Genomic DNA, 72,089 nt, shown 5'->3' with positions numbered 1-72,089 from the left:
TTCACCACCAATGATCTCATCTTAATCCAAAATGATATTGGAGCAGGTCGGTCAGGAGAATGGAAGCTAGCATCTAACTAGAAAGGACCATACCAAGTAGCAGAAGTACTGGGAAAAGGTTACTACAAGGTGTTCGACCTCGAAGGGCGAGAGCTACCAAGGTCATGGCATGCCTGTAACCTAAGAAGGTACTATAGCTAGAAAATAGTAAAGATCTTAGGTCAAGGCACACTCTTTTTCCTAAAAAAGGTTTTTTAATGAGGTGCCAGACCGAGATCTAAAAAACTGCCTGACCTAGAAGGGTAAGCACTCGTATGTACAAACTTTTATTTATGTTTTTATCTCATTATTATTTGAATGAAAGTTATCAATTCCCTAAACAGTTTCCTACCAAGACGCATTAATCTAAGCTCATAAAACGCAAAATTCATCGCCCGATTACCAAGAGGTCGGGAAGGTGAAGAGATAGAGCAAGTTAATGCAAGAAGTTATAAAAATTAACCCATAAAAAGTGACCTGACGAGGTATGATTAAAAATGGACTACTAAAAATAACTTAAGAAGGCCCGACAGAAAAGTCGGACCAATGAAAGGATCACTGAAAAGGGACGAAGACATTGCGCAAAGGCCAAAGAAAGGCTAAAAAGCCAAGACAGAAGTGCTTAGCTGAAAGATACAAAGTCTCGAAAAAAGAGACATTACTTAAAAAGCGAAAGCACAAGTCGAAACGGCGCTAAAAAGTCATCCAAACAAACTATAAAGAATAGGTTCCTCATCGGAACACTACCTAAAAAGTTGTTGGAATGCGACTAAAAAAGCCCGAGTAACAAGGTCGTATAGGTCGACGTCAGCTAAGAAGAGGCGCAAGTACAATCTCAAAAAAGAAGAACAAGCCAAAAGGTTGAACAACTTAAGGCTCAAAAGTGCTTAGCTAAAAGGGATACAACTCCGCTAAAAAAATGGCACGATCCAAAAACAGGGCTACAAAAGTCATCCGAGGCTAAAAAGGTTCTATATGAAGAACATTAAAAAGTTATCGGACAAGTCAATAAAAGCCCAGACACCAAGCCGCAAAAGATAATTTTTGCCAAAAGCAAAGGGTTAACAAGTACCAACTCAAATCAAGGCGTGATCCCAAAGGCAAGGGTGGAAAATCCACTCAAAAGGAGGTCGGACTGGGAAATACCTAATCTCTATAAAATTCGCAAAGGGTTGCAAAAAGTAAACCTCCAAACGTTCAGCAAAATACATTCTTCAAGCATTAAAGACTTAAAGGCTGCCTAAAGGGCAGCCCAGGAGTTTAAAAGTGTTTTGTTTTTTAAGAAAATAAAAGTTGCTAGCAAGCAACCAAATGTCAAGAGAATCAACTACAAGAGACATAAACAAAGTTCAAAGGCCACAAGTCGAGCTATACCAATAAAACAAGCATAAAGGAAACAACAAGTTATAGGGGATCCAAACTCGCCCCAGTGGCAACATCCTGGGGAGGAGGAGGAGGAGGCATGGTCGAGATAGGGGTAGCATTCACAACTCCATCCAGCCCATTCAAAATTTCCACATCCGGCTCGGCCTCAGGAGGGTCGACCTCTGAAGGAATGGAAGAGGCTGAAGCTGCCGAAGCTTTGGCTGGTGGCACAAGAGGAGGACCCTCATCATCATCGTCAGGGGCAGGCACAATCTTGCCATCCTCCACCACATTATCCATGTTGAACAAGGAGAGATCAGCCTCACGAGCAATAACTCGGACCTGAGCCTTCAGGATCTCGAACATATCAGTCATACTATTCACCATGTGCCCCTGAAGCTCGGCATAATCATCTTGGGTAGATTGAAGCCTCTCTTTAGTCTCTAGCAACTCGCCGCAGGTCCGGGCATAGCTCTCCTTATACTTTTTTGCAGCCTCCTCGGCCAAGTTAGCAGCTGCCTCCCCCTAGTAGCACGCTCCTTCTCTTTCTCCACATCAATCTCCAATTTGGCAACCCTGGCGTCCAGCTCATCCTTCAGACCTTTCACCCTATCAAATTGAGCCTGGGTATCCTCTAGAAAGGCCTTGGTAGCACGGACAGGGGATTCCCTAACAACCCGAGATAAGGCTGTGCCCACATTGGCCATCCGAATACTATTGCTCGTTATAAAATCAAAGTGATGAAGGATCGAGACGTCGTCCAGAGGGACTTTACCATGTGGAGCAATCAATTCTGTGACAAAGGCCACACCATCAAATTCTTTGTCATCAAGATTATAAGTCCCAACAGTCTTTTGGTGCTTGGGAGGCGGGCTAGCAGCATTAGGAGAGGAGGTAGGACCAGAAGTCGCCTGAGATGGATCAGATAGAATTTTCCGAACTCTAGGGGTCGGGATGATCTTTCTCGGGTCCTGAGAGTCAGAAGTCGGCTTCTTCGGGGGCATCTGAGAAGACCCTTCCCCCGAGGTCTTCGCCGTCAAGCTTTGGGCAGCTATCTCCTTTTTGGCCCTCCGGAAGGCCTTCATGGAGTCTGAAGATTTCACCATCTCTGAAAAGGGAGCCAGGAAAACAAGTTACAATAACAGAAAGGGATAAACTCACAAACAAATAGAAGAAAACTATCTGAAAGAAGTCAGACGCTACCTAGTTCAGCACGAAGGAGGGAAGGATCACATAGAAACTTCTTCGTATCCAAGTAAGGAAGCTCCCCCCAATGCTCCTCTAAAACGCCTACTAAAGCTTGTTCTACTTCGCTCAGACTCTACCAAGGATATTTGACTACTACTACATTTTCTTGCCACCATAAAAGGAAGGTGGGCTCATCATTCTCATCCAAGAAAAAAGGACGAGCACCCTCAACAGCTCGGACTTTGAAATAGTAATTCTTGAAGTCCTGCAAGGACTCATCAAATATAGAAAACACCTTCTTCCCTTGAGTAGCTCGGAAGGAAATCCAATAGGCTTTCTTCTTGGCCACCCCAGGTTTGGTCAACACAAAAAGGTAAAGAAAAAGAGTTTCGGTAGGACGGACACCCAGTTCTTGACACAACAGTTGAAAAATCTTTATAAAACCCCAAGAATTCGAATGAAGCTGAGAAGGGGTTACATTACAAGACCACAACAAGTCGGTCTCAAAAACAGTGAAAGGAAGAGTAATACCTAACTGCTAAAGAAGTAATCGTAAGCATAGAAAAAAGGACGCTCTACCCGAGTTAAGGGAGGGAAACTAACCCTCTCCTCAGGGTTGGGTGACACTAGCTCGTAATTCTTTTCGTCCTCCCTATTACTACATATCCTATGGAACCTTCTAAGCTTCTCACAGTACTCTGGATCGGCCACAGTAACACACATCAAGACTATAGAGTCCAGCCAGTCGGCCATGCCAGCAGGGATTTTGGTGGACATCTCGACAATATTCCTACGGGTAGACATATAGCAACTACACCTACAGTAAGAAAAAAAAGATGTCACATCCAAACAACTCGGACAGTAAGAGAATGACAAAGAAACAATCAACAAATGTCAGATATGGCAGCAAAAGGGAACCCCAGGACTCGCAAAGAACAGAGGATCAACACCAAACACCCAGGGGCATCCTTTGGAGGCAACAATAGAGCAGCACCCAGAAAAGGATACGACATAAAAATCAGAGCCCTAACCCTCTAAAACAAAAGAAAATACAAGGAGCTTCAACCTAAGTACCAGCATTTCTTCATACAAACAGCAAAGATAAAAAGACTGTAACTATCAAAAAACAAGAGCACACAGAAATCACCAAGAAAGTTTCAACCTTTTTCAAGAGAATTTTAACAAAGATCAAAACTTTGTACGAAAGGAAAGCATGCAAGGATGAAAGCGATTAGAATGACGACAAATAAAGCAGAAAAGGTATGGAGTAAAAATACCAACCTGAGGAAGAAGGTAAAACAAGCAGTAAGCCAAGAGCAATCTTCACTAACAAAAGCTTCAAAAATCCAAGAAAGCTAAGGAACGACCTTGAGGATGAAAGAAAGGAAGTTTCTTTCACTAAGCAGAAGAAGTACATGAACGAATCCAAGAGCAAATTTCAGAAGAAGAAACAAGCGTAAAGATCAAAGGATGAAACGAAACAAAAGGGAAAAGGAAACTGAAAATGGAGAGCAAAACCTCTTCTTTGATTTCAAACAAAGTGTAAAGAGGGAAAAGAAACGGCAAAACAAAAATGAAAGCCTAATCAATGGGCATTAAAGGCACGTGCGTATTCCCAAGAAAGTAACCCCTTCAAGAAACAAACGCGGCAAAGAAGCGAAAGCAAAATACGCTTCACATTTAAACTCAGCATAAAACTCGCAAACAGAAGTACAGATTGGACCAAGATGCTTGAGCACGACTTTCTCAAAGAGATCAAAGCTCAGAAAGCATGACCTCATGGAAAGGTCCGAGCTCAAGCAGGGGCACTGTTCATATCCTGGGTCGAGCTAGGCGATCCGGGTTGAATGAAGACAAAAACGACCGACCTCTTATAAAGGTTGGTCGATACCGACCTCTTCTCAAAGAGCTCGGCCAAATTGCTATAAGGGCGCAAGTAGGCCCAAAGCAAAAGATCACAGCTGACCTAAAGGCGGCTGGTCAAAGATAAGGGGACTCACCCACAAAAGATAAGATAAGATAACTAACTTATCCCAAGAAAGGTCATTCCACACTACTATAAATACACTAGAGCACCCAGATATAACTTATACTCTGATTCTACACAAAAAAACCTGCTTAAAGCCCGTGCTAACTTAAGCATTGGAGTCTCTTGCAAGTACCACCACCCTCCGGTGATCAAGGATCAGCAACATCTCAAGGCTCAGCAAGTCGGATACAATAGCTCCGGCCACAACAGCAGATCTCCTCCGAGATCGACCTTCAGTTTCAGGTAACCCTCGGAACACCATTCCTTCTCCTCACCTTGCTAGGAGGACTAAAAAGCAAGTGGAGCTATACCCCAAAATAGTGGAGATCTTTAAAAAGGTTGAGGTAACTATTTCCCTTTTTGATGCTATTCGCCAGGTTCCTAAGTATGCTAAGTTTCTAAAATATTTGTGCACGAATAAGGATAAGATACTTGATTTAGAAACTATTCCTTTGGGTAGCTCTATTTTTGCTTTGATGGGTGCTATACCGGAGAAATGTGGTGATTCCGGTCCATGTATGGTTACTTGTACTATAGGAGGTGTACAGTTTGTTGACTGCTTGTGTGATTTAGGTGCATGTGTTAGTATTATGCCATTATCTGTTTATGATACTTTGAGGCTTCCACCCTTGAAAAGGTCAGCAGCACGTTTTGTTTTAGCAAATAAGAGCATAATCTTAGTGGTTGGCATTGCGGAAGATGTCTTGGTGAGCATTAAGGGGTTGACGTTCCCTATTGAATTCTATATTCTAGAGATGCCCCCTAATGACTTAGGAAGACCTTTATCCATCTTACTTGGAAGGCCATTTTTGAAGACTTCGCGGTTTAAATTGGATGCCTTCTCGGGTACATATTCAATTGAGATTAATGGAAGATCAATGAGCTTCAACCTTGATGAAGCTATGAAGCACCCACCGGAAGACCACTCTATCTTCCAGTGTGACATTATTGATGAGACTGTGGATGAAGTTCACCAAGAGGCAGTAGAAGAAAATAACATGGATCAAGGGCAAGTGTGGGGAAGCCCTCTGAGCATACTGAAGACACCTTGCCACCTCAAATGGTTCCGGATGATCAAGTGCCAAGCCATGAGCTGAAAATAGAGTTAAAGCCCCTTCCACCTCACCTCAAGTATGCTTATCTTGAGGACAATCAAAATTTCCCGGTGATTATTACAAAGGAGCTTACTTCCCAACAAGAGGAGTGTTTGCTTAGTGTGCTGAGAAGACACAAGAAAGCTATTGGGTGGAGTTTGGCGGACATAGTAGGTATAAGCCCTCAAGTCTGTGAGCACCGCATATTTCTAGAGGAGGGAGCAAGGCCTATCCGTCAACCTCAAAGTCGGTTGAACCCCACCATTTTAGAAGTTGTGAAGAAGAAAATGACCCGACTGCTTGAAGCCGACATCATCTATTCAATCTCGGATAGTGAATGGGTTAGCCCAGTACAGGTGGTTCCGAAGAAGTCTGGCGTCACAACAGTGAAGAATGAGCATGGAGAACTCATGGCTATGAGAGTGCAGAATTCTTAGAGGGTGTGCATTGACTACAGGCGCTTGAACCAGGCTACTTGCAAGGATCACTACCCGTTACCTTTCATCGATCAAATGCTTGATCGCCTTTCAGGTAAATCACAATACTGTTTTCTAGATGGTTATACTGGTTATTTTCAAACCCATATTGCTCCGGAAGATCAAGAGAAAACAACTTTTACATGCCCCTTTGGAACGTATACATATAAGAGAATGCCTTTTGGCTTATGTAATGCACCGGCCACGTTTCAAAGGTGCATGATGAGTATCTTCTCAGATCTTCTTGAGCATTGTATGGAAGTTTTTATGGATGACTTTAGTGTCTATGGTGATTTCTTTGACCTTTGTTTGGATAGTCTAGCTAGAGTATTAGAAAGGTGTGCTAGTTCAAACCTTGTGCTTAATTTTGAAAAATGTCATTTTATGGTAAAGCAAGGTATTGTTCTAGGACATATTGTTTCTAATATTGGTATATCTGTTGACCCTGCAAAGGTAGATGTCATTTTTGGTTTACCTTACCCCTCCTCTGTGAGGGAAGTCCGTTCTTTTCTTGGTCATGCAGGTTTCTACCGGCATTTTATAAAGGACTTCAGTAAGGTTGCATTACCTTTGTCCCATCTGCTGCAGAAGGATGTAGAGTTTGAGTTGAGTGAAGACTGCATGGAAGCATTTGACAAGCTGAAGATTACTTTGACCCAAGCTCCTATTGTGAGAGGGCCTGACTGGAGTAGGCCGTTCGAGATCATGTGTGACACATCCAACTATGCAGTAGGAGCAGCGCTAGCTCAGCGCAAAGGTAAGGACCCTTATATTATTGCTTATGCTTCTAAAACTTTAGATGGTGCCCAGTCTAATTATACTACCACTGAAAAAGAACTGTTAGCTATTGTTTTTGCCTTGGATAAATTCCTAGCTTATTTACTTGGTACTAAGGTGGTAGCATATCCAGACCATGCGACTTTCAAATATTTATTAGCTAAGAAAAAGTCTAAACCAAGGTTAATCCGTTGGATATTGTGATTGCAAGAGTTTGACTTAGAAATCAATGATAGGAGTGGTTCCCAGAATTTAGTGGCAGACAACTTGAGTCGCCTAGAACATATTAAAAGTGACTCCACTCCTATCAATGATGTTTTTTTACTTGATATCTTGCAAGCAATATCTGAGGTGGTTCCTTGGTATGCATCCATAGCTAATTATTTAGTTAGTCGCACCTTTCCTCCTAATTTCTCTAATCATCAAAAGGACAAGCTTAAAAGCGAGTCCAAGTATTATATATGGGATGACCCATATATGTGAAGATATGGTGCTGACCAAATAATTAGAAGGTGTGTGCCACAATCGGAATTCCAATCAATTTTAGAGGCATGCCACTCTTCTGAGAGTGGTAGACACTTTGGTCCTCAAAGAATTGCTAGAAAAATTCTAGACTGTGGATTTTGGTGGCCCAGACTTTTTAAGGATGCTAATATTTTCTGTGACTCTTGTCTCCAATGCCAAAGGTTTGGAAATATATCCAAGAGGGATGAGATGCCCCAACAAAAATTGATGGGTGAAAAAATGCCGGTTAAGAATTTCCAAAAATTAATTTTTTTAAAATAGCGTTGCGAGCACAGTCTTAACCGACAAAATTCCCAATATCAATTTAGAAGTGTGTCACAATTAAGAATAAATAAACGGGAGTGGAATCCGGGGTCGTTTCCTAAAGAGTTGACACAGTGATGTAAATTATTGATCAGGACTTTTCTGAATATTTTTAAGGTTGAGAACAGGAAAATCAAATAACTAGAAATTAAAGTAATGTATAATGACAAGAGGTGTTATGTATTTGAAATAAAAACGTCTTGGTTAGAAGTGAAAATTGGAGTTCCTATCCTTGTTGATTTTTCCCAAGTATAATAGCAAAAGTTTATTGCTTCCACTTAGTTATACTCTAACTAATAAAGGAAAGTCAAGTGGGTAGCACTAACTCTGATTCACAAGTCCTAATCACTTCCTAGGGAAGGATTAGAGTTAGTAAAATATGAGTTAGCCAGCAATTCCCAATTACAAATTGAGACCTGAGTATTCCAACTCAAGGTTTTCTAATTAATCAACTCCAAAGCCAAGTTGGAATAGCTACTCCATTGACATGAATGCCATTTTCACAAACATATAAAGGGAGTAAATAAAAGACATGGCAATTAAAATAAATTAAAAAAAATCAAACTTGACGATGACGATTAATTAAAAGGGATTAAACAAGCAATAGAATTAAATATAAAAATACTTCAATGTATTAATAGAACTAAAAAATAACTATATCCAAATATGAACACGAAGCAATTAAATAGAAAAGAGTAGTTGAGTTATTGGAAAAGCAAACTATAGAGATGATGACTTCAATAGAAGGTAGTAGCAGCTCTCTTAAATCCAATCCAAAGCAAAACTAAGAACGCTAAGAACCCTAGGAGAAGTAGTATTTTTCTCCCTAAAATTCAAAACTAAAACTCAAAACTAAAGTAAAAGTGAAGTCTCCTCAGTCTCAGCTACACCTCTGCCTCTAGTCTACGTTTTTGGGCTTGAAACTGGGTCCAAAACAGCCCAGAAATCACTCCAGCGAGTTTTGATGTGTGCAGGACGTGACACTCTGCCACGCGTATGAGTCAGTCACGCATACGCGTCGCTGTGAGATGCGCCAATTCACGCACACGCGTCAACCATGCATGCGCGTCGCCCCTCGCTGCTCAACTCCTTAGTTTCTTGTGTTCCTTCTACTTTAACATGCTTCCTCTTCATCCTTTAAGCCATTCATGTCCTATAAACCTGAAAACACTTAATAAACACATCACGGCATTGAATGGTATAAAGAGAAATTAAAAATTAATAATTTTAAGGCCTAGGAAGCAAGTTTTCAATCATATCACAAAATTAGGAAGGAAATGAAAAACATGCAATTTACATGAATAAATGTGAGATTAGTTGACACAAACCCACCCAATTCAGTCCAAAATATATCATAAAATAGTGGTGCATCAAGCCTGCAAGTAGTCCGTATGACAACAAGTTCACCATGGAGCACACGAGCCTGCAGGTAGTCCGTCTGCATTTGGAGTGGCCCCGCTGGCTGACGATGCAGCACACGAGCCCCGCCCAGCGACCTACTAGAGTGAGGCATCCTTCCCGATGTGGCACAGGTTCTCATTTTCTTGGTGCATTCAGGGACGATGACCTAGATGGTGGTGACGATTAGATCCTGGTCTTATGATGGTCACACAATTATTTTCTGCTTATGTTTTATATTTATGTCCATGACTATAGGACTTTATATTTATTTATCGTCTTCCGCCATCCTTGTGTTGTGTCCACCTCTTGTACTCCATTCTATTTGTCCAATCACACATGGCTGAATTTTTAGTTCTCATAATATCAAACCAATACTCAAACTCAGCCTCCGTCTTTGCATAACAAGCATTCACCAGTAGCCTTCTTACATCCTGCCCCTTGAATCTGAGAGAAAAATTGGCAGCAATATGACGAATGCAAAGTGCCCGATAAGCATAAGGAGGTAGCCAACCACTATCAGGTGCCTTTAGTGCAGTCTTGATGCCATTGTGACTGTTGGATATCACTAGAATACCTGGTTGTGGAGTCACATGTCTTCTCAGGTTGGTCTAAAAGTATGCCTAAGACTCTGTATTTTCTCCTTCTACAACTGCAAATGTAATGGGCAAGATATTCGAGTTTTCATCTTGAGCAATAGCCAACAGCAAGGTCCCTCTATACATGCCATACAAGTGCGTACCGTCGATACTGACTAGTAGTTTACAGTGTCGGAAATCCTTAATATAGGGAGAAAATGTCCAGAAAAGACGACGAAAATAGACAGTTGATTCATCAACTTGATCACCCACTCTAACTAGAGAGGTCTTCAACAGAGCAATCGTACCTTCCATGGTAGATGTCACCTCAAGGATCCAATGGGACAACTCGCCATAAGACTCCTCCCAGTCGCCGTAGGTCTGTGCTACTGTCTTCTGCTTCCCTATCCAGACCTTTCTGTAACTAGGCATGAAACTATATGTTGCCTTAGATGCTTCCTACAATACCTTTATCGTAACCGATGCATCAGCTCTAACCAACGGAAAGATCCGCGCACATATGACATGATAATCTAGTTGCCTATGATCGTTAGATATCGATGTAGCCAAACACGTGTGTGGTCTGTTGTACCTCCTAACTTTCTAAGTGCTCTTACTTTGCTGGAGCATGATACGAATCATCCACGTGCACCCTTTGTCGAACTTCTTGTATCTCCCATGGTATTTAAGATGGTCCAACTCCATCACCCTATACTCAACTCCACGTCGGATGCTGTAATCCTTTACGCTCAACACAGCTTCCTCCTTACTCTGAAAAGATTGGCCAATCTGAAATTTCGTTAGAGCGGTTGAATCATACAGACCCTGACCCCAAAGGTTGCATCAACGTCCAGCTATTGGTCATTTTATAATGTATAACTATTTTGTTACTTCTAACTTTGAAAAAAAAAATTAAGTTTTAACTCTTATACCACTTTGGAGGGCTATACTTTATATTAAATTTTTCAACACCAAAAGTCTCGGTAATGATTCTTTAGATACTAATGAGTCAAAGGATATTTTTAATAAATTTTTAAAAATTATTTATTGTTCCATTTTAAATTTATAATTTTATAAAAATGTAGACATTCAGAAATTTGAACTAAAGTACAAAAGTTTGACTTTTATTCTAATTCGTTTTGATTTTTTTGATATTTTATTTGAATCTAAATGGGAGTATTTTCTTATTGATATTTATGTTGTAGTAAATTGAATCTAGTTGTATCGGTTTACATTGAATACGGATTGCTCCTACGCTAAATCGAATCTAATTCATTTGATTTATCAGGTATATTTATAAATTGACATCAATTGATTCGATTTACATTGAGGGAGTGTAAATTAAGTTCAGTTATTTTGATTTATATAGAATCATTCAGGATATTCATGTAAAAAAAATTAAAACAGGATATTGACATAATTTTGAGGCTAAAATAAATTATTAATGTGTTTTACTCCTAAAAAAATTGTTGGTCACTTAAATTTCATGTTATAAAATTTAAAAAGATTTAAATTTGATTAAAAATGCACTTTAATTAGAAGGTATTTTTCGCTTGGTTTTCTTTAGAATTGAAATAATTTTAAAATTTAGTCAAAATACAAAAGGGGCAAAATAAAATCTCAAATTATTTTACTTTAAAAGTAATTCTAGTTAATTTTTTTTCACGATAAAAGTCAATAGTTTCTTCTAATTAATGCTTTTGATTTTTCATTCCTAAAATTATGACTGATTTCATATTGATTACCATTTTATAATATATATCATATATAAAAAAGAATATATCCAACATTATTATAAATACTTTTAAGATATTTGTAATAATTTTTTAAACTATATTTTAAAAAAAATGTTAGGTGACATATATTTTTTTATTGACGGCTATATGTATACTAAAATCAACTGCTGAAGTCAACCACTAATATAAAATACATATTGAAATATAAATATATATTGAAAATATATTAAATCACACATGTGTTTATACACAAATATATTAGTATAGCATTTTTTATTTTATATTTAAACAACATTAGTCAACTTTTCTCTTTTTTTTACGCTAAAAATATTGGCTACACAACATTTTCTTTTTAATCCATAATTTTATCTTCATATTTGGTATTTAATATCTGTGTGTATAGTTTTTTCTAGAAAATCCAAAATAATGAATTATGTGAGAGAAACAAATACAACAAAAAATAGAACATGAATTAAATACCCAAATTTTATGAGCCTATATAAACCTAACAAAACACATTCATTTTCATTATCACACAACACTCCATACTTCTCACATAATACATATACTACAAATCTACTTCTTGTTTTGAAAATGGAGGGTGGTGGTGAAAAGATCATGAAAATCAAAGAAAAACAAAAGAGAGAGATGAAGAAGATTGGTACTAAAAAAATTTGTTAATTCACTTTTGCAAAGAAAATAGGTTATACATAAAGAAGGCAAATGAAATAAGAATTTTATGTGATGTCAATATTGATCATTACAGATTTGCACTACTTTTTTGGTCCTTCATTTCCATTCGTTGGTAGTGCTGCCATCTTTTCTAATGAAATTCTGTATATCTTAGTATCACATAAAGCTTTTATTTCATTTGCCTTTTTCATAATACGGCCTTTTCTCTTTGTAAAAGTAAGTTCGCAATTTTTTGTATCAATCTTTTGCATTTCTCTCTTTTTTGTTTCAGTTTTATTGATCTTTTTACCGCCGTCAACCTTTTTCAAAATAAGAGACAGATTAGTAGTGTATGTGTTATGTGAGAAGTATGAAATATTGTGCGATGACGAAGATTAATATATGCTTGTTATATTATATAGGCTAACAAAGTTTTTTGGGTATTTAATTCATGTTTCATTTTTTATTTTATTTGTTTTTCCTACATAATTTATTATCTTGGATTTTAGGCTAATATTTTTAGTGTAAAAAAAAAAGAGTTGGCTGATGCTGGTTAATTTAAATGTATGACAAAAAATAAGAAAATAATATTGGTCAACTAATATTATTCTTGAAATATACAATTAAAAAAATTAGAAATATCAAAAAGTATTTATAAACATGTTGAATATATTCTTTTTTATTCTTAAAATTTTGACTAATTTAATAATGATTATCATTTTATAATATATACCATATATAAAAAAGAAAAAAAATGTAGATAGACTACTAGTTATTGAAAAGATTTTGAAACCGTGCGAACTAGCCGATCAAACTAGTTCAATTAGAAATCAATATTTAATCCAGTTCGATTTATCACTAGAATCATCTAATTTTTGAATCGGTGGTAAACCAAAAAATTATTCGAAAATTGGTAAATCAGGCCGAATTAAAAATCGGACGATTTTGACAAAATGATGCTTTTTTTTGGTAAAAAAAAAAGAAAAAAGAAAAGAATCAATGCGAGGAACTGATAGACAGATCTACAGATATAGATAATCAAAAGCAAGAAAAAGAAGAAGGCAAAATAGTATTAGTCACGAAGTTAGAGACGGTGAAAAGAAAGAGTCAAGGCGGACAACGGTAGCGTGAGTAGCAAAAGAAATAAGACAAAGAAGTGACAAGGAAGGTGAGGACAGTGGCGGAACGATGTGCGTGAGAAAATCGATGAGTGATGAGAGAATGAGCCAAATACGGAAGAAAAAATTTTCTTTTATTTTGTTTCCTTCGTTTGTGGGTAGCATTGAGAGATAAGAGTTGATGGAAACATCAATGAAATGATGCAAATATCTTGAAATGAGTGTGGCGGCTAACGCGGAAGAAAAGGTTTATTGCATAGATATCATAATCGAATTGGTAGGTAACCCGCTTATATGATTGAGTCACCGAATTACTAGTTTAATCGATATATTATTGGTTTATTCTCTTGATTTTATTATAAATAAATAAAAATATAAAATTATAAAAATATAATTAAATTAAATGCGTATCTTTATAAATATATTAATAACAATCAAGTATTAATTTTTAGACATAACTAATAATACAAAAAAAAAAAAACTAGTCACTAGTACAAAGTACTTCCAAGGAATAGGGGTGACAAACGAAAGAGTCTGTCCCGCCAGAAACCCGCCATCTGGCGGGTTGGACTGGTCCGCCTAGTGAGGTGGTCTTGAATTTCTCTCGTTTTTTTTTTCTATAAATCATTAAATATTAAACAATATATATAATTTTTAAAGACATAAAAAAATACTAATTTCTAAATCACAAACATTAAAGTCTTTAAAATTATAAATATATACTAAATATAATAATAAATTAATATTTTTGAAACAAAATAATAAAACCAACATTGTATAAAGCAAAACAAACATTGTCCAAAATATATAATTAAATATCTTCAAGTTTATAATCAATCAAACATAAAACATAATCCAAAATATAACTTAAAATATTTTCAGTTATCATCTTCATCTTTTTATAGATCAATAATATTATAAAAATTTGTAAAAAATGGCCATGACAAAAAAATGCCTAGCCCGCTGGGGAAGCCCACCTCGCCCCGCCTAAGCTCGTGAAAGCCAACGGATTAGGCCGTGCAGGTTAGACGGCCTTTTGAAGTTTGACAGTTTCAAATTTCCAGCCTAGTCCGTATTTTGTGGCGGGTTACGCGGGTCAAGTCGGCGGATTTCGGCCCGTTTGCCACCCCTACCAAGGGGTAATATCAAAGTCGGCATCTACATCTTCATAGGATAAATTTGGAGCTTGACCAACATTTTGCTCATGATTAACAAACTAACTAAAAACCAAATTCGAATATATTTGTACAGCAACAAATTCAACTATAATAACTTTCAGGAACAAAAAAATTTAGCTAAGTGATTATTTCAGCAAGACAGCAACAGATTCAAGGTTCAGTGATAACTGATAATAATCAATAACATATTTGACTCAGTGTTGATTTTTAGCCAAAAAAATTTAACTAAGTGATTAATTAGCAAGATAACAACAAATTCAAAGTTCAATCAGTAACAAATTCAACTAGTGATGATTTTTAGCAACAAAAAATATAAGCTAAGTGATTATTTCAGCAAGACAGCAACAAATTCAAAGTTCAATAATGATAATCAGTAACAAATTTCAGCAATAAATTTAACTTTTAGCAAAAAATTCAACTTTCAGCGATAAAATCAAAGCGCAGTGATGAATTACAGCAACAAAATTAAAACTGAAAGAAATAAAGATTTTGTTAAGACTCACCAAATCGGATACCAACTTCTGGTTGCATGAAGGAAGTTAACAAAGAGGTGGAAGTTAACAGCGAGGCTTAAAACAGGAAGACGTTAACAACAACCAGCACTGGGACCCGCTACTTCTGATGTCGATGACGACTAGAGCTGGGAATGCGCGCGTCTGAGTTGGAGACAGCGATGAGACAGAGTGTGATGATGACCATCACAGGGACTTGCTGCTTCTGCCAACAGCGATGACGATTGCGGGAAACGCACGCGACTGGGTGCGAGATAGTGACGACACAAAGAGTGACAACGACGATCAAGTGCGAGACCAACACAGTGAGAGAAATGAGACTATGACAGAGCTTGAGCTTAAGGGAGAGAGTGACGAGAACGAAAGAGATGATAGAGAAGAGAGACGTTGAGGGTTGTGAGTGATCAGCATTAGATTAGGGCATCAGGAAATTGGGGTTTACCTGGAAACGACACCATTTTCAATTCTTTTTATACAAAATTTAAGCATGCTTTGGTTTGGGTAATATAAATCGATCAGGTCACCAATTTAGCTAAAAACTGACTGAATCGACCTAGTTTTCTACGGGTCTAATGCTTGGACGGTCCAACAAATGACTCGATCCAACCAAATAATTGGATGACTAGGATTTTGATTGAACCAACCAAGTCGAGCTGATTTTAATAATTATAGTTTATTAAAAATACAGTTATAATTCATTGGCATTTGAGCTTTGGCCTACAAACAAAGCTTTTTTTATTATTATTATTCACAAGATTTGTTGTCAATATTTATTTTTTTGTTATAAATTGTATCTATCTTTAAGATATTATTAATATAATATATATATCAAAAAGTAAAAGATATAAAATATATTTTTTAAATAAAAAAACCTTGGGATACGATATAATTATACTAATAATTTTTTTTGCGTGGTACTTATTGTTTATTATTCAATAACATATAATATATACTTATATAGTATCATAAATTTTATACAGATATAAATTTTGATGTTGATCTTTAATATTTGATTATTTTCTTTTGTATTTGACTCTTTTATTTATATAAGATTATAAAATTTTATAAAATTTTAGTTGGTAGTTTAGTGCTATATTTTTAATAGTGTATTTTTAGAATTTATAATCGAATATATTTCTATTTTTGTGTATATTTATAATTTCATATGTTATTTTAGTTGAATCACGAGTTCATGATTGAACTAGTGAACTAACAGTTAGAGTGGTTGGATAACTGATTTGAATTTCAAAACTTAGGTTATTCATTTAAAGGAATTGGTATGGAGGTATTAACTGTATTGTGCGGAAAAAAAAGTTAATTAGGATTATTTTTAAGTCAAATATTTTGACGTATTATTTTTTCTTTTGTATTTTAACTAAATTTTTTTTTCACTTCTAAAAAAATCAACGAAAAAAACCTCCTAATTAAAGTGCATATATAATTGATTTTAAATCTTTTATAATTCTATATTATAAAATTTAAGTGACCAATAGTTTTTTAAGGAAAATGTTAATGATTCTATACCTTTAGTCTTTATTTTATAAAGAAAATGAAAAGAGAGCATATTTATTTAAGTGATTTTTTTAAGACCAATAACATAAGAAAAATGAGATATTTTAACAACATTTAAATACATAATTGTTTGAAGGTTACTTAAAACGAATAAATTTGAGTTTAAACGTGAGGTCCAAACTCCTTTTAGGGTATCGTTTGACGTTTTCTAGTATCAAAGTGTCACTGTTCGAATTTCATGTGAGGAGGTGGGGGTGATACCTACAATTTCTATTTACGAATAAATATTTTTTCTATTTGTTGGTCACACTTTTTAAATAGAAAAAATATACATTTCTGGTAAATATCTATCCAACCCACCTTCTCTAGCCAATTTGTTGATCACACTTTTTAAATAATAGCAATTATTGGTGAAATGGTCGTAGATTTTATGGTATTTGTAGTATTCTGACCGACTTTCGTCTTTCTTGTTTTTGATTAGTCTAGGAGGAAGAATCTTTTTTGTGTGACAAATCTTTCTGTATACATCAACAAGAAAAACTTGTAGCGAGGTATACTTGTGATACCTTCAAGTTTTATCCGAGCTGTATTTTTCTTTTTTTTTTATTCTTTCTCTTTGTCTCGAGCTGTATATTAATTGTGTTGTCTTGGGACGGACTCTCTTAACCGACCAGTTTTCTCCATATTAATATATTTCTTGACTCACTCTTGTACCTCATAAAAGGAAGTCGGGTGCCTCTTTGATGTAGACTGGGAGAAAGGACCTTTTTTAAGACCGTTAACTAGTCCCATTATAACTGCTTTGGTAGGGAGATTTTGAATCTCCAGGTATATCTTATTGAATCTTTCTATATAGGCCCGTAAAGATTCTCCGACTTCTTTCTTTACACCCAAGAGTCTTGACGCATGTTTGACCTTATCCTTTTGGATAAAAAATCGGGTAAGGAAACTTCTCGCGAAATCGTCGAAGCAGGTGACCGATTTGGGTGGTAGACTATCGAACCATTTCATTACTGCCTTCGTTAACGTAGCTGGGAAAGCTTTGCAGTGAGTTGCATCCGATGCGTCTGCCAAATACATATGACTTTTGAAATTACTCAGATGATGTCTTAGATCGGTCATTTCGTCATAGAGGTCCATATCTGGGCTTTTAAAGTTTCGAGGAACTTTGGCATGCATGATTTATTCTATGAACGGATCTTCCCCTGCTAGAGGCATTTCTTCTCGGTCAGCTCGGGCTCTCCTATCCTTTTAAGTCGGATTTCAGTTTCAAGAGTTTTTCTTCTAATTTCCTTCGCCGTTGTACCTCCCTTCTCAGGGATCTTTCGGATTCTCGTTGTCTCTCTAGCTCTTGTTCGAGTTGTTCCATCCAAGCTTGATGTCTGTGGATGAGTCCCATGTTTTCTATGGGATCTCTTGGCCCGGACCCTTCAGGTCGATGAACTTTCGAGCTTATCCTGGTTCCGTCTAGGTTTGACGGATGCGCGTCTCTGGCAACACATTTCCCTTTATCGACTCGGAGAGGTATGACTAATGCTCGCTCATCGTTATATTGCTCTTCTTCTTGGGCTTCAGAATCGGAAGCCGTGTGTCCATCTTTCTGAATGTCGTCTGCCATCGTGCGGTGTTGAATACCAGGTCCCCGGTAACGGAGCCAATGTTCTAAAAGTCACTTGAAACAGATGAGTTTGAGCCTGAACGTGAGGTCCAGACTCCTTTGTGATAGCATCCAATGTCTTTTGGTGTCGAGGTGCCGTCGTTCGAGTTCCTCGTGAGGAGGTAGGGGTAGTACCTACAATGGAATCTGATACTTAAGTTAGCAAGGGTTTTAGGCAGGTTTTTAGTAGATTAGAGTTTGAATTATACGTGAGGTTGTCAGGGTATTTATAAGTGTAGACATAGAGTCAATAACCACCTTTTGAGTAGTCACATCTTTGAAGGTGGATTGATTACTCGTTTTAGGTAGGGAGTTTGTTGAGATCTCCCTTCTAGATGAATAAGAGAGATAGTAGAAAACTAGAAATTGGTTACTTATTTAGTTAAGTAGGACTAACTCATGTCGTTATGACCGATTTCTATGAGATCGGGTAGGTATCGATGCGAATAACATCTGCAGATTGGACTTTATTCAATTTGGGCCTGGCCGAATCATGGGCCAGAGTATAAACAATAATATTATAAAATTAAAATAATACATAGTTTTTTAAAAAGAAAAATATCAAGAGATCAATATTTTTAGCGTAAAAAATAAAAAATGAGAGTTAGCTAATGTTTAAATGTAAAGCAAACAACAAAAAACCATTAATCACATAATATTTCTCTTTTAAAAACTAATTAAAATGCAATTTCAGCGAGCAGCCTTTGCAATTAAAAAACGATTTCAGCGACCGAACAGTTCAAGGTAAACCACTCCCAAGCCTTTTCCAGAACACAATCGTTTTGTGTTGAACTATTTTTCTCTAATTTAAGGGAATAGATCCTCTCAATTTTTTTTAACAATTGAGGGAGTAAAGTGTGATCTCTCACCATTAATTTTATAAGTGGGACCAAGATAAAATATGAGAGAGAGAGAGAGCAATGAAGGACTAGAGATTACACTTTACTCTCTCAATTTTTTTAACAATTAAGAGGATCCATTCCCCTAATTTAGTAAATTAATTAATATGTTTAAAAAATAGAAAATTATATATTTTAACGTCACAGTAACACTAAAAGTAGTTACCATTGTCATTTTTAATGAGAATCATGTGATGTTAAATGATCAACTATTTAACTTATAAATTTGTAAAGACAGTAGGATCAGCAATTTCAATATATACTTTAAGTTGCTTCAAATTATCCGACTCACTATTGGAGAAATTACATAGGATGATGATGCAAATTTTGTGAAAACAGAAAACTAATGAAAAGAGAATGCACTGGGTCAGCTGAAATATCATGAGTCGAGACAAAAAAAATGAGGATTAAGCTTCAAAGATCTCAAAGCTTTCAACTTGGTAATGCTACGCAAACAGGACTGACAGCTTCTCACAAGCACTCACACACTCTTTTACAAAATACATAAAAATAAGTACTTCAGGTACTCATTATTCTTAGAAGCAAAAGCAGGTAACAAACCCTCATGGATTTAATAGAGCCTTTAGAGGGTAAAAAAGTACTAGAGAAAGGAATAAACTAGAGCATAACAACACAAAGTTTAGTTAAGATTAAGCAAGACCCTGATAATAAGCTAATTTAATTTAGTAAACCTTGAATTAAATAATTTTATAGATATCTAATTTAATTTTAATTTTGTATCCTCTATTTTTCAAATTAATTGTATTTTTAAGGACCACTCCTTTGCCTTTCCCTCAAGAGAAAATGGGAAGGCATATAACCAAACGGTAGTCTCATTCGCACCATACCGCCGAGTAGTTGAGCAAGCTATCTGAAAATCTCTAAGGTGCTTGATAGGCTCTTGAGCAGGTAAGCCATGGAACTTAGGCAGGAGATTGATCAAAGCGGTCTTCAGTTCAAAATCGGCAGTTAAGTTTGGATGACGCGCTTGATATGGTTGCAGTGTAAAGTCTGGAGCTCCTGCTTCCTTGAGAGTAATCCTTCTAGGCTCTGCCATAGTATCTGCACTTAAATCAACAGAAGAGGCATCAATAGAATCAGTATAAAAGGGACTAGTTTCTTCCTCAAATGACGCTTCAGACTCAACCTCAGATAAGACTGGTGAATTGGGCGAAACCCCTTCACCACCCTCAGAAGCTAACCAACGCTGAGCTCGCCTAATACGTGAAATAGTCTTTTCGAACTCAGGATCAAATGCGGCTAAGCTCGGATCCGGTAATGAACGCGTCATTTAATGAAAGAAACATAGAGCTCATGGTAATAAAATATACTAAAAAAATAAATAATAATTATTACGAATAAACAAAAAACACAAAAAAAAATAAAAATAAAATAAAGAAAATGAATTATGTAAATATAAAAATATTTATACCTACCAATAATTTAGCATACACATGCAACTCCCCGGCAATGGCGCCAAAGAGTTGACACAGTGATGTAAATTATTGATCAGGACTTTTCTGAATATTTTTAAGGTTGAGAACAGGAAAATCAAATAACTAGAAATTAAAGTAATGTATAATGACAAGAGGTGTTATGTATTTGAAATAAAAATGTCTTGGCTAGAAGTGAAAATTGGAGTTCCTATCCTTGTTGATTTTTTCCAAGTATAATAGTAAAAGTTTATTGCTTCCACTTAGTTATCCGCTAACTAATAAAGGAAAGTCAAGTGGGTAGCACTAACTCTAATTCACAAGTCCTAATCACTTCCTAGGGAAGGATTAGAGTTAGTAAAATATGAGTTAGCCAGTAATTTCCAATTACAAATTGAGACTTGAGTATTCCAACTCAAGGGTTTCCAATTAATCAACTTGAAAGCCAAGTTGGAATACCTACTCCATTGACATGAGTGCCATTTTCACAAACATGTAAAGGGAGTAAATAAAAGGCATGGCAATTAAAATAAATTAAAAAAATCAAAATTGACAATGACGATTAATTAAAAGGGATTAAACAAGAAATAGAATTAAATATAAAAATACTTCAATGCAATAATAGAACTCAAAAATAACAATATCCAAATATGAACACGAAGCAATTAAATGGAAAAGAGTAGTTGAGTTATTGGAAAAGCAAACTATAGAGATGACGACTTCAATAGAAGGTAGTAGCAGCTCTCGTAAATCCAATCCAAAGGCAAAATAAGAACGCTAAGTACCCTAGGAGAAGTAGTGTTTTTCTCCCAAAAATTCAAAACTAAAACTCAAAATTAAAGTGAAAGTGAAGTCTCGTCAGTCTCAGCTACACCCCTGCCTCTAGTCTGCATTTTTAGGCTTAAAACTGGGTCCAAAACAGCCCAGAAATCGTCCCTGCGAGTTCTGATGAGTGCAGCACGTGACGTTCTGCCACGCGCATGCGTCGTTGGACTTCTGTGCCTGTGACGCGTATGCGTCGCTGTGAGATGCGCCAATTCACGCGCACGCGTCAGCCATGCGTGCACGTCGCCCCTCACTTCTCAACTCCTTAGTTTCTTGTGTTCCTTCAACTTTAACATGCTTCCTCTTTATCCTTTAAGCCATTCATGTCCTATAAACCTGAAAACACTTAACAAACACATCACGGCATCGAATGGTATAAAGGGAAATTAAAATTAACAATTTTAAGGCCTAAGATGCAAGTTTTCAATCATATCACAAAATTAGGAAGGAAATATAAAACATGCAATTTACATGAATAAATGTGAGATTAGTTGACACAAACCCACTCAATTCAGTCCAAAATATATCATAAAATAGTGGTGCATCAAGGCTCGCTCAAGTCAACCACGTACTGTGCCTGATAGTCCGGTGTCTGATACTCTGGTGCCTGAACCTAGATATATGGCATCTGTGGATGGTAAGTTGGGGCATCTGGCTAGATCTCTGGCATCTACAGATGGTAAGCAGGTGCATCAACCTGGACCTGGGGATGTTCGTCATCATCCCATATAATGGCCGCAAACTCTACGTAGAACTGTGAACTACCCATCTGATTGTCTATGTTCATGGTCATCGTAGTGGTACCGAGATTAGCATATATCTATGCACTGTCATGGAAATCTTGAGAGCTCGATCCAACCATGAATGTCCCGCCCCCAGCCCCAGTCTTCGTGTCTCCAGCAGTCCCACCACCAATTTGGGTACCACCACTAGCACCCTGCGTCTAGCACTGCCCCAACGAACACGGTGCTCACCAATACCTCCCCCGTCCCCACCAGCCTCATCTTCCTACGTCATATCATCTAACCATCGCCATTCCCGACCAATGTCCCGGGTACCAATACGACGACGTCTCTCCAATGCCTGTTGTCCGATATATCGGGCACTTGTCCTCTCGGTGGTGCCTGTGACGACCCTCTCTGAAAGGCCTCGACCGGTATCTCCACCTGCCTAGGATCCGCAAATGTGGCTCTCGGGGAAAGAACCCTGTGTGCTTCTCGGTGCCACCAATCTAAGAACTCTGCAAAGGGGCCCGGATCAGGCACTCTGTCGACACTAAGGACTGAATCAACTCTGTTCTACCAGTATAAATGCCATACATGATAGTAATACGGGAACCACCTATCTCTGCCTCTACCGTCCTTAGCATTCAGCCAGTCTATGTTCAAAGCCCGTTTAGGAACATGTTGCACACCGCCAAGCTGTAGGACTACTCTATCAACTTGATGCCACTTAATGACCGCAAAATATATCAACCTGATAACCACTCGCCATAACCAACAATGCTCCTCCGTAAGTATCTCAGGATGAACCACAACAAGTACGTCGAGGACGGAGTAAGGCTCCCACATAATCTGAAAATTCAAAATCCTCAAATGTTAGAACATTATATATAGTCAGAATGATGAACCCCAGAAAGCAACCACAAACATGAAACTTACATCTCGAGCGCTCAATCGATCTAATGCAACGCGATAATTTATAACCCTTTGCTCCTTTCCATCATTTGTTGGTAAGTATTCTGCCCATCTGAATGATAGTAAGCAGTAAGATGAAGGTATAACATGACATATCATAGTTTATAAACTTGAAACAAATAAACAATATCTAGATTCAAACGGAAATGAAAAATCCTCAAACCCAGGTTTCCTCAGAGAGAGAAACCGCCAGAAGATCCAACTCTGTAGGAGCTAGAGAAGACCCGCCAAGTTGGTGACATTTCTGTTTGCCACTTGAAACATGCATCGATACAACCATGCCAATGCGGCGGACCCCTAGTTATAACTGCCCATGTCATCAAGATTCGCCACAAAGGGTAACCACCAAATATGAACCTGGTTCACACTCTTGTCCCCAAATAACTGAGTGGATAACATCATAATATAGGTACGTGGGTATATACGAACAGTATCCTCGGTCGCATCTGCTGGTAATACCCTAAACCTCTCATGGAACCATGTGAAGTGGACTATCATCTGCTTGACCTTATTCGGCGATGGCAGCTTACCGAATAACTCCTGAAATAATTTTCAAGTTGGTCGGCCACCATCCATGAATTTTTCAAACTCAACTAGGTACCCACTAACGGCCTTCCCATTGACAGGCAACCCAAGCTGAAATGCCACATCTTGCAGCGTCACAGTGCACTCTCTAAAAGGCGTATGAAAAGTGTGCATCTCGGGACGCCACCTCTCAATGAACGCACTGACCATAGGCTCATCCAACCAGAACCAACAACTGTTTAGCCTGGCCAAATAGTACAAACTAACCCGCTCTAAATAAAGTATGATCTGTTCATGCATAGGCATATTCTGTTATCGCCGAACGCTGTAGATACACCTACTCGGCTACCCCATGCAGGAAAGATAACCACAAAGCAGTTAAATTCTACTTGATACATGAAAAATCCTAACTAATTACACCAAATAGTTAAATAATTACATAACTAAACAATTAAATAATTAAATTATTATTTAATTAAGAAATTAAATTGTTAAATCATTAATTTATTAAATAATTAAAAAGAACCCTAAATGTATTAATTCTAAATAATTAAAAATTATTCTACTTCATACATTCATAAACACTGAATAATATCCGCAGCCTCTCTAATTACAACATAACAACAAAGTCTAACATTCTATCTGCATTAAATCTAACATCGTAAACTATAAATCTTAAGGTATGATATTGTTCATATCCTATACGCTACAACATACTACACTCTATATTCCAAATTCTAATACTAAATTATAAATATTAGTGGAGTTTTTTTAAATTAAATAATAAGTTATTTATAATTTAGTATATTTGTTGATAATTTTATTTAAAGATAACTATTTTCCTGAAAGTAATTAAATTAAATGTTATGATACTTTGAGTATAAAATCCTTTAGAATTTATAAATTTTTTTAAATAATTGATTATTTTCATATTAAGGATTTAAAGTTTTAGTAATCCAAAATAATAAAAGTGAGGAAGCCCGTAAGGGTGGTGAAGTTGAATTTTAAAGGGAGGTTCTGTCCAAATTTTTGTAAAAATATACAAAAATGTGATTTTGATTTGAAAATCCAACTTAAAAGCTTATTTTGAGAAATGATTCTATGTTAAAGAAAAGATTTGGTTTACATATTTACACATATCGAAAAAATGGTTTAATATTGAAAATTTTGATTTATACTTCTAAGGTAAGGAATGACTTGGGTTTAAAACCATTGGAAAGAGTTTGAGAAAATGTTGGTCTGATTTATTGGTAATGAATGGAGAGTTAAAAATGATTTTATATTGAACCTGGTTAGCTTTCAGATTTACAAATGTTTTGGTAGATTATCAATGATTTTTAAAAATTGAAAATGGTTTGGTAGGGACCCTGGAAGGGTGGCATAGTCCAAATTTTAAAGGAAATACTGTCGAAATTTTTATAAAACTCCAAGACTTTGTTTAAGGCGTTATTTAAAAACAAATTTGATTTATGAATATCGTTTGATTTCGATTTATTATGGAAGAGTCTTATTTTCAATTCGATTTATTAAGAAAAAATATAATGTTTTAAATTCGATCTTTTAAGAAGAGATTTTATTTTAAGTTTTGATATGAGTTTGGTTTGTTAAGAAAAAGAAAGAAAGAAAAAAGAGAACACGGCACGTATGATTATGAAATGATTAAAAGGTCACGAGAGGGTGACGAAAAGTAAATAGTTATCGTGCCGATGTAAAAATGTTAAGTCGTGGGCTTTATATGTGAATGATTGTGCAGGGATCCCCGTGTATATGGAATGACTTCCAGGAGAAAGGGTCACATGCTTCAGCTGGAGAATCAGTGCCTACAAGTACTTGCAGAGGTTATGTTCGGCATACTTCAGCTGGAGAATCAGCGCCTGCAAGAAGTAGAAACTTGCAGAGGTTATGCCACTAGAATGCCTTATCTGACTTGCGAGTCGGATTGCGTCGGGTGCAGGTCGAAACTGACAAATGAGCTCATTACCTGCGCTAGGGATAGACATACATCATATTGTTTGCGCATTTGTATTTGGTTGTATCCGCTTATTGTATTTCTCTGTGATTGTGCTGGTTGTGTTATTCTGCCTTGCTTGTGTGTTCAATTGGATCTCTTGTGCTATTAGTTATGTATTAATGTGATTAAGAATTAATGATGTGAATGAGATTTGTTTTAAGTTCAGAAATTTTAAAGAAAGCAATTAATTCTCTAAAGTAAAATCAAAAAGTATTTTCAAAGGTTCATAAAAATAATTTTATTGAGTAAAGTTAATTATTCGCAATTTTATTCATTACTTTTACATCATTCACTTTTCTTACTGAGAACTTATGAGGACGATGTTCTCACCCCCGACAGATCTTCCTTTCAACAGCAGGTTCAGGAGTCCTTGGCGCGGAGCCACGACTGAATGACAGAATTTTATGTACAAATGTATTCGTATTCCTGTATTTGGTTTAGTCCTAGATTTTATTTTCCCGCCACCGTTTATTATGTTGATTTTTAGAGGGACAGGACTTGTATTTGATCATCTTTGAATAAGTCTATGTATATAAAGCTATGTGAATATATACTTCTATGGTTAAGTGACTTAAAATAAAGTCTCCTTCCAATTTCTTGATTAAAATTTCGGTTCGTATTCACGAAGGCTCAATATTAAATAAAGATAGTATAAAATAAAAAGGTTTAGAGGTAAATAATGCCTGGACTTTTAGTATAATCATGAGGTGTTAAAAGTTAGGGTGTTACACGAGGCAAGCTCTCCCATTTGTCATCCCTACCCCTTGGAAGTATTTTGTACTAGTGACTAATTTTTTTTTTGTATTATTAGTTACGTCTAAGAATTGATACTTGATTATTATTAATATGTTTATAAAGACATGCATTTGATTTTAATTATATTTTTATAATTTTATATTTTTATTTAATTATAATCGGATCAAGAGGATAAAACAATGATCTACCGGTTAGACTAGAAATTCGGTCACTTAATCATATAAGCGGCTCACTTGCCAATTCAGTTCTAATAATTATGTAATAAACATTTTCTTCCACATTAGCCGCCACACTTATTTCAAGATATTTGCATCATCTCATTGATGTTTTCATCAACTCTTATCTCCCATTGCTACCCACAAAAGAAGGAAACAAAATAAAAGAAAACATTTTCTTCTGTATTTGGTTCATTCACTTATCACTCGTCATTTTTCTCACGCACATCGTTTCGCTACTGTCATCACCTTCCTTGTCACTTTATTGTCTTATTTCTTTTGCTACTCACGCTTCGTTGTCTGCATTAACTCTTTCTTTTCACCATTTTTAACTTCGTGGCTAATACTATTTTGTCTTCTTTCTTTTTTTTCTTTTTTTTTTGCATTTGATTATCTACATCTATAGATCTATTTCTCAATCCCTTGCGTTGATTCTTTTCTTTTTCTTTTTTTCACCAACAAAGGCATCGTTTTTTCAAAACCGTCCGATTTTCAATTTGGCTCAATTTACCAATTTTCGGATGATATTTTGGTTTACCACCGGTTCAAAAATTAGATGATTCTAGTGGTAAATCGAACCAGATTAAATACTAATTTCTAATTGAACTAGTTTAATCAGCTAGTTCGTACTGTTTCAAAACATTTTCAATATCTAGTAGTCCATTTACATTTTTTTATATATGGTATATATTATAAGATGATTAAATTAGTCAAACTTTTAGGAATAACAAAGAATATATTCAACATGTTTATAAATATTTTTAGATATTTCTAATTTTTTAATTGTATATTCCAAGAATAATATTAGGTGACCAATATTATTTTTTTATTTTGTTATATATTTAAACCAACATTAGCCAACTCTTTCTTTTTCTTTTTTTTTTTGTTTTACACTAAAAATATTAGCCTCATAAGATTTTTCTTTTAACATGTGGTTCTATCTCCATATATCGATATATAATATTTGTACGTGTAGTCTTTATTGAAAAATCAAAGATAATAAATTGTGTAGGAAAAACAAATGAAACAAAAGATTAAACATGAATTAAATACCCAAAACTTTATTAGCCTATATAACATAACAAGCATATATTAATTTTGTCATTGCATAATACTCCATACTTCTCACATAATACATACACTACTATCCGTCTCTTATTTTGAAAAAGGTTGGCGGAAAAAAGATCAATAAAACTAAAGTGAAACAAAAAAGCGAAAGATGTAAAAGATTGATACTAAAAATTGCGAACTTGCTTTTGCAAAGAGAAAAAGTCGTATCATGAAAAAGACAAATAAAACAAGAGCTTTATGTAATACTAAAATATCCAAAATTTCATTAGAAAAGATGGCAGCACCACCAACAGGTGGAAATAAAAGACCAAAAAAATAATGCAAATCTGTAATGGACAACATTGACATCATATAAAGTTTTTATTTCGTTTGCCTTTTTCATGTACAACCTTTTCTCTTGGCAAAAGCGAGTTAATAAATTTTTTTAGTATTGGTAGAAACAAGAGAGCAATCTAAAGAAAGTGTTTTATGTATTATTCAGTCTGCGAAAAAGTACAATGTACAAGGGGTATATATAGTTGCTAGTAGAAACAAAGTAATAAAAGCATAAAATCCTACAATTAATATACAAATACGCTATATAAATACAAATGATACTAATTGATCTAATTCGATTCTAATTATTCTCTTAACATCTGCCCTCAAACTCAAGTGGGAGCTAAGGATACCATCTTGAGTTTGGATAACAGAGTCCAAAAACGAGTCGGATGATGAGCCTTCGTGAAGATATCAGCAGTCTGATCTAGTGTTCCAACAGCGATGAGACAAACAACACCAATAAGAATACGTTGCCAAACAAAGTGACAATCATTCTCAATGTTTGGTGTGTTCATGAAACACATCATTATGGGCAATCTGAATAGCACTGCGGTTGTCACAAAAAACATCAGTGGGGGGATGACTGAGGAGCACCCAAGTCTTCGAGAAGCCAACGAATCGAGATGACTTCAGCAGTGGTATCAGCGAGAGCACGATTCAGCTTCTGTGCTTGATCGATCAGTGAATGTTTGCTTCTTGGCCCGCCAGGAAATGAGAGAGTCGCCAAGAAATAGACAATAACCAGTAGTGGAACAACGATCAGTGGGATCACCAGCCCAATCAGCATCTGAGTACGCCTGAAGGGATAAGGATGAATGGGCCGAAAAATAAAGGCCATGGAATAGAGTGCCTTTGATGTAGCGAAGAATGCGAAGAACTGTTGCGTAGTGAGTAGTACGAGGAGCTGACAAGAATTGGCGAAGAACATGAACCGGATAGGCGATGTCTGGTCGGGTGACAATTAAGTAGACGAGTCCTCCAACTAGCTGTCGATAAAAAGTAGGATTATCCAAAACAGTGCCATCCATAGGAGTAAATTGAACATCAGGCTCAAGAGGAATAGACTCAGTGCGACTGTCTGTAATTCTGGCTCACGCAAGAAGATCAGAAGCATATTTAGCTTGAGAGATATAGATGCCATCGTTAGTGGATATGACTTTTAGACCAAGAAAATAGATGAGAGAACCAAGATCTTTTATCTCAAAAGTACGCTGAAAGGACGCCTTGAGATTAGAGATACCATCAACATCATCTCCAGTAATGATCATGTCATCAACATACAGAAGTAGAAGAACAGCTCCATGTTCACTTTTACGAATGAAGAGAGCATTCTCATGAGGGCTGCAAGTGAAACTAAGACTGTATATGGTAGTGCTGAACTTGTCAAACCATTCATGAGGAGCTTGCTTAAGTCCATAGAGCACCTTGCGAAGGAGACAAACTTTGCTAGAAGGACAAGGATAACCCAGAGGGGGTTTCATATAGACCTTCTTTTTCAAATCCCCATTAAGAAATGCCTTCTTCACATCCATCTGAATGAGAGACCATTTTTTTATCGCAGCAATAGCAAGAAGAGCTCGAACAGATGTGAGATGAGCAACAGGAGCAAAAGTCTCTTCATAGTCAATACCATATTCTTGCGTACAACCCTGAGCAACCAATCATGCCTTATAACGGTCAATAGAACCATCAGAATAAGTCTTGATCTTGTATAAACATCTGCTTCCCACAACTTTCTGATTAGAAGGAGGATCAACCAAATCCCAAGTGTGTGATGTTTCAAGTGCCTGTATTTCTTCCTGCATTGCTTGTTCCCAATTTGGATTTGTGGAGACTTCTCTGAATGACTTAGGTTCATGTTGATGAAGGATAGTAGAAAAACAATGATAATCAAGAAGATGAGGAGGTGGATTTCTTACCCTGGAAGAACGAGTGGAAGAAGAAGGCATGACGATTGGAGCAGGAGCGTCGTCCGGTCCGGAATTATCGAGAGATGGAGAAGGCGGAAGAACAGGAGGTTGTGGAAGGTGACTCGAGATAGAACCTGTAGAATCATCACTAGAAAAAGATCAACATTGGGGTTAGTGAAAAAAGGTGACTAAGTATGAAGAATGGACTCAAAGGAGGAAAATTGAGAAAACATACGATGCTCCCAAAAGACAACATGACGAGATATAGGAATACGTTTGGAGAGAGAATCCCAACAATGATAACCCTTGTGTTCAGTGCCATAACCATGGAAACAACACATACGAGCCCGAGGTTCAAGTTTACTATGTTCATGGGGCTGAAGAAGAACAAAACAGACACAACCGAAAATTCGAAGAGAACAATAATCTGGGGAGGTATGATAAAGACGCTCAAAGGGAGTAACATTACCAAGAACAGAAGAAGGGAGTCTATTGATAACATGAACAGCAGTAAGAACAGCTTCACCCCAAGTACGCTCAGGACACGAAGAAGAAAGAAGCATTGCACGAACAGAGTCAAGAATGTGACGATGTTTGCATTTAGCTCGGCCATTTTGTTGAGACATACCAGAGCAATAAAACTCAGACAAGGTACCCTATTCTGCAAGAAAGGTTAAGAGTTTAGAATCACGGTATTCCATAGCATTATCGCGGCGAAAAACCTTAATGATCTTGAAAAACTGAGTTTTAATCATAGTGGCAAAGTTAATATAAATCTGAGGTAACTCATGGCGATTGGTCATCAAAGAAACCCAAGTAAAGCGTGAGTAATCATCAATGAAAACGACAAAGTATCGAGCTCCTCCCATAGAAGCGATGGGAGCGGGACCCCAAACATCAGAGTGGATAAGATCAAAAGGAGAGCAAGCAAGAGGGAATTATTGTGAAAAGATAAAGCGGATTGTTTAGCAGTTTGACAAGAAATGCAATCAAAAGACTCATGATTAACCTGACCCAAAACACCCTGAGACACAAGAGGACGCATCTGTCCGAAGGAGGTGTGAGCAAGATGTTGATGCCATAAGTGAAGAGTAGAAGGAGAAGAAGCAGCACAGAGATTTAGTACAGGAGGAATATGAATATTCTCGAGTTCAAATAACCTTCCGACCTTACGTCCAGCCCCGATGATTTGTCCCGTCCAACGATCCTGTACACGACAACCAGAAATGGAAAAAGTGACATCAAAACCGAGATCAACAAGTTGACCAACAGAAATAAGATGAAAGTTCAACTTGGCAATATAATAAGTATCATGAAGATGAAGAGTTGGATGGAAAACCCTTGTGTGTTGCGTGCAAGAGGGAACCATTAGCAGTATTGACAGAAGGTGCATTTGTAGTGGTAGACAAAGATGAGAAGAGATGACGCAAAGGTGACATGTGATTAAAGCAGCCGGAATCAAAGTACCATGTAGAATTACCTGGAGGAGTAAAAAAAGTAGCAGGAGTATTACCAGAAAGGGAGAGAAGATGCTTAAGAAGAGACGCAATATTAGAGAGAGATACAGGAGACAGATTGAGAGGAGCAGAGGTAGTAGATTCAGTAGTAGCAGCAACAGTAAAAGCAGACACATTCTTGGAGAAGTTGGGATGGCAAGCATGCTTGAGGTGATCAGGACGTGGTAAGCGAGTAGGACAAGTAGTAATCAAATGTCCCGAGAGCTTACAATAATGGCAGAACAACTGTGAACAATGGTAGCTAATGTGACCTTTTCTGGTGGCATGTGCGACATTCAATAGAAGGACAGGCTAAGAAGAGGTGCCTGGAACGGTTACAGTTTCGACAGAATGTAACCTTTCTGTCTATGGCAGCAAAAGATGAAAAGAGCAAAAAATGAAAAAACGGAGTGGAAAATTGAAAAGAGCTCACCGAAAAACCTTAGAAAGAGTCCCACTGTCTGCCATGTCAGCGCCACATGAATGCCACGTCAGCGTAAGGAGGCCACGTGTCGGCGTCCGATTGGAAGAGGATGACACGCTGGCGAGGTGAGTTGGAGAGCGGGTCAGATGGCTGACCAGGTCGGGTCCGGGTGCGGGTCACCAGGAAAAGTGCTGGAACGTGGGAGAAGAGACGGGCCGAGGTCGGGACTGGGTACGGGCTGCCGGGTCAGCACGGAACAAGAGGCGTGCGACACGTGGAGGATGGGTGGACCGTTGATCGCGAAGCTCAATCTGACGGTGCAGAATGAATCTGGAAGGAGAAGCAAGCTGGTCGCGGCAGTGTCTTGTGGCGGCGCATCCGGCGGCGGATGACGGAGATTCCAGAAGCGTTGAAATCACGATGACGAGAGGAACATGGTGGGGACAGTTGTGACGAACCAATACGTCGGGAAAGGATCCAAAAACGAGGCTAAAGAAGATTGGTGAGGGAGAAGAAACAAAAGGGCTATAAACCAATTTGCATGGAAAATAAAAAAAAAATCTATGCTCTTAATATCATGTTAGAAACAAGAGAGCAATCTAAAAAAAGTGTTTTGTGTATTATTCAGTCTGAGGAAAAGTATAATGTAAAAAGGGTATATATAGCTATTAGTAGAATCAAAGTAATAAAAGTATAGAATCCTACAATTAATATACAAATACGCTATATAAATACAAATGATATTAATTGATATAATTCGATTCTAATTATTCTCTTAACAAGTATCAATCTTTTTTATCTCTCTCTTTTGTTTTCCTTTGATTTTCATGATTTTTTACCACCACCCTCCATTTTTTAAACGAGAAGTAGATTTGTAGGGGATGTGTTATGTGAGAAGTAGGGAGTACTATGTGATAATGAAGATTAGTATGTGTTTTGTTAGGTTTATATGGCTCATAAAATTTGGGTATTTAATTCATGTTCTATTTTTTGTTGTATTTGTTTTTCTCATATAATTCATTATCTTGGATTTTTTAGAAAAAAGCTATACACACATATATTAAATAACAATATATGGAGATAAAATTATGGATTAAAAAGAAAATGTTGTGTAGCCAATATTTTTAACGTAAAAAAAGAGAAAAGTTGATTAATGTTGGCTTAAATGTAAAATAAAAAATGCTACACCAATGTATTTATATATAAATACATGTGTAGTTTAATATTTTTAATATATATTTATATTTTAATATATATTTTATATTAATGACTAAATTCAGCGGCTGATTATAGTATACATGTAGCAGTTGATAAAAAAATTTGTCACCTAACATTTTTCTTTAAAAATAGTTAAAAAAATAATTACAAATATCTTAAAAGCATTTATAATAATGTTGAATATATTCTTTTTTATATATGATATATATTATAAAATGATAATTATTATGAAATCAGTCAAAATTTTAGGAAGGAATAATAAAAGCATTAATTAATTAGAAGAAACTATTGAATTTTATTGTGAAAAAAAAAAACATTAACTAGAATTACTTTTAAAGTAAAATAATTTGAGATTTTATTTTGCCCCTTTTGTATTTTGACTAAGTTTTAAAATTGTTTCATTTCTAAAGAAAACCAAGCGAAAAATACCTATTAATTAAAGTGCATTTTTAATCAAATTTAAATCTTTTAAAATTTTATAACATGAAATTTAAGTGACCAACAGTTTTTTTGGAGTAAAACACATTAATAAATTATTTCAGCCTCAAAATTACATTAATATCCTATTTTAATTTTTGTTACATGCATGAATAATTTTATATAAATCAAAATAACTGAACTTAATTTACACTCCCTCAATATAAATTGAATCAATTGATGTCGATTTAGAAATATACTTGATAAATTGAATGAATTGGATTCGATTTAGTATAAGAGCAATCCATATGACCATATTCAATGTAAATAATTAGTTTCAATTTCCTGAATACGTAGTTTTCTTAATAAATTAAATAAATTAGATTCGATTTGCTATAATATAAATGTTAATGAGAAAATACCCCATTTGAATTCAAACATAATATCAAAAAAATCAAAATGAATAAGAATAAATAAAATTCAACTTTTGTGTTTTAGTTCAAATTCCTAAAAATTTACACTTTATAAACTTATAAATTTAAAATAGAACAATAAATAATTGGCTCATTTTTGTTGATATGGAGGCTTTGTGTGTGTTATATCCGGATATGGAGTCATGAAAGCGCAATACAGATATGTGGGGCAGCTTTTTTGTTAATGTCAGGTCCAACAACTCGGATGGTGCGAGTTGTTTGAGCTTCAAATTTTGACAAGCAAATCGGTTGGTCCGATTTGAGGAGGAAGAGATGATGAAAATCTGGCTGATGAAAATCGTACCATCCGAGTTGCTTGTAGTGTGGTTTTTTTTTGTGTTGTGCTATGAAATCGGAGGGTCCGACATGCAAATTTTAAATATTTTTTTGAATTCAGAAAAGGTAATCGCATGGTCCGATTTGGTTGGGAGTTTAAATAAAAGTTGGTGAAAAGTGGATCAGAACAACTACTCTCTCATCTTCTTCGTCTCCTTCTTCAACGGTCCTCCTGGTTTTTAGTTTCTCTGTTTCGTCACTTGTTTAGTAAAGGAGCCAAAAATCCAAAACTCAAGTTTATCTGTTTGTTAATGTGATTGAGAGAAATGAGTGACAGAGTGTTATTGAAGGTGTATTATTTTGGTCAGATTTTGTTACAAACATCTGAAGGAGTAACATTTGTTTGTGAAAATCCGTTAGATTTGGTGATTCCTTTTACAATCTCATTTGAGGAGCTCAAAGGTGTGATCTGTGAAAAGATTCATTCTGAGAGGGCAAGAAGGATATCATGTATTCTATACAGAAATCCTATACAAGTGTTTGGTGGATTCGTCTAGTTTCAAACCAAATATGTAACGGACGAAGCGAGCATGCAAGATATGTTTTTCATGTATATTGAACATCGGAGTCAACTCTCGTTCATCGAGTTGTATGTTGAGTTTGAGCAATCTGAGGCCGATCAGAATATTCTACGGGAGGATTACAATAGTGACAGTGAAGAAGAGTTCGAAAGCAACTACGAAGTTGTTGGTCCAGATGGAGATGAGGTTCAAGGTGACGGAGCTATGGCTCCGGATGTGTCTGATGTGGCAACTGCACTGGCAAACGATGTGCCGTTTGAGGAGCCATCATTCATGCGAGTATTGAATTTGGAAGTCATGCATGTTCCGGAGTTTCCGAATTATACCAATGCAGGTACGTAATTCTCGGTATTTATACGAAAGATTAGAATTTTTTTTATTAATTTATATTGATTTACTTGAATATAAATTAGAACGTATTGGTTAAGTAGTAAATTAGTTAAATATCCGTTAATATTTATCAGTTAATTTAGTAAATTAAGTAATTATAAATTAGAATTTATTAGTAAATCAATAAAATTAGAATTGGTTTAAACTGGATTTTATTAAGTGAATATAAGTAAATTAGTTAAATTAAAATTCGTTAAGTTGGTTAAATTAAAATTAAATCAATATAAATAAGAATTTATTGGTAGATTAACTAAATATTAGTAGTATATTAGTTTAATTAAAATTGGTTAAGTTGGAAGTTATTAAGTCAATATAAGTAAGTTACTTAAATTAGAATTTGTTAAATTTGTTAAATTTAGTTAAATTAAAATAAAGTCAATTTAAATAGGAATTTATTGGTAGATTAAGTAAATATAACTAGTAACTTAGTTTACTTAAAATTGGTTACGTTGGAAGTTATTAAGTCAATATAAGTAAGTGAGTTAAATTAAAATTTGTGAAATTAGTTAAATACAGTTAAATTAAAATTAAGTCAATATAAATAGGAATTTATTAGTAAATTCATTAAATATAACTACTAAATTAGTTAAATTAAAATTACTATCTGTTAGTAGATTAGTTGAATACAAATAAATATTTGTTAGTAAATTATTTAAATATAAATAGTTTGTAGGGATTTATTATAATTGATGCAGTAAAAAGTTGTGTTACCTTTATATTCGAATGTTTAAATATTTGTGTTTTCTAATTTGGTTGCATGGCTGTTCTGGTGGCAGAAATTCCTTTTCTTGCAGATGGTGAATTTGCCGTTGGGATGGAATTCAGTTCTAGAGAAGCTGTTATTAAAGCAATAAAAGAGTATACTATACGAAGAAGCGTAAATTACCGGGTGTATGAGTCTGAACCGTTGACATTTTATGCGAAGTGTACACAGTATGGGTCAGGGTGTGATTGGCTTATCCGGGTTAGCATGATCAGCCGGAAGTACTGTAGGGTTATAAGGAGGTATAATGGCAGTCACACATGTACCAGAGCCACAATTTCTCAGGATCATTCAAAGCTGGATTCGACCACGATTGCAGAAGCAATTAAGCCGTTGGTTGAGGTTGACCCCGCCTTAAAGGTAAAATCAGTTATAGCAGAGGCACAATCGAAGTTCAATTACACTGTTAGTTATCGGAAAGCATGGTTGGCTAAGCAAAAGGCAGTTGAAAAAATATTTGGAGGTTGGGAGGCATCGTACGAAGCGTTGCCTATATGGTTTGAGGCCATGTGTCACAAGGAGCCGTCAGCTGTTGTTCATTTTGAGACTATGCCTGCATACCAAGGCAATGACTTGGTGACTGATATTCGGGTATTGCATCATGTCTTTTGGAGTTATTACCCCTGCATTAGAGCTTTCAGACATTGTAAGCCAGTTGTCCAGGTGGATGAGACTCACTTGTACGGAAAGTACAAGAGTTGTCTACTAGTGGCGGTGTCACAGGATGGTAACAACAATATCATACCAATTGCGTTTGCAATTGTGGAGGGAGAGACTTCATATGCGTGGCACTTTTTTCTGAGTAACCTTCGTTAGCATGTTGTCACTCGGGATGGTGTGGGACTGATATCCGACCGTCACGAATCCATAAATGCAGCTGTGGAAAGGAGTAATGGGGCTTGGTCACCTCCGAGAGCCTTTCATATGTTTTGCATCAGGCATATAGAGTCGAATTTTCTGAGAAAATTTAAGGCGCCGTACTTGCAGAAACTGGTCGTCAACATAGGTAACACTCAGAATAGTTAACTAATTTAGTATCAGATTTCCATTCAATTCGTGTCTTCACCTCTATTGTTTTAAATATTTATTTATATCCTGCAGGATATTCGAGGACGGTGCGGGAGTACGAGGTGCGTTACAAACATTTACGAGAATGGGGGGAGGCCTACACTGACTGGTTAAACCGAATCCCCCGGGAACAGTACGCGTTGGCATTTGATGGTGGATATCGATGGGGTCATATGACGACAAATCTAGTGAAATGCATCAATTCAGTCTTGAAGGGCGCACGCAATCTCCCCGTGACTGCCCTTATGAAGGCAACATTCTACAGGCTGAACGAGTTGTTTACCCGAAAAAGAGCGGAAGCGGAAGCCCGGATTAATGCTGGCCATGTGTTTTCTGATGTCGTGACCTCGAAGTTGCATGCAAACCAACTTGCATCAGGAAACATTCAGGTTAGTTGCTTTGACCGGCAGAATGAGGTCTTTGAGGTGCGTGATATGCCAAGTGGACTGGAGTTTGCAGTGGACCTACGTGGCCTTCGATGTGACTGTGGTGAGTTTCAGGTGGACCGGATCCCCTGTCGACATGTGTTTGCATGTTGTGCCAACCAGCGACTGGATTGGCAAGTGTATGTTCATGATGTGTATAAGATGGACCAAGTTCGGCGGGTGTACCGAGCAAGGTTTAGGCCACTAGGTAACCCCACTACATGGCCTGCTTACAACGGACCTCGGTTCATCCCAAATCCGATCCTGAGACGCGTCGGGAAAGGTCGGCCAAAAATGACGCACTTCTTGAATGAGATGGACACGCGAATGTTACGTCGGCCTAGGCGATGTACGATATGTGGAGCTGAGGGACACAGCCGTGGCAGATGCCGTCAGCAGGGTGGTGCAAATGCCAACTGAGATCATTCGTAGATTCATATTCTGAGATGACATTATATATGTGGCAATATATGGTTTGTCATTAGTTGTCCATTTGAGTTAAGCAAGTATGACTTAAGTAACCTGTTCTGTAGCATTACTCTCCATCTGTAGCATTTTATTTAAGCAAGTATGACTTATGTAACCTGTTCTGTAGCATTACTCTCCATCTGTAGCATTTTATAGTATGACATCAATTAATACATAGTCCAAATATTTAATCCCTGCAATAACTTCATAAATACATAAATTCTCTAAACAAACCATCTACTAAAACATAGTCCATAGTCCAAATTATTAATACATAAATACTCTATACAAATCATAGTCCAGATCATTATTAATACATAATAACCCTAAACCCTAAAGCATAAACAAGAACTCTAAACATTGTCCATATTTTTTAAAGCATAAATAAGAATATTACACCACAACTACTTTCTCATTGTCCACTTTACATCATTCACGAAGTTCTTGCATTTTTTGCGGCCTTTTTGAACACAGATGGCGTGTAGCGGTTAGCGCTACGACGAGGTGGATCAATCCTCAAATTGTAACCTTTGCCTTTGTCATCCGGAGTTTGTGACCGGCCTATATACAAAATAATAAAAATAATTAAATATCATGACATTAGGCAGTCAAACCAACATGGATACCACTTATGAACACAAAATGAATAGCAAATCAAACATGTAAAGGAAAATACGAAGCATAATACCATCATTGCGGGATTCCTCATCCTCATCGGACTCCTCTATTTCGTCATCATCATCATCGTCCTCGTCATCCGGGTCATCTACTAGATACACATTAGTATCTTGCTCGACTGGGTTAGCATCTTCTTGTAGTGGTCTCATGTCAACACGGTTAGGATTTTGACTATTAAGAACTTCGCGTCCACCTACACTTCTACTAGAGTCAACAGATACGAACCCTCCGGAAGCGACCGATGAGGTATGGCACGGGAGCCTCGCATCCAATGAATACCTACCTGCCAAGAACTCAGGCTGGTTGCCATATTGTGGTTGTCCTGCATCTCCAGCCATGAACTCAAGCAACTGGCTAAAAGAACCTCCTTCTCCGGGTTCAAACTGTGACATACCCCAATACTGTTGAGGCATTGGAAATGACGGGGAGAACTGTGTCTGAGGTACATACTGGCTTGAGAATTGAGGTTGTTCTTGCGGAAGTGGATTCGAAGTAGGAGGTGGCACCGACTGTGGCTCCAGTTCCTCATTGTCATTATCCGCATCCTGACTATCCTCATCCATACCCTCACCACCATCATCCATATCCTGATTACCCTCATCCATATCCTGATTATCCTCATCACTTTCTTGACCCACAAGATTCGACAAGTTCAAGTGGTCCCCATATTTTGACCGGTACCAGTACATATAAGTTTTCAGTGGATGTTGTGAAGGCATGGGAAGCTCAGAAAGAACGTAGTGATACCTGTTTGTCCAATGCATAACCCAGTTTGAATGACTCGGTGTTGTGGCCCAGTTAAGATTCTTAGGACCAGTCAGGATTTCTCCATGCGCCTTGTCCAGATTCTGCTCCTGCTGAGGTACTCCCTGAACTAAACCGAACTGTCGCCTATACCTATCGGTAGCATACCACTCGATACATTCAAATGACATCAACGGAACAGTAGCGAACCACACAACCGACTGCATATAGATCTCAGGAAGAATTATGTTTGGATCCACGCGATCCACAGCATATGCAACCCACACAAACTGAGAAAAATAAAGGAAACTCATGATTACAAATAATTACTACTTCCAAAATAATTATTTGACTTAATTTGACTAAAACAAATAATTACTACTTTCAAAATGATTTATTAATAACATTAACTAATAGATATAAATACATAGATAATACATACATATACATACTTTCCAAATCAAATCTCAATAAAATTAGTAAATCAGAGATACTGTTTGTTTTTTTATTTACGATATATCAATAATTTCTCTAAATAATAACATTATTATTATTTGTTTTAATAATTACCTATTAGCTATTACTTAAATAAATTTAAACACATATTTCAAAATTTTTAAAAATATTAATAATTATCGTCAATATCTTCTTAAATTCATTTTCTAATAACAACAATACTTAACTTTTCTAACAATGATAATTACAATTAACTACAATAAAATAACACACTTTTATAAATTAATACTAATAACCATTCAGTTCTTATTTATTACTATGTCCAACTGTTCCTTCTAGTCACAATAACATTTAATAATAACATAACAATTACAAATAATTAAAAATTTATAAAATATTTCAAAAAAAAATCGTATCCAAAAATTAATAACAATTCAGTTTTAACTGTAATTTTTTAAATATTTTAATATTTCAATTCTTCTTCCGAAATTCTAAAAAATATAAAAAAAAACATTAAATAAATTAAAAAAAATTGCGTGTCTTTTTTTAAACTGCAAGAACAAGAATATAGCATCATCATCGTTAACACACTAACAATAATAATATTTAACCCACTAACAATAACAATTTTTATACAAAAATAGTGAAAAAATAAAAAAAATAATAAAATGAATCCTACTCATTCTATGTATATTTCTAAGCTCAGATACTAACAATAATATTAACAACTAAATTTTTAACAATAATAAATATAATTATAAAAATTAAAAAAATTTTAAACAAACTTACATAATCTGGCAAACTGAGATAATGCATAATGTGAAGTTCAGGGCGATCAACATCTTTAATTTTATTTCTTTTTGCCATTTTTCTTTACTCTCCACCATGCACCAACAGCAGAGAAACGAAGATAGCAATGGAGTTTTGGGGTTGAAAGTGAAGGCTGAATGTGTTAAACTCGGATGGTGGGGGTAGATTTGTTGCATCCAGCAACTCGGTACGTGAGGCACCGTCTGGGGAGCAAGGAATGAGCGCCGCGTGTCCACCATGCATCAACACGGACCCTCCGTTTTCCTTGCAGCAACTCGGACCCTCCGTGTTGCACAATGAGTGTCGCACAGTCCGATTTTCGTTAGGGGCTGACACCACATCCATGTTCAGCACCCTCCCTTCCCATAACTCAGTTTAACACATTTCAGGGTTCGATATGAAAATTAAATTCCGTAATAATTTCTAAAAATTTATTAAAAATCATCCTTTGACTCATTAGCATCTAAAGAATTATTATTGAAATTTTTTATGTTGGAAAAGTTAATATAAAATATAGCCCTCTAAAGTGGCATAGGAGTTAAAACTTGAATTTTTTTTAAATTCAGAAATAACATATAGTTATACATTATAAAATAGCCAACTATATTTATATAATATGTAATTTGAGAAATAATTAAAATATTATATCAATTAAATTATCATTTAATTTATAAAATTAAGCTAAATATAAAGCTTATCTTCTGAAAAATTTAAATTTAAATTAGAAGTAATGTCATTCACTACAAAATTATTGTTTGTTTGTAAAACTTTTTTAATGGGAGTTATTAAAACCTTAATAGTATATTTTATTTATGAAAATTTTAAATAATATAACAAAAAATTTCTCTATTATAATACTCTTTTAAAATGAAACTATTTCAAAATTTAGTCAAAATACAAAAATTGAAAAAAATCTCAAAATATTTGACTTAAATGTAATCCTAATTAATGTTTTGATTTTTTTTTTTTTTGCACGATATAGTTAATGCTTTTCTCTAATTAATGGTTTTGATTTTTTCATTCCTAAAATGTTGACTAATTTCATAAAAATAATCGTTTTATAAATATTTTTAGATTTTCTAATTATTTTTTTAACTATATTTTTTAAAGAGAAATGTTACGTGACATAAAATGTTTTTTTTTTTACATTATATTTAAACCAACACTAGCCAACCCCCTTTTTTACACTAAAAATATTGGTTGCACGGTATTTTTTTTTTAGGGAATTATTCGAATAAAGACGTTTAAAACGGTTCTTTTAAAATATTTTTTAGTAATTAAAATTTAATAGTTAATACAGATAATCGATTAAACCGTATCATTTTTTGTTAAAATTAGGCCAAACGAATTAATTTGACCAAAAAAATGGTGAATTAAATCTTAAACTGATATAAATTAATATTTTTTTTAGAAAATTGGTACAATATACTTATTATAAAAATGACTAAAATATTCCTATATATATATTAATTTTAAAAATCCTAAATTCTAGTCCTTTACTTTTCTACCCTCATAGGATTAGGATTTAGAGCTTTTAAAGTATATATATATATATATATATATATATATATATATATATATATATATATATATATATATATAAAAGAGTATTTCAATCATTTTCTATAATAAAGATATTGTAATATTTTTTATAAAAAATAATATTAATTTAGACCGGTTCAAAATTTGATTTATTATTTTTCGGTCAAATTAATTTGTTTGACCTAATTTTGACAAAAATAACATGATTTAATCGATTATATGTATTAAATTTTAATTATTAAAAAGTCTTTAAAAAAAGACATTTTAAACATCTTTATCTGAGCGGCGCTCTTTCTTTTAACCCATGATTTTATCTTCTTATATTGGTATATGATATTTTTGTGTGTAACTCTTTTAAAAAATCCAAAATAATGAATTATATGAGAGAAACAAATGAAACAAAAGATGAAATATGAATTAAATACCACAAAAGTTTAGAAGTCTATATAAACGTAACAAAACACATTAATCTTCATTATCACATAACACTCCGTAAAAGTTTTATGTGATGCTGATATTGATTTGAGATGATAATGTATTTTCTAATTATTCTTCATTGAAGACAATGAAGTGGGCTCTCTCAAATGAACAACAACTTCAGGAAGGTGGTGATCACTTCCTCAGTTACGTCTTGAACGAAATGTCCAAGGTGGATATGCAGAACTTCATTGAAAAGAGCAATTCACTTATGGATCGTCTGAATGCCGAGAAAGAACGAGCTGAATCGCTTTCTAAGGTTTTGAAGACAATTAGAAATGATGGCAGCATCACTAACTGGTGGGATTCCATTGGTGAAAATCATGAAAAAAACAAAAAGATAAAGAAAGCTCTTTTGGGTCTTCAGAATGTTTTGAAGAATCAAAAGAGTAAATTAGCTAAGAGATCATAATCTTATTATTTAATTTTATTAGTGTTCATGCATATATGCTATTGTATTATTATATATTATTTCAATTTCGTAATAATATGAATTTCAGTTTTGTTAAAAAAATCTCATTTTCTCTTATGTATGTTATTGGCCTAAAAAAATCAACTAACCAAATATGTTCTCTTTTCTTTTCATATAAATAAAAATAAAAAATATAGAGTTGTTAATATTTCCACTAAAAAGATTATTGGTCAGTTAAATTTTGTATTATGAAATTTGAAAAGATTCAAAATAAATTACATATGAACTTTAATTAGGAGGCCTTTTTTGTCCATTGATTTTCTTTAGAAAAGAAACAACTTTAAAATTTAGTCAAAACACAAAAAGGCAAAATAAAATATCAAAATATTTTATTTAAAAGCAATTCTAGTTAATTTTTTTCGCACGATGCAATTAATCTTTTTTTCTAATTAATGTTTATTTTTTCTGCACGATACAGTTAATGCTTTTTTCTAATTAATGTTTTTGATTATTCATTCCTAAAATTTTGACTAATTTCATAATAAATATAATTTTAGAATATATACCATATATAAAAAGAATATAGTCAACATTTTTATAAATGCTTTTAGATATTTTCAATTACTATTTTAACTATATTTTTAAAGAGAAACTACTAGTGTATGTTTCTATGTTTTCTAGAAGATAATACATAAAAATATATAAAGTTTTTTTATTAAAAATAAAACAAAAAAATATATATATATATAATAATTATCATTATAAATATTTTATAAAGCTATAATTAAGATTAAAATTTAATGATTTTTAATGTTAAAATTGTTGAGTTTAAAAATTTTACGTTAACATATAATATGATGAACAAATATTATTAAAATTATTAAAAAATATTTAATAAATTACTTCCAATTGGTTATTTGATAAATTTAGTTTGTGTGCAGAAAAGAAAATTAATTTTTTTGGTGTAGTTATTGCAAGTCCAATTTGACCACTAAATAAGTTTAGTCTAATGCAAATTTATTTTAAATTATGTGGCTGAACTTTAAAAGGGTAGTGAAATCAATTGGCCCAAGAAATAAATATAAAGCCCAAGTCAACATTTTTTTTGGTCCAACAAAATCCTTATCCGAAATAGAAGAAGAAAGAAGGAAATGGATCAAGCACTCTTCAGTTACGGGTTACCTGCTCCTTTGGTTTAAGTAATACATTTTTCAAATTTCAATTCAATTTGATTTAATTTCTTGGTAACTGAAACTTGGAATTCAATGTGATTTAATTTCATTGAAAATTTTCACCGAAAGCTTTTCCTCTCTTCTCTCTTACTTCGGTCACATCCCTCAAAGAAAAAGAAAGAAGAAAAATAGAAGGCACTGAAAGAAGATTTTTACTACAGAAGGAATGTCTATGAAAAAAAGCTAAAAGATTTTTGTCAAGAAAAGAAAAGAAAGGCTTCGATCAAGAAGCAAAAGCACAACCAAAAGTTTATTTTCTCTTTTGTGCTACAAAGAAGAGAAAAGCCTGAGAAGCTCAAGAATGGAATAAGCAAAAATGGAAAACGTGAAGCCATCTTGCGTCAGATGCTCATCAACGATCAGAATCAAAATTTGGGGCCAAAGTCAAGTTCAATGGTCAAGATTGAAGAAGTTTGAAGAAAAATGATGAGAGAAAAGAGGTAAGCTTGCATGCATCAGCCTCGGTCTTCTCAATCTTCTCTGATAAAGCCGCTGTTACTCTGATGTTGGAGAAGAAAGATGTACGGAGGGTTGAACTTGTTTCAACCTTGAAAGTTTCACCCTTCTATATTAAAAGTGAACGGCCAAGGGTTGAAGGCAAGGAGAGAAAGTGAAAAAATACAGAGTTCTCATAGCTATCTAAAAACTGTTTGAGTTCTTCTCCTTCAATGAAGTTCATTTAGTTTCTTTTTCTTAGTTTTGTCTGTCTAAGTCTCATGGTAAAAAGAAAAACATGGTGAGATTTATAAGAAAAAACCAATGAGAGAAAAAAGACAATGAGCAAAATTAGAGAAAAAGCCATAGATGTCTCAAAAAAATTTGGTCCAAAATTTTAAAATTTAAATAAAAATGACGATTTCAAAACGTGATTTTAAACCTTAGAGACAATTTTATATACAAAAAAATTAAAGACAAAAAAATTTTTTGATCTATACCTTAAACACTAAAACCATACTTAACTCTAATTATATCTACCCAACCTCTTACAAGTTACAAGGATCAATTTCGCCATTAGTATATAAATATGTGTATACTATGGTATAGTGCAACGTTTCACATAAAATGTACTGTTAACCATGGGTGCACTCGGGAACTAGTCAATGAATGATGAAGGCAACGAGCATTGCAAACATGGTCAATTCATTAAATTTGAAAAGTCAACTAAAGCCCAAATAAATAGGTGAAAATTGAAGTGGTTCTGAAATTTCGCATCATTTACATTCCATCACCATTGGTTTAAACTTTGAACTAGGACGCCTCACATATAATTATTCACAATGTAGTTATTACTCTCTTTAAGGCTAACTTATTTATTTAATTCTCACTTTTCCACTTCTATAAAGTACTAATCTGCATATATACACGACAGTTATTCTCTACTATGAGCCTTGTTTTACAATTTTGTTGTCTCTTCTAACTTCATTTATCTGATTACCTATATATATAATTTATTTGCCTATTTTGTGAATTTTAAGTAGTTCATACCTCGAAATAACCACGATGGGGAGAATATTAATGCAGTATATATCAACGAACAAGGATTCCATTATTGCTAGTTCAATTGATTCTGATATAAATGATTTCAAGGTTACAGCGACAAAGCTCTTGTACAATGCAACTATGCTTGGAGGAGTTGGGTCTAGCACTTCTTTTCTTAAAGGACTTGCCTCCTTTGCAGCCATGTAAGGTCATCTTTTTCCATTTTGTTAGCTAATGAATTACTGCATATATAAGGCGCGTGGAATCCAAACCCTGACACTTGATTAAACTGACGAGTAAACTAACACTCAACCAACCCAAGTTAATTTTGTTTAGCAATAATTATATGTTCCATAGGAAGCAATAAGAATTAATAGTTGTTAATAGATTATTGATTACTACATTTAGTATCTAGTATGTTTGCAATAATCCAACAAAAAACAATAAACTCTTCATGTGCATGTTGGAGCATGAATTTCATATTCTTCTATTCATATAAGAATTGAAATTATGAAAATGCTCCTTTCTTTCTTCTCATTTATTTGGTTTCTTTCTTCTCTCAATTTGGTTCCAATTAATGGTTCTCCTTTCTTTCAGTTTTGATCTTCCTTGCATAAATTATTCCCCATGTATTGTAGTTTAAGATCATATCTAAAAGGGAAGAAGTTGCCTAATCGTTAGTTCCAGTGGCGGATTTTGGGGGAGGCCAAATAGAAAATAATTGTCAAAATATTTTTGATATAAACCTCATTTAAGATAAGCTCGTCTAATCTCATCTCTATGGTTTGGGTGATATTGCCAAATTTAAAGTCGTTTTTCAAGATCTCGTTCCAAAAAGTTAAGATTAAAGTCATCAGATGTAACTTTTTGAACTTTTGAAGGTTATATCTCACTTTCTTCGTGATTCATTAAAGTAGAAGAACTATCTACAATTGTTGATATTGTAAAAGTTATATGTTCTCATTCTTAAATATTAGCATTCCTCTTAAAAAATGTATCAATTCTTTGATTTTTCATTATTATTTTATATAAAAATTTGTATATATATCCTCTAAAATATGTAAAGAAGAAGTTAGAAGGACAAATATTAAAATTTATAATATTTATTAAATTTTTTTTATCAATTTATACAAATACAATAATATTAATATTTATTGAATATTCTATTTTTTTATCATATAAAAATTAAATTAAATAAATAGTAAAATATAAAATAATATTAAATTAAATAAATAAAAAATATCTAATTTTTTATATTTGAACTTAAAGATAGAGAGAGTGTTATTTATTGAACTTATTAGATACTTTAAGTTATAGTAAAGTATTTAAGTCAATTGAACTATTTTTTATCTTTTGAAAAAGTACTACTAAGTTTTTTATAAAAAGTTTGGGGGGGCCATGGCCCCCTTGTCTGAACCAAGCTCCGCCACTGACTTATTTCAGAAATTGACATGTCTTACTCACATATATGATATCAAATCAAAGTTCTATTAGATATCTATACAATTGTTTCACAAGTTGCATAATATAATTAAGATGCTATGTTGGTCCAAATATAAATAAATTAATATGAAACTCTTTGTTTCAGTTATTTACTGATACTTGATCGCACAAACTGGAGGACCAATATGCTCACTTCATTATTAGTGCCTTACATATTCTTCAGTCTACCTGGGTCAATATTCCACTTTTTTAGGTAATTATTTGTCTAAGCATGCTTTTTCTTTTCTTGATATTTGACATTTGCAGTTTCCACCTTCTCATTTTTATATTACTTAGTTCCATTAATATTGGTTGCAAATTTATTTATACCCATCAGAGGAGAAATTGGAAAATGGATTGCTTCCATAGCAGTGGTGCTGAGACTCTTTTTTCCAAGACACTTTCCCGGTGAGTTTCAAGTAGCTAGAGCTAACAATGCATAACAAAAAATAGGACATTATTAGAATAACATATTTATCCTTTCTTCACCCTCCCTTCCTTACAAGGTTTGTATTTTCTTTAAAATTTGTAATTGTTTTTAAAAATATTCTTCACCTTTATTTTCGTTTAAATTTTGTGCTTAATGTTTTTTGTTTATGGTAAAATTATTCCTGAATATTAACTCCATTTAAAATGTTTAGAGACAAAATTAAAAACATTTAAACATTTATGGGTAATTTTAACACAAATTAAAAATATTAGAGACAAAATTAAATAAATCGAAAATATGAGAGATAATGAATAAAATTAAATGTTAGAAGTTTTTTTTTTTAAAAGATCACAGATATTATGGGGAAAAATAAAAGTAATGTTGAACATGCATGAATTAAACTCATGTAAGATCTAAAGAATTACTTGGTACAGATGAAATCATGTCAAATTATTATTTTAGGGATTTATAATTTATAAAATGGTTAATTAAGTTCTCTTACAGATTGGCTAGAACTACCTGGATCAATGATCCTTCTTTTGGTGGTGGCCCCTGACTTCTTTGCTATCAAGATGAGGAACAACTGGGTTGGGTTGGCTATTGATCTTGCTGTTGGTTGTTACCTACTGCAAGAACATATTAGAGCTTCTGGTGGATTCAGGAATTCTTTCACACAAAAACATGGAATATCAAATACTCTTGGAATCCTCCTACTCTTAGTCTACCCTACATGGGCTTTAGTTATCCTTTGAGTATGAAAGGATTATTGTAATACTTACACTAGGTAGCGATGATTTCTCATCTATTAGTAAAAATAAATTTAATGTGGGCATAATCTTAAATATTTGTATTTGCCTACTTGCCTATAATTAAGCTATGAGTACTAAAGAATTTTATTTCTACACATCTTTAGTGTAAAAGAATTTTATTTAAACAATCAATCATATATTATCATACTAATAAAAATAACTAATTTTTAAATTTATTACTCAAAAAATTATTTAAATATATGAATCTGATTGGATGACTGTATAAAATATTTTACATTATTATTGTATTAAAATTAAATTTTATATATAAAATATAAAGTTTCTTTTAAATAAATTGTGATAATCTCTTGATGTTTTATTGATATTAAAGTACAAACAAATTTTTTAAATTAAATAAAACATTTATTATAATTTTTGTATTAACAAATATAATATATACTATTTATAAACACATTTTAAGAATATAGATCAAGAATAAAAATAAACACGTCGACACATAATGATATTTAGGTATGTTTAAATATGTTCAAAAAATTACTTTTTACTTTTATTTTTTATTAAAATATACTTAGACACAAAAAATACACCTAGGAATAAATATCATGTCTAAAATAAATTCAACATGCCGATACTATGGCTTAACCGCCTTAAGCAAGTGTTTGTATCCAATAACCACTAAGCACTAAGAAATGAAATGCAACAACTAGGGGTATTCATGAGTCGGGTGAAACCGGGTTGGATGTGACCCAGATCCGGTGCGAAATATATACCGGGACTATTTGTTAGACTCGGACCCGATCCTACACCCGATGAAACCTACACACTTTCAGGCCACAATTATATCGGGTAAAATCGGGTGAAAATCGGGCCGTTAACATTACATTACCTTGATACCTTCTTGTAAACTAGTATGTGAAAATATCCAAATTTTCAAGACTCTAACTATTATTTGACATGGTAAAATTCACTAAAAAAAATATAACAAGAACTAACCCTTCTTCAAAATTAAAGCATAACCACAATCAATACTAATATTGCCTAATAATACCAAATATTTAAGTCAATACAAATAACACAATATTATGCATTAGTCTAAAGTCTTATGCATTCTAAACATAAAACATTAACTTATAGTCTTATAATGACTAATAACACAAAATATTAACGTTTACAATACTTAAATTCTGTATAAGAATAGCCATCATCCATTCTAAACATAAAATATTAACATAAGAATATTAATTGTGTATGATTACCGAACCGGGTTCTGGTGACCCGAGCTATGGTCCGGTCCCAGTTTCACTCACTTTCCAGATTTCATTTCTTCTTCCCGGGTCAACTCCGGATCACTTCGGGCCCAGATCTTCATTGTCCATGATGAGTTTGAAAAATTCCAAATTAATTTGATGATGATCAAACATTATTAAAATAATTAACTACAAAATTATTAATTTGAATTTCAATTCACACTTGTTAATTGATAATTTTGTTACATGCAGATTGTGGTCTGGGCCGAAAAATAGCAAGTCCAACGTGAAGCTAAAGTTCAGCCTTGTACAAAATTGTTTAAGAATGTGTGGCTGAGTTATTTTGTTAATTGGGCCAGATTTGGTTGAACAAGCCCAAAAATAATCTTTGTTACATGACCAATAAAGCTTGGTCCGAAATTGAAGAAAAAGAGAAAGCAAAGGTTGTATGCTTTCAACGGATCCCACTTTTATCATTTGATGGATTTCAAATTTTGATTAAATGAATTTAATACAGGCATTGGTAACATGAGAAAAAAATTTCAAAATTGATTTGATTGCTATCATTACTCTCACACGTTACAAGGAAAGGGGTTTTGGAAACTTAATGCATTTTATTTCCTTTCTTAATTTCCTTTGAAACCTTTTCTGCATTCTCTCTCTTCTCTTTCTTCTCTGTTCGATGGTCACTTCACATAAAATATGGAAGAAAGAACAAGCTATCAGAAGAAAGAAGAAGAAGTTAGAAGCAAGGAAGAGGCCATTGTGATGATGGCATTAGCTAAAGAAAGATCCACAGTAGGGTGTGGCTGAGATCTTTGCCACTTATGGTAAGAAGTGATGAGGAAGTATCAAGCTCTCCATACCCGAAAATAGAAGAAATCCAACTCGGTCAGAGAAGAAGATCCTGAAGCATGGCTCGTCTCTACTTTGTGGTCACCCATCACAGAAGGTAGCTAGAGAGGCTACGTGAAGGAGGAAGCAAAGGTGGAGCAGGAGAAGCTATCAAGCATCAAGGACTCATCAAGGGCCAAGAATCCTTCTTGGGGAGCAAGTCAAGATGGAAGGCCCGGATTGATGAACATTGGTGAGAAGGGATGACACAGAGGTAATTGCATGTTGGTTTTTAGCATTCAGTTTTCTCTTCTCTCTCTTTGGCCAAATCGGTCTCGTTTGAAGAATAAGAAGATTAGCTCGGTTGGACCGGTTTCAACCTTGGAGACTTTCTCTTCTATAATAAGGGTGGACAGCCAAGGCTTGAAGCAAGGAGAAAAGAGTGAAAGCACAGAGTTCTCATAGCTACCCAAGCTAACAGAAATTCTTCTCCTTCAATGTGTTTCATGTTGTATTTTTCTGTTTAGTTTTGTCAGTCTTGAGTCTCATGAAAAAAGACAAACAGTAAGGTTTGTATGAAAAAAGTCATAGAGCAGAAAAAGACAGAGTATACAAAATTAAAAGAAAAATCTATAGATGTCCTAGGGATCCTTTGTACATCTGTGTTGTGTTTTATGATTCTGTGGGAATCCCCTTACAAGTTGGGTTAGCACTTAGCAGTTGAAAGCTTGGTAGATGACCAAGTCAAGTTCAGGATTGGGGATAGATTCTGAACTTGTCCCGGATAGGAAGGGTAGTTCCTAGGGAGAATTGGTTTCTATAATCTGTTTGATTATAGTGAAATTCCATCATTGTTGTGATGGAGACTTGATGTAGGCTGCATTGCACTTAGCAGCTGAACCAGGATACTTCTGGGTGTGATTCTCTCTCTCTCTCTCTTCTACTCAATTTCTAGTTCTATTCGTAGGAGACAAAATGAAAAATATCTCCTCATTGGTTACGAGACAAAAAAAAATGCCTCTTGACTAGTGACGAGACAAAAAGCAGAAATATCTCCTAAAACATTTTAAAAAGGCAACAAGTGTTATACAGCAAAAAGGGGCTAAGATTCAACCCCCTTCTCTTAGCCACAGATAAACCATCATCCAAAATTCTTCAAACTCGAGCCGGGTCTTCGGGCCGTGCACACCCCTAGCAACAACATAGAGCACACAGTACATCAATGAAAAGTGAAAACACTATGTATGCAATAGTTGCATCATATGACACATTCACCGTGTTTTCATTCTTCTCAAAGAGATGAAGGGAAAATATTTTGAGTAAAGGACAAATAGGTCCCTGACCTTTTTTTCGTGGACATTTTCGTCCTCAAGGAGGGGAAAATACATTCAAGTCCCTTACCCCCGAAAAACGTGGACACTTCAACCCTTCCGTTGAATTCAGGCGTTTGGACTGGACAGAAAGGTCTGACCTGGCAAAGGTGGCACTGACTTGGCCGTTACGAAGCCCACGTGGCAGGGAGTTTTTCGAAACAGGACATATAAGTCCCCGGAGATGAAAACGACGCCGTTTCGTTACCTCCCCAATCTTTCAAATTTCTCTGCCCTAATCCCTCGTCTGCACAGAAATGGAAAAATGGGTGTTGTGGGGAGTGGAGGAAGAAAGAAAATTCTTCCTTCCATGGCATCTGAAGGAGTATCATCAAGCTGGAGAAGAAGTGGAGGTTAGTTCGGCTCGAGCTCGCATCCTAAGGGAAGGATGGCAAAGATGGCGTCTCACCAAAGTGCTTCTGTGGAGAAAACGCAATCCTTTTCATGTCGAAGACGCGAAGCAATCTGGAAAGATTGTTTCTGGGCTGTCCCTTTTACAAGGTATGGTAACCAACTGTATGGAAGGTGTGCTTGAAGATGTGTAAGGGTTACTTTTTTTATTTTTGAATTATGTGGATTGATTTGCTGCAGGCAAGACAACCGTATTACAAATTTTTTTTTGTGGCTTGATGAGCACGTTGCTGGACTTGGATTGACAGAAACAAAGTATATGGGAGAGAAAGAATTTGTGGATGTTGAAGATTATCACGGGAAGCAGGACATGGAAATGAAGAGCACATGCTTGGAGAAGAGGATAGTAGCTCTAGAGAAGAAAAAAAATCCAATAAGATGGTGTATTTGTGTTATTGTCATTGTGTTAAGTTTTGCTGTTCTAAGTTGTAAGAATTGATAAAGGAATAAAAAAGTGTGTTGTATTGTTGCACCAAAAAAAATTTCACAGTGTCATTTATATGAATGATTGCATTGTCCTGTACGTGTTTTGCGAGGTGTGTACGAAATTAAAGTTGGTTAAGTAATAGATAACATAGCATTACATTACTGACAAAAAAAATTGTCATAATTAACATCCATGTTCATCTGACCCACAACGGGTGTTCAAAAAGCATGTAACAAAAAGGCAAATTGTATCTACTACTTGTTATGAACCATTACATATCCAAAAAGTTATCACAAAAGCACATAATGACAGAAGTCTTCACTCATTCGAGTCCTTCGTTGTTGATGAAGTTGGCAAATTTGGGGGTGGAGCTTCCTGATTCGGTGCTGCAGATGGGATGGTAGATGGAGTTGGCTGTTGTGTGTTAGGTGGGATTGTGCAGGCAGCAATTGAAGCTGGCGGCCTGAAGATCTTCTGCTTTGGTCTGAACCTGGACTGTTGTGGGCGAGCTATGTCATTGGCTTTCCCTGAAGGTTTAAATGGACGGCCTGTAGTTGGGGCTGGTGGCCTGGCTTGAGTAGTTGTTGGCCTTGGAGGTGAAATGACAAGTGTGGATCTTGTCACCCTTGTTGGAGCTGGTGGCATAGGTGGATTGCTTGGGGCAGGTGATTCCACAACAGTGGGGTTTAGGGTCAGGCTTGTGGAGCTGCCTGGTTGGCTGCTGGATGCATCCTGAAAATATGCATGTAATATGTAAACAGTTTGATAATGGGACATAACAGCACCTCATGAATAGTTAAACTAAGACATATTTAGCCCTAATATTTTGTATACTAAGACAGATTAGTCCCTAACCATAATAGTACTAAGACAAAATAGTCCCTAAAAGACAATGATAACAGTAGGGATCTTACCTCTGGTAGGGGAGCAGATTGTGACAGAGGAAGCCCAATCAGTGACTGGGAGGAGCTAGTTGCTGTCTTCTTAGAGCGCCTTGTCTTCGGCTTCCAATTTGGGTTGGAAGGAGCTCCCTTACATGTTTTGTAGTTGTGGCCCTTCTCACCACACTTGCTGCAGGATACAATGAATGATCTCTTCAGTTTTCCCCTTGCATGAGGGGCTCAGCAGTATCTTTTTTCCTATTATGAATCTTTGGCCGTCTAATTGGCCTTTTGATAATGGGTGGGTCTGGCTTCGAGAACTCAGTTCTTGCCCAAAATTCTAGACTTGGAACAGGCTTAATGCAGTGTGCATATGTCCTCCTGATGGATTCCATGCACAGCCAAGGGTGAACATAGTCATGAGGTGTGTCATGTCTCTTCCTAATGGCAGCTAGTGCATGTAAACAGGACATGCCTGAGGTGATGCAGCAAAGGTGAGTAATGGACCCAAAAAAACAGTAAAGCAGATTCATTTCAAAATAACCAAAAACTGACTCAAGTGAGAACAATAGTTACCAGTCAATTTCCATCTGTGGTTGCTTTGCGAGAAACCTCAAATCTCTTTCGTTCATTGTCACCAACCCATTCAGCCGTTCACTTGGTGCTAAGATTTAATAACTTCTCCAGCCTCTTTTCCTGAACTGGTGCTAGCTTCCCTGAGTGATTGTCCAATACCCGTTTATGATTCACCATCCTCCTCATTAGGTAACACCTGATCTCTTCCCACATGGTTAGGATAGGCTTGCAGCGATAGTTTACTATTTTAACATTAAAAACCTCGCACATATTGTTTGTGAGGTTATCCACTTTTGGTCCATGAGAGAAGTAAGCCTTAACCCATGTTACTGGTTCAAATTTACTGAGGTACTCCCAAGCACCCGGTTAATTGTCTTCAACTTCTCCATGCATTCCTTGAATTCAACAACAGTCGTGCATCTAGCACACTCCCACACAACCTGTCTAATGTACAAGTCCTTGTAGCGGTTTATGAAGTTTTTCCATATATGCATGACGCAATTGCGGAGCTTAGCATGTGGCATGACCTCTTTCAGCGCAGGCAGCAGACCCTGCATTAAAATTAATCAAACAGACAATAATGAAATTAACCAAATAGATAGCAATGAAGATCACCAAACAGATAGAAATCATCTTAACCAAATACAGAGCATTGAAAATAACCATAAACTACTTTCACCTTCTGTTGGTCTGATATGAAGGTCCAGCCATGGTTTGCATCGTCTCCTATGTCCCCTTGCAGATTGGTCAGGAACCACTTCCAGACATCCTTGGTCTCAGCCTTGACAACCCCATATGCAACAACATAAAACTGGTTGTTTGCATCCTGAGCAACTGCTGCTAGAAGCCAACAACCATAATATGTTTTCAGAAAGCAACCATCCAAATGAAACAAAGGACGACATCCATCTTTGAAATCTTGTTTACAGGCATCTAGGCAAATGTACAGTTTATCAAAAACAGGGGGAGCCTCTGGAGTTGGCATGAGCTCAAGCCTGGCTGATGAGCCTGGATTGCTCCTCAGTATTTCCTCACAATAATCCCTCGTTCTCTTGTATTGTTCTCTTTCATTTCCCATGATCTTGTCCCTAACCTCCTTCACTGATCTATAAATCATCTTAGGATGGGGACAGAGAAAAAATTCCTCTTTAAGGAAATCAGTCACCTCCTTCGTATTCATGTGTAGTTGGGTTGACATCAGCTTCTCAATTTTCTTACTTAGCCAGTGCTGATCAGCAGCGTTACTGCCCAAATCCCTTGCACAAGTGTGTTCTGGATGGTAGGTCTTCACTTGATAACACTGCAAACTTTTGTTGTATGACAAGTGAACCAAGTAAGGACACTCCTGATCCCCACACCTCACTCTCACTCTCTCTTTGTCATTTTTTATCCACTTCAATTCCCGCCCTTCAGCAATGAACGAATCTTTAACTACCTCCTTGAACCTGTCCACAGTGGCAAACCTAGTTCTTAACTCAAACCTGCCCTCACCATGAGCATAATCATCATCAAACTCTGGAAATTTATTACCTCTACCTTTATCATCAGATGATATGGGAGTATGCAAGTCTTCAGACTCATACTCAAACATGATTTCCTCCACCTCCGTTGGGAGCTCACTAACATAAAACCCACCCCCCACTGCATAATCAGGTTGGACATCAGGCACCTGATCCCCAGCTTCACCACGTGCATCATTCCCATTCCCACTGCCTTCCCCTCTTTCCTTAACCCTTGTGCCAAATTGTCTCTTCCTCTTCCCTTACTTCTTCGGAGTAACTACCTTCTTTCTTGGAGTAACTACCTTCTTCTTCAGAGTAACTACCTTTTTTACTCTTGACACATCTTTTCCTCTTCCCAGCAGTAGCCCCACCATTGCTGTCACTTTTCAGTACTATCACTCTCAATTCCAGCCGGTGGAGGTTTGTACAACACGTCCTTCGTGCTCTCGTACCCGTCATCAGATGAAGAGGATGCATTCAGTTTCTATGCAGTTTCATCCATCTCCCCTGCAGTATCTCTTTCCTGGGCAGCATCCTTAACAACCTCTGAAACCACATTGCCCTAACACAATCCCTCCCCCTAATCCTACAAAGGACACTTTACACCCCTTTTTCATATTATATATTACACTGTAAACATGCACACACATTGCCTTCCTACCTAAGCATCACAATCTTACCTTCTGACGAAGACAGCAACCACGACCTCAGAGCAAGCTTCTTCTCAGCTTCTGGCACCAACTTCAACCGGCACCTATTGCTCTTCTACATGTTGTATTTTTTGGAGGAAGAAACAGAGACGAAGGAGTTTGATCGTCTTTGGCTTAGGATTTTCAGTAATTCTCTCACTCAAGTATAGGTCTTCTGGGTATTGTATACGGGGATTCAACTGTGTTTGGAGGGGAGGTAACAAAACGGCGTCGTTTTTGTCTCCAAGGACTTATATGTCCTGTTTCGAAAAGTTCCCTGCCACGTAGGCTCTGTAACGGCCAGTTCAGCAACACCTCTGTCAAGTCAGACTTTTCCGTCCAGTCCAAATGCCTGAATTCAACGGAAGGGTTGAAATGTCCACGTTTTTTGTGGGTGAGGGACTTCAATATATTTTTCCTTCCTTGAGGACGAAAATGTCCACAAAAAAAAAGGTCAGGGACCTATGTGTCCTTTACTCAAATATTTTAGAAAAGGCAAACCATGAAGGAGGCACCGGTGAAGGGACGGTTGGTTTTCTCTCTCTTTGTTTTTTCTTAAGACTCAAAAAGTCATTTCAGTCCTTTTCATTTTTTTCTGATCCAAAAATTTGTCAGGTTCTAATTTAATCTAATTCTTCTGTTGATAGACGATTTTTAGATATTATGCTAATTCGGTTTTTATTTTTTTAAACGATTGAACCATATTTGATTCTAATTCTCGATTGAACCAGTTGGAACAACCAATTTGGCCCAATTTTTAAGGAAAAATTCGCCTCTAAAAAAATTAATAGTTCTCTAAATTAATTCTTAAAATTCTTTTTAAGTTAAATTGATCTTTCAAAAATTTTAAATTAATTATGTTAGTTCTTCTATTACTTTTTTTTTATCAAAATTTACAAATATAATAAGTTAATTGATACTACAACGCACACTTAAGAGTCTGAATTTACTATTAACATAATAAATTTACGAAATTAGATCAAATCAAAATCTAATTAATTAGATTTAATTTTACAACCTAATGATGTGAATAGTCAATTAGGACTACAAAATATGTGTTGTGATGTTATTCCGTTAGTAATGAAAATAATAGAAAGACTACTATAACTAATTTAAAATTTTTAAAAGACAAATTTAATTAAAAAAATATTTTAAAAATTAATTTAAAAAATAAGTAATCTTTCTAGAATTAATTTGGCTATTTACTTAATTTTAAAATCATACCTTTCAAGTTTTTTTTTTTTAACATTTTGAAGCCGCATTTAAAAACTATAGACAGAAATATAAAAGAAGTGGTTACAAAAATTCAGGATTTTTTATTTTAATAAATAAAATAAAAATAATAAATACCGATTTAAATAATTTAAAAAAAATTACCGAAATCCGCTCTCCTTACTTATCTCGTTTGTACTGTAAACGAGATAACTTTGCACATATCTCGTTTATACTGTAAACGAGATAAGCCACGTTAGCCTGACATGCGTATATCTCCTTTACAGTGTAAACGAAATATAAGAAGACAAATTACCAGCCGCTATAAAAGGATGTGTAACCCTTGGCCTTCTCCACACACATTTTATATCTTTTTTTGTCTCGTTTTTCTCACACAGCAAGTTTTCTGTGGAGACTAGTAGGGGTGTTCGCGGTGCAGTTTGGTTCAGTTTTAAGGGAAAAAGTCATCCGATCCGAACGCTTAATTTATGTGCGGTGCGGTTTAGATCGGTTTGATTTGCGATTTTTTAAATAAAAAAATTAAATACATATAACAAGTCTCAACATCAAATTTTAAATAATCAACAATGACATAACAAGTCTTAACAATATCTTAAAAAACTAACGATAACATAACAATAGTAATAAAATTATAAGTTAGTTAAAATAAATAAATAAATAACATTTTCAACATAAAATATTTATTAAATAATAATAATATATGAATAATAAAAAAATGTTTAACAAATTGAACATATTATAAGTATAATTGTAAATATAATAATAAAATAATAATATTATAGCACATTGTGCAGTTTGGATTGGATTAGATCGGTTATGAAAAGTAGATCCGAAATCCGATCCAATCCAGCGGTTTACAAAAAATAGAATCCAATCAAATCCGAATTAGTGCGGTTTTAATCGGTTTTCGGTTTGGATCGGATTGGATGAGCGGTTTAATTTGGATCGGTTTGGATTTGAACACCCCTAGAGACTAGGAGTAGCAAACAAGGAAAGAATGGCCAGTAACAGCGTATACATAGTTGTGTATGTTTATCCCAATTGTCGTATGAGAAATGGCGACAATGGGATGACGTTTGAGTGTGAGAATCTGATACTGTTGCGCACTCGGCGTGTAAGTACGTTGTGGGAGTTGAAGAGTTTGATATTGAGCAACCTTGGTGGTATAGAAGCAAGGGAGGTCGGAAGGGTGGGGTATAGTTTGCTAGCACCCATAGGTAATGGAGTTTTCCGGTTTCGACTATTTCACCTTCTAGGGGACGAGCATGTGCGACTCATATTTGACATCCATGAGAGGGTCATGGCGGAACAGGTGATGGAGCTTTTTCGCCGACGTTGGAGATATTGGTCATGGTGGTTCTGTACACTCGACCTATGTATACGACGACCGACTTCTCGCACTACCACCCATTCATGTTGCCATTCCAGTGGATAAGGTTGATGAGGGCAACGAGGAGTCAGACGAAGAATACATGGTGGATAATGCAGACAGTGATTCTTCCAAAGGGGGCGATGATGAAGAGTTTGTACCGGAGACACCTGCCCAGATTGTGGCGCGCCATATCTTGCCTTCACCTCACCCAATTTCGGCGCTATCGGCAGTGCCAAGTCACTATCATAGTTTGGATCTGGACGACATGCATGAGAGGACTCTATTTTCTGACACGAGAGAAGAGGATTACAACCTAGACGATGGGGTAGAGTTTCAGGTCGACCACAGGTTCAAATGCCGAGAGGGCAGTGCTACAGGGTGTGAAGAACTACAGTATTCGCAGGAGTGCTGAGTACCGGGTGATCGAATCGGACCGATTAAAGTACCATGTGCACTGCCATCAAGCTGGGAATGGGTGTCAATGGAGCATCCGTGTGGCCCTTAGGCAGAACTTCGGATACTGGTAAGTTCAACTTTAATAGTGCTTTTGAGTACTTCTGTGCAATATATTAAGTAGGTTTGAGATATGGCTGAACCAATACTGTTTTGTTGTGTTAGGGAGGTTCGGAGGGCTGGCGGAGCGCATAGTTGTTTAACACCCACCATGTCTCAAGACCATCGTCAGTTAGACAACAGTCTCATCTGCAGGGTTATATTGCCATTGATACAGTTCAACCCCTCCGTCAGCATTCCAGTGTTGCAAGGTGCGGTCTATGCTAGCTATCACTTCAAACCCTCCTATAGAAAGGTGTGGATGGTGAAGCAGAAGGCAATTGCACAGATCTACAGAGATTGAAAAGAGTCATACAACAAGGTGTCGAAGCTGCTTCAGGCACTGCAGAGCTGTTTTTCTAGAACCATTTGTGGCCTACGAGTGGAACCGTACTACGATGGACACCTTCTACTCAACAACTGTAGCATGTTCAACAAGGTATTTTGGGTTTTCCCCTCATGGAGGGTGATGGAGCTGATGGAGGGGTAACCTGAGGCTGTGCTGAGGTCAACAACACATCATAGCCGTAGGAGGGCGAGGTCGCAAACTGGCTACTCGGCCAAAGACCCGCCCCATACGAAGAGGTAGAAGCTGGTGATATCTGTGGCATCTAAAACGAGGTCTACGCAGGAAGATGGATGCTGGTACTGTTCGATACCCTGCTTCCTACCGGTCCAAAATGACTCGGCTATCCGATGCATCGATGCTGGATCGGCGGTGTGAAGCTAGAAGGCGTCATCAAAGAAGATTTCGTCAACCATCTCCTCCTTCTGGTGGACCCCGGATGGACCTGCGTCATGCCAGTCCGGTGGCGAAGTGTCCCAGACTGCCCTATGGTACGACCCTCCAGAACCGGATGGTGGACGCAGTGCGTGTGCCGGGGGAGGTGGAGGAGGTGGAGGAGGCAGACCCAGAGGTGAAGCCTCTCTGTCTAGTGGGATATCTCCGTGATCCTCCTGGCCGTCGAACTCTACCTCCTCGTCAGACTCTACATCCAGTCGAACCCTGACCCTCTCCCTCCTAACCGGCTTGCCTGGTCGACACTCTCTAGCACTTCTGTCCCTCCTAGTAGGTCGCCAGGTATCTGCCCTGACCTCCCTTGCACATCTACACCGATCCGGCACTCCCCGGGGAAGGTGGAGATCCTCCCTAGGCTGGCTGGCAGTGGGCTGTACGTCGGGGGCAACTCGACGAGTCTCGGATCCTCCAAAATCTCCTGACCGGACAGATGCCTAACACGGCAAGCCCCACGCCACCAATCATAGTACTCCCGATCGGCCTGGTGTCAAATGTATGATGTACAGAGATCCTGCAATTGGGATCAAATCGCCTACACCAACCGTCGTACCAATCTGCAAGTCGATCAGGCCACCAGACATCCTCACCGTGGCCAGTGGACGTCAAGAACCTTTCTAAAAAAACAGGAAATGTATAATGTACTGGGGTTTACTAAATTACACATCATAATTGGAATAAATGACATCTAAACTCAAGTTACCAATGATAAATAACATATCATTTATATCTGTCAAGGTTCACTGGAGGGTCAGGCACCTGCTGCTCTCCATTAAACTGCCGCTTCACCCGATCGACCTGGTGAAACTGCACAATGTTGAAGCAGACCAGGGGGACGGCTGACAATCATGTCCCCCACTCCTCCTCCTCAAGGAACCAAACAGGACGCATAGCCTACATAGCAAGGTCATCGTACGCTCTCCGTACAAACTGAAAGGACCGTAACAGACATATTGGTCAGCCACACTAAACAAGACAACATTAAGAAGTAAAATGAACATGTGGTGATGGTAAACGTGGAACTAACCTCATCGAATCGTAACCGGTCGATCGAAACCCTCCAATGCAGGACCTTGTCCTCATGCTGATCCCTGCTCTGCTGCTGCAATCCAACCAACCTGACAACAACCAAGAGGACAAAAGTAGTTTGTTTAGTAACAGGTTGTAAGAAGTTACAAATTTGTTTAACTAAATATAGAAATAAAGATTTGTTACCCCGCAGCCATAAGATACTGGTAGATTCCTCTATTTGGTGGATACCACTAAAAAAATCTGGTAGATCCAGGACATCAACAGCGGAATGCAGCCGGCGATGTCCGTGACGCCCTGCTGTGCCGCCTAACACAGTGACTGGTACGTCCAAGCAAGCACAGTCGAGCCCCAAGACAACGCCCGGCATTGCCTAAAGTCCCGAAGAAGAGGGAGCCAACGCAAGTGGACCAAGTTGTTGGACTTGTCCGTCATCAGATATCCTCCGATCAGTAGCATAATGTAGCACCTGGCGTACTATTAGAGAGTCTCCGGGTCATCTGTAGAGGGTCATCTAGTGGACACGATCCCGCAGTCAAACAAACTTGAGTGTGAACGACTCCTTCCTCTGCGCAGCCTGCTGTGGAGCCACCGGAGGCCTAGCACCAAGCAGCTACTCCCCCAACACCCACATCTCCATGTGGCACCACCTACCGAAGTCATGAAGGCACCCCAACTGAGGCCCCCTGTGCGCGTAGGCCTAGGTGGTACGCCACGTCCTGCAATGTGATAGTGACCTCACCCCACGAGAGATGAAACGTGTGCGTCTCCGAACGTCATCGCTCAACGAATACCGAAATTAGCGAATTGTCAAAAGTGAGATCCCTAAGGGACACCGTGTCGCCGAATCTAACCTCAACTAGATACGGGAAGATGGCATCGGGTGGAAGAAGGATATGACTCACTCGCCAAGGCAGTAGAAGGCGATGTCTCTGATAAAAAAAAATATATTCAGAATTATAGACATAAATTTTACACTTTTATTGAGTCTTCAACGTTTCCGGTCATTATATTTTATAGATTTAGTAAATAGGCCTCTATGTTTTTTTATTTGATTCTTACACTATTTTTAAATCAATATTTATTTCTAAGTTAAAAAGACTTCCAATTCAAAACTTATTTACATCCTTAATCACATGTTTTTGAGACAAATATTATTTAGTTAATTTTAAAATATATGCAACTACCTAAACCTAACTACAAAATTATAAGTCGTAACAACTTACAACAACTAAAATAGAGTTCAAAACTAACAATTATGCAGTAACAATCTACTACAATTAAATAGAGTTTCAAAATTCTACCAGCAACCTATTCGTAACGCTATACACGATATTCTAAGTCTTCGCAACTACCCTAACCATGACTACATACAAAAATATATCTATATAAGATTGCACAAATTTTACTGCAACAAGACTAACCTCAAAGTCGGCTGCCTCAGCGTAATGCGAAGTTTCATTCAGTCTGTCGATGTCTGCATCGTTTTCCGCCTGGCATGCCATCGCAGTATATGTCAATAATATGGTCAGAAAGGGGTGATAGAGAAGAGAAAGTGATTGACAAGGTCAATCTAGAGCCCAACAGCACGCTGTGAACGACATATACTTATAGGTGTCGACAGGCTTTATCTCGTTTACAGTATAAACGAGATACGTGTATGCACTGTAAACAAGATAAGCAAGGGGAGCGAATTTTCGTAATATTTTTTAGAATTATTTAATTCGGTAATTATTATATTTATTTTATTTATTAAAATAAAAAATCTCAAAAATTCATTTAATTGTGAAGATAGAAAGGAAAACATAAAACTTTCTATCTTAAATATAGAAAATTCATGTATTTCTGTGCTTTCTAAAACTGGAGATAGAAAACATCCATCTCTGTCTCTATACTTCTCTCTTGGAAGCAAAATCCAAACGCAGCGAAAGATACAATAACAAGAGCCTTGCTCTGACTCAGGATTTGTTTGAATGTTGAGAAATATTGGAAAATAAAGGAACGAAAGAGGAGTTGTTTTAGGTGTACTTTATGGAAGAAATTTTGCCACTTCTCTCTTCCCTCTATTTTATTTTCCATCCACTCCTCCTCAACCAAACAAAGCCCTGGAAATAACTCATGCTGCCATTAACAACACTGTAGCTACCTACGAACCTTGAAAAGTACATTTTCAAGTTGCCAGCAGAATCACAATGAACAATAAAATATTACGCCTCTCAATAACCCCTTAGTTTTTCCTGAGATCTGAAAATTTTAGCATCAAAGATGGAACTAAAAATGCAGGGAACTTCAACAAGACAACATATCAAACAGGCTAGAGGTAAAATGATTGTTCCCATGCTTGCTTAGAATGGCAGGACAGAGCAGCATTCTACACGGAAAAAAAATAATTTACTGTTTTATTTTGTGAATTGAAGTTATAGAAGGAAAGGAAGATTAGGACTTCAAGTGTAAAGTGCAGTCCCCATTTTAATCTTTAGGCCCGTCCCTTCCACCCTCCATTTCCATCCAAAACACCAACTCACAACCACACACTTTGAATCTTTGATTACTCAAAACCCTCAGTAAACTAATATATACAAAAGATGCTGTTTAATTTACCGATTCAAAAATGGATGTCACTTACAGAACACCTACCACCAAGAAGTTGCGGTCCAATTTGGCTTTATATAAATTAGTCACAAATAAGCAACCTGAAACACAGGAAACATAAATACATGCATGACGCACACAAGAACAAGGTCCCAAAGGGAGTACACAAAAGAGAGCGCATTAGCAGCAAACATGCTGGAACACTTGCAATAAGCATTTACACAAATTGAACATTCTCGTTTAGTTTTGACACATTCAACAAAGAACCCAATGGGGCAGCATTCTCGCGCATAAAATCCTTTGTTCTAAACCGTCGAACATGTATACACACACAAAAGCGCACACACGCTCGGACGATATATCGATTAAGACAGAAGATCTGCAGCTAAACATCCATTACAACACAAAAATGACGGTGATAAGTACAAGTAAACCAATCAACAAAAGCAGATTCTTCAGAGCATTGTCCTCAGGCCTCAGCTCTTGACGTGTCGCTGCCTGCGTAAAGCCTCGAGGATTACCACCTTGGTGTGAAGTAAACCCAAAAGGATACCCCGAAGTTGTTCCATAGACAGTGGCATCATGAAACGGTTGGAATTGAATGTTAAGCAGTGATGGGATAAACCCTCCAAAAGCAGTGGACAGTGTGAAGTTCCCAAATGTTGCCGTAGCCATAGGTATGAATCCGCCCATCAACCCAAACCCATAATTCCCGAACAAATTGGGCCCCGGCTGTTGGGGTGGCGGCTGTGGCGCTGTCTCCGGCCTCTGGCCGGAGGGACGGCGAGGAACCTCCATTCCAGGATAGCTCTTAGTCCTAGGATCAGTCTGAGCCTTACCCCTGCCATAAAGAGGAACCAGCTTCTCTTCCTGCACAAGGGCCTTGCACACAGGGCACTCTTGACATTGAGAGTGATGATGCAGCCACATATAAAGGCATGGCCAACAGAATAGGTGCCCACACAGTGTGATCACTGGATCTTGAGCCAAATCAAAGCATATGTTGCATTCAAAATCACCAGCATCATTAGAACCATTGTTCCCTGAGCAAGATGGGCTTGGATGAGACTCTCTTCTCGGCGTTGTTGTTGATTCCCCAAACCCACTAGCCATCAAATATTTTTCTTTTTCTTTTTCTTTTTTTTTTTTCCCTTCCTGACCACTCCTTTGAGGAAACTTTTTCCCCAAAAATGCACAAAACCGAAAACAAAAATTCCTGATCACAACAATTTAAATGGAAAAATAAACGCAGAAAACAACTGCGATATGGAAATCTACGTCAAGAGTTGAAGATAACAAGAGCGCAGTTTCTTCGACTAGATCGATCGAAGATGAAAACAATGAGATTACACGTAGATCCAGAATTGAATAATTAAGGGAAATAGGATTAAAAGATACTGGGAATAGGAAAACTTACGGCTTGGTTGAGAGGAAGATAATCGTTGGCGATGCGGAAAAAGGATTCGAATTCTCGAGTAACCTTCTCCAAAGCCCCAAATTCAAGGGTTACGAAATCCTTCTCGAAAACTCCAGTTGTTTCTGATATTCTTGAATTATTATCTTCTATTTTAGATTTTTCTTTTCTTTTTTTTTCTTTCTTCGTCGAAATTTCCTTTTTTTTGTCCACTGTCTTATTTTTATTATTTATTTATTTATAAGAAAATATTTTATTAACTCCACTTGAATTCATGATCTTTCAATTTTAGTGTAAAATATTAGAGTTTTTTTTTTAAATAAACATTTTAAATGTTTTATACTTTTATTTATCAGTATAGGTAATTTATATATTTTTGTGTCATATTACTTATCTTGTTTACGAATTAATTATAAGAATAATGCTACATATTTAAGTTTTTTTGTTAACCAAGTTCAACCAAATTAATTTAATATAACAAAAATCAGTTATAATTAAAATTAGTCTAAGTTTTATTATTTAATTTGGTTGAATTTAGTTCGAGAAAATATTCAGTTTGGTCCCTAAATTAGCGTTTGCTTTGAGGTATTGAGACAGAGACTGAGAGACTGAGACTCAGTATCATGTTTGTTGGTTCAGAGACTCGTACTAAAATTTCTGTTTCTGTCCCTAAAATTTCAATATTTTAGTACTTCGAAAAAGTAGGGACACAGTGGACTAAAATTTCCAAAGATGAACTGAAACTTTAATAACATTTTATACTTAAAATATCCTCATTTCAATTAATTAATTCCAATTTTATCTTTTGTACAAATTAAATTAGAATTTTATTCTTATTTCAATTTCTGTCTCCCACTTTGCACCAAATAGAATACTAAAATTTATTTTAATCTCTGTCTCTTAGTCTCTGTCTCTCAGTCTCGGTCTTTCCGTCTCTGTCTCTCCACCAAACACTACCTAAAGTTACACTCGAGCCATAATTTAGTTCTTAACGTTTCAATTGTCTCTGTCTCTGTTTAGTCCCTAAACTTTATAAATTTTAATCACATTAGTCCATGCGGTGGTGTTTGCCACAAAGTCATTATCGGAGAGATGACGTGTACAACAGAATGCCACGCAGGACTCCACTAAAACGGCGTCGTTTTTATTTAGCGCTCAAATTAACAGCCCAAAACGACGACGTATCATGTTATATGAGAGGGCAAAAGTTTTAGTTAAACAAGCACTACACCATATTCTCCCCCATAATAGGATTGTTCTTCTTCTTTCTCTTCTCTTCAATGGCGTTGCGAATCTAACTTATTAGATTCGTTAAAGTCGCGATTCTCTTCTCTTCAACCACTTCACATTGCATCGGTCGTCTTTTCTTCACCTACGTTGACTAAGTTTGAGGTAAGTAAAATAGTGAACAAAAAAATTTCTATACCCATGATGATATTTTGTTTTTTTGATTCACTTTTGGTTCCTCCTCTTTTTTTTTTATGCATTCGAGCTAAATGCATTTTGTTTTGCATGTTAGTATAGGTTAGTTTTTGTGCTTATTCTCTGTTAGGGTTTATGTTTTTAGTGAATATCATTTAATTTCTTGGCTTATTAGTTAGATGTTCGATCATTTCCTGTTTCTGTACCATTAATTTGATTTTGAATATTTTAGGAGAAATTTTTTTGGGTTAGGGTTTCAACATGGGTGTGTTTGTCTGATAATCAATAGATTAAAAAATAAAAAGATGGAATCAGATTGTCATATGCAATATGTTACATTTGATTTTTCTTCTTTTTTATTTAAAAGAGAGGTGCAGTTTCATCAAAGTCTTAATCTCATTAAATCAATTGTTTATTGCATCTTGTAACATGGAGTAATTGATCTGATTTTCTAAATGAACTCGTTTTGGTCTATTGTTGTCTCATAACAACAATGCAATTTATGTTTTAGCAAGTCTAACTGAAGAGAGAAAAAATATTGAGGATAACCTTATGTACTCGTTATGTACTCTGTATGTACTCCTATTATAATTAATTATCATCAATATTAAATTAAGATGGACAATATTTATAACAATATTTGCATGGAGTAAAGCTTTTTTCAGTAATGTACCAAGATGGACAATATTTGCAACAATGTATTTTTAACTCACGAATCAAGGAGGTCATAGCCAAACCCATCATCACACTATTGGAAGAAGTTAGAATGTATGCTATGAGGACAATTGCTAGGAATAAGGTGAAGCTTAGGAGCCACATTGAAATTTTACCCCAATACAGCGTAGTAGTAGGTTGGAGAAAATAAGGAATGAATCAAAGAGTTGGAATTCTGTATGGTCTGGAGACGAAAAGTATGAAAAGTTTGAAGTCATTTGTCACCCAACCAATATGGTAGTTGATTTGGAAGAGGGGCTATGTTCATGTGATTTTTGGCAACTAAGTGGTAGTTAATAAATTTTTTTTGTTACATGATCAAGATTCATCTTATATAATACCATGTTTTGGTTTTCTGATACAAATATATTTAATTATTATTAGTTGTATCCATTATAATTCTGTTTGCAAGGATGCCTTGTGTCCATGCTTGTGCTGCGTTGGATAGGATCGAAAAACGTCCTGATGAATTTTGCTACAAGTGGTGGACAATGGATTCATATAATGACACATATGCATTCTATTTAAATCCTATTCTTGGCCAAGCAATGTAAGAGAAGTCTCCATACATTAGACCACAAGCTCCGAAATTCAAAAAGATGCCACGGGTACCCAAGAAAAAACGTAGAAAGGATGCTAACGAAGACCCTGATGGAAGGAACAAGCAAAAGATCAAGATGAAGAGGATTTATAAAAAAGGTTCATGTCGCTATTGTGGAGAAAAAGCACACACCAAGAGAAACTGCCCAAAAAAAAAGGCTAAAGAAATGGCAGCTACTGCTAAAAGTGGTAATTCCAATCCTACTGTTCCTACCATTCTGCTCCAGTTGTGAATCCTACCCATGCTATTTCACCTGCTGATGTACCATCTCAAGTTGGTACACACCAAAAAATTCAGCATCAAGGCCAGGCTGAGGTTGAACTTGGCATGAGTCAACTAATTATGTCTCAGAATGAAGATCAGGCTGAGGTTGAACTTGGCATGAGCCAACTAATTATGTCTCAGAATGAATATTCTCTACAGGTAATGATATATTTTAAATTACACCTTAAATTTAACCACTGCCAATTTATTTTTTGTTCAAATTTCACTAACTTCACATTTTTTATAGATGGAGACTAGTGTAATGTAACATAATGCAAGGCCCCAAAGTTTGCAACCAAAAGAATGGTGAACCAACCATCTAGTACTCCACCAACAATCAATATACCAGTTGATCCAATGCAAGGTGCATCTTTAGGGACAGCCACACGACTAGCTAGTTTCATGAAATTTGTCCCTACTCCCGGATTCAAACCTCCAAGAAAAAATAATTGAATTGTTGATCATTTTGTCTGTGGGAGCTTCATATGTAATAGGGCATTATACTTTTGGATTAGTTACCTTTTAGATTAGTTATCTTGTTTCTCTAAGTTTGGATAACTCTGTAACGATGACTTTTGGTTAGTTATACTTGGAGTGATTTTTTTTTGGATAATTTACTTTGTTTTGTTTGTGTTGTATCACACTAAAATTTTTAGTTGTGTTTGAATTTAGTATCAATGTGGATGTTTTATTAATGAATTATAAAGAAATTTGATGATATTTCTTATCTGAAATTGTTATATTTTATTTTGTGTTGTTTGATTTCTATTAACGCAGGTGCAAATTTTATTCATTGAGACTTAAAATAAAAATAGATACAACAATATATATAACAACATACGTTAATTTTTTTTCAAAACAGGCCAATCTTCACCATTTCCATAATAACATAGCAACTACAAGCAAATTTATTGTAACTAACAAAATCCTTCCCAATTTCAAAGCTCTAGCATCAGATTCTAAACTTCCAATCTTCCAAACAAAGTTCATCCTCCATTCTTCATCATTTTTATTTTTTGGTACTACTCTGCCTCTTGATTCTCCTTCTTTATGGAATTCATTAGCCCAAACAAACAACCCACACCACCTCTTGCCAACACTCTGCAAACAGATTCAGCGGAGATAGAAAAAGAATCAGATACTACAAGCTTTAGAAAAAGTTAAGAATAATCTTGCACTTACATTGTAGTTTGGACACCCAAAAAAGGTCTCCCTAGATTTGCATATGTTCCTGACCATCTCAGAACGGGTCTACACCCATACCCACACTACTCTGAAAATAGTTTTTTTCTGCTTCGAGTAGTTCTCCAACCTCCAGTAGAGTGTTGATTGCTGGAACTCCCAACGGATTTACTGCCGCTACCCATCACGGACTTCATAAAAACGTCTCCCAAAAGAGGAATAAGAATCGACGAAGAAGTTAAGGGACTTCAAATGAATTTGGGGATTAGGGACTAAATTGATGCAAAAGTTTCAAATGCTACGTAATATATCCGTTAGACATCCAGCGTGGCATTCTGTTGTACACGTCATCTCTCCGATAATGATTTTGTGGCGAAAATCACCGCAAGGACTAAGGTGATTAAAATTTATAAAGTTTAGAGACTAAATAGAGGCAATTGAAACGTCAATGATTAAATTGAGGCTTGAATGTAACTTTAGAGACCAAACTGAGTATTTGTCATAATTAATTCTCATTTACACTGTAAACGTAAATAAAATATTGATAATTTGATATTTGTAAATATAAAAATATAATTTTTTTAAATAATAAAAAAATTAATAATATAATTTGAACCAATAGAAAAATTAAGAATCAATATATTTTGTTATTATTTATATCGACTTTAATTAATTTATCTCTCATTAAAAATTTAAATTTAAAATCAATAACTTCTTCACTATTATTAAGTTTGTTTATGAATTTATTAAACTAGATTAAAAACTTTCTCACCACTGTTAATTTTTTTTATTATTAGTGGACAATTTCAAATCACTAATTTAAAATTAAAATGGAATTAAGGTAAAATTATAACCACTTTTAATTTTAATAATCCACTACCTTTGGTGTGTATTTTTTTAATTCACATTGAGAACGTCATTTTGTAGTTAATTTATAAATTGAATTACTAAAAAGTTGCTGTTAATTCATTTTCGTTATTATACCGTTAATTTGCAGTTGATTTATTTTTCAAATTTTAAACATATATAACTATTTTTTCTTTTGTTACATAATATATAACTAATAATACATGTTTAGTTATATATGTTAACTCATATATTATTCTTGATTTAAAATGATAGATTTAACAATTTATTTAGGAATAATCATAAAAGTAGTAAAAAGTAAAAACGTAATTTTAGTTTCTTTTATTTTTTATTTTATATATATATATATATATATATATATATATATATATATTAATTATTTGAATGAAAAATAAAAATTATTGTTCTTTAACGTAATAAAAGAAAAATTAAAAAAGAAAGCCATAACAACTAGGAGAGAAATAAATTCGCTGATAGGGGTAGGAAGTTACGGCAATTATTTTAATTTTTTAATTTAAAACTAATTCAATTTGATCTATAATTAATATAAATAGTAGTAAATTATATTTTTATAGTTATAAATATTTATATTTTATTTACATTGTAAATAAATTAATTATAAATACATTTCGTTTACACTTTAATTAATTATTTGTTTAAAATTTGTGTCTTATCTCGTATAAACGAGATATATTCATAATTAATTTATTTACACTATAAACGAGTTAAGTAATATGATACAAAAATATAAATTGAGTCTAAATTATTTATAGAGTAAATATCCTTTCCGATTCCTAATTATTTGCTCGATGGACTTTCCACCCCCTAAGAAATCTAAAAACCCAAATCGGTCCCTATGTACTTTGATATATGTATGCTCCAGTCCCTATCTACGTTCCAGTCCCTAGTTAGGGACCGAGAAGGACATTTATTCAAAGTAGATAGGGACTGGAACGTACATATATCAAAGTAGATTGGGACCGATTTGGGTTTTTAGATTTCTTAGGGTGTGGAAAGTCCATCGAACAAATGGTTAGGGATCGGAAATGACATTTACTCTTATTTATATAAGTAAATAAAATATTTTAAATATTTTAAAAAAACTTAAATATTTATCATAAAATTATTTTTATTATTTATTTAATATATAAAAATTTAATTAATAGATACATTATATAGAGGTTTATGATATAATTTGAATTAATTTTGGAGAAAATTTCAATCTAGTCCGAATTATATAATTTATCAGGGGAGTTCATGAATTGGATCGTATCCGCAGATTCACAGTAAATATTCGCATCCGATCCGAAAATTGCGGATACAATCTGATCCGCATATTGATCGGATCGGATCGCAAAAATCTACTCTACATCAACATATCCGATCCGCGATTCGCAAATCCGCACAATAATAATTAAAAATAAATATATATATATATATATATTATATTTACTTGTTTATATGTTTTAGTTAGTAATTATTATTCATATATTATATTATTTTATTTTTGTTATTTAGAAAAAGTTTGATTAAAAATATTTTAGGAATAAATAAATTTAAAAGTGTGAAAGAAATATTTTTATAAAAATTTTTATATAAAAATATGATTAAAAAAAGAATGTTCAATTATGAGAAAATATCCGATATCCGGTCCGATCCGCATTACGGATCGAATCCGACACTAAAAAATGCGGATATCATACCCGATCCGATCAGGGACGGATATAAGGGGGGCGAGTGGCGGCCTCGGCCCCCCCCAACTTTTTTAATAATAATAAATTATTAT

General features: G+C 35.6%; 3 protein-coding genes across 4 annotated transcripts; 1 reads left to right on the top strand and 2 right to left on the bottom strand.

The window, feature by feature from the left end:
- The first annotated feature begins 34,711 nt into the window (after window positions 1-34,711).
- On the top strand, window positions 34,712-37,768 carry LOC140176040 (uncharacterized). The gene is made up of 4 exons (XM_072205890.1): window positions 34,712-35,036; window positions 35,869-36,260; window positions 36,672-36,861; window positions 36,957-37,768. The coding sequence occupies exons 1-4, from the start codon at window positions 34,712-34,714 to the stop codon at window positions 37,766-37,768; spliced, it is 1,719 nt and encodes a 572-aa protein (XP_072061991.1).
- Window positions 37,769-52,753: 14,985 nt separating this feature from the next.
- Window positions 52,754-55,813, bottom strand: LOC140176320 (uncharacterized). Its single transcript, XM_072206523.1, has 4 exons — window positions 54,754-55,813; window positions 54,075-54,625; window positions 53,532-53,973; window positions 52,754-53,349 (listed from the first exon to the last, which is right to left on the bottom strand). Exons 1-2 carry the CDS (start codon window positions 55,663-55,665, stop codon window positions 54,401-54,403), a joined length of 1,137 nt encoding a protein of 378 aa, XP_072062624.1. The 5' UTR covers window positions 55,666-55,813; the 3' UTR covers window positions 52,754-53,349; window positions 53,532-53,973; window positions 54,075-54,400.
- Window positions 55,814-64,019: 8,206 nt separating this feature from the next.
- LOC112720397 (uncharacterized) lies at window positions 64,020-65,464 on the bottom strand. 2 transcript variants are annotated; one of them, XM_025771337.3, is made up of 2 exons: window positions 65,257-65,464; window positions 64,020-65,055 (listed from the first exon to the last, which is right to left on the bottom strand). In XM_025771337.3, the coding sequence occupies exon 2, from the start codon at window positions 64,950-64,952 to the stop codon at window positions 64,236-64,238; it is 717 nt and encodes a 238-aa protein (XP_025627122.1). In that variant the 5' UTR covers window positions 64,953-65,055; window positions 65,257-65,464; the 3' UTR covers window positions 64,020-64,235. The 2 variants fall into 2 exon arrangements, with proteins under 2 accessions (XP_025627122.1, XP_025627121.1); XM_025771336.3 differs by having other exon boundaries at window positions 64,020-65,015; window positions 65,257-65,458.
- Between the last annotated feature and the right edge of the window lie 6,625 nt (window positions 65,465-72,089).

The sequence above is a fragment of the Arachis hypogaea genome, chromosome 11, assembly GCF_003086295.3.
Source record: "Arachis hypogaea cultivar Tifrunner chromosome 11, arahy.Tifrunner.gnm2.J5K5, whole genome shotgun sequence".
Lineage (NCBI taxonomy): Eukaryota > Viridiplantae > Streptophyta > Magnoliopsida > Fabales > Fabaceae > Arachis > Arachis hypogaea.
This window is presented reverse-complemented; position numbering and strand designations above follow the sequence as displayed.

Bases quoted from the DNA above. Each gene is read 5' to 3' on its own strand.
- LOC140176320 (XM_072206523.1), bottom strand. From the start codon at position 55,665: ATGTTTGAGTATGAGTCTGAAGACTTGCATACTCCCATATCATCTGAT. The intron at 54,626-54,753 runs GTGAAAGTAGTT...ATTTTAATGCAG, and splicing joins TCATATCAGACCAACAGAAG to GGTCTGCTGCCTGCGCTGAA.
- LOC112720397 (XM_025771337.3), bottom strand. From the start codon at position 64,952: ATGGCTAGTGGGTTTGGGGAATCAACAACAACGCCGAGAAGAGAGTCT.
- LOC140176040 (XM_072205890.1), top strand. From the start codon at position 34,712: ATGCAAGATATGTTTTTCATGTATATTGAACATCGGAGTCAACTCTCG. The intron at 36,261-36,671 runs GTTAGTTATCGG...AACCTTCGTTAG, and splicing joins AATCGAAGTTCAATTACACT to CATGTTGTCACTCGGGATGG. The intron at 36,862-36,956 runs GTAACACTCAGA...TATATCCTGCAG, and splicing joins GAAACTGGTCGTCAACATAG to GATATTCGAGGACGGTGCGG.